General features: G+C 24.9%; 1 protein-coding gene and 1 pseudogene across 2 annotated transcripts; one reads left to right on the top strand and one right to left on the bottom strand.

The window, feature by feature from the left end:
- Positions 1-15,229: 15,229 nt before the first annotated feature.
- On the top strand, positions 15,230-15,943 carry LOC145838074 (hepatic lectin-like). Its single transcript, XM_082945610.1, has 2 exons — positions 15,230-15,321; positions 15,658-15,943. Exons 1-2 carry the CDS (start codon positions 15,230-15,232, stop codon positions 15,941-15,943), a joined length of 378 nt encoding a protein of 125 aa, XP_082801736.1.
- A 32,536-nt stretch (positions 15,944-48,479) lies between these two features.
- Positions 48,480-50,427, bottom strand: LOC145838489 (uncharacterized; annotated as a pseudogene). The gene is made up of 2 exons (XR_014370030.1): positions 50,303-50,427; positions 48,480-49,926 (listed from the first exon to the last, which is right to left on the bottom strand). The product of XR_014370030.1 is annotated as an uncharacterized LOC145838489 (transcript).
- Positions 50,428-72,089: the final 21,662 nt, after the last annotated feature.

The following is a 72,089-nucleotide window of genomic DNA, read 5'->3' as shown; positions in this document are numbered from 1 at the left end:
GATAACTTGGAAGCATTTTAAATTGTTTTTTTATATCAAAACACTATAAATTTAATTTTTTACTCAAAGCTACTTTTTTAGCTACTTTTTTCTGTTCATGTAAATAACGAAGAAAACAACGAAAAATATTTTTAAATAATTTTTGTTTTATTAATTGAATAAATAACCTAATAAATAAATTAAAGAATATAGTTTGAATTCAATGCTTATAGGTTTACTGTATTCTATGTAAACTTTGTAATTAATGATAAGACTAAATAAGTGCAGCTAAATAAAATATGTATTAACAAGCAAAAAAGTATCTGTATTTTATTGAAACTTAACTTTTAAACTAGACAAGTGATTAAGATAGCTTACAGTATAAAAATAGAATAGAATAAACTTTCGTTTTTAGAAACGTATAGTAAGTTTTTTAAAATCAGAAATGTGTTTAAAAGTTATAGATTAATAGTTAAAGTTCGATTAAAGTACATGTATAGAGATAGACCTTTTTTATGTAATAATTGAACTAAATATTAAATGATCTTAATATAGATATTTAAATATGTTGCTACTGTTATGTCATGCATACATTTTTTTAAATCTAAAAATGTCAAGCATCTTAAAGTATATTATTTTTATTCTTTAAAATAAATTGTATTGAACTTCTAATATTCCATTTAAGTCCTTATAAAGTTTTTATCATCGTTTAAGTATTTAAAATACGAGCATAAAGTTATTGTTATAGGAAAATTTATTAATTTTTCAAAAAACATAAAACTTTAATGTCAATTATTTTCCTTATCTTAAAAGCTATCTAAAAAATTTTTTTTTATTATAGAGAACGCACCTTTGCCTTTAATTTAAAAAAAAATTATTTAATTTGGGGTTGGAATTATTTTATGGGGTCCCTCCAAAAATAAAGGTTTTTTTTCGTTTTTTTTCATCAAATGGTATTAGAACCAAAAATAAATATTTTTTTTTAATTTTTTTTTTTGATTTCCCTTAGTTTGCATGTTATTAAAACTCGTAAGTAGTTATTTTATAAATAATGTTAATATCTTTTACGATTTGGCCCAAAATCAAAATGTAGTATACAACACTATCATTTGCCTTGGCCATTTCCTAGATAAAAAATTGATAAAAGGAAAAAAAAAGTTATTAAGAATGTGAATATACAACAAATTTAATTAAATTATTTTATTTTAATTTAGTTTGATGTAATTCACATTCTTATTAACTTTTTTTTTCCTTTTATCAATTTTTTATCTAGGAAATGGCCAAGGCAAATGATAGTGTAATATACTACATTTTGATTTTGGGCCAAATCGTAAAAGATATTAACATTATTTATAAAATAACTACTTACGAGTTTTAATAACATGCAAACTAAGGGAAATCAAAAAAAAAAATTAAAAAAAAATATTTATTTTTGGTTCTAATACCATTTGATAAAAAAAAACGAAAAAAAACCTTTATTTTTGGAGGGACCCCTTGAAATAACTCCAACCCCAAATTAAATAATTTTTTTTTAAATTAAAGGCAAAGGTGCGTTCTCTATAAAAAAAAAAATTTTTAGATAGCTTTTAAGATAAGGAAAATAATTGACATTAAAGTTTTATGTTTTTTGAAAAATTAATAAATTTTTCTATAACAATAACTTTATGCTCGTATTTAAAATATGGTACCTTTGAAAAATAGCAAAAAATGCTGTCTTAAAAGAACTAATAAATATTACTTTTGCAAAAAAACAACTATCGTGATACTTATCATCAATTAACTTATTTAACTACAAATAATCTGTTAGCAAAATAAAAAACAATTTTACAGTTGATATCACACTTAAACAGCAATGTTGTAAAGTTTATTTTATTTATTTTGTAAAACTAGTTATATTCAAATGACAAAAGTAGTCAAAACTTAAAACCAAAAAAGTTTTTTTTAACTATTTTTTTGCCATAAAACTAGTAGAAAAAGTTACTAAAATAATAATTAAGTTTATTTTGAAAATATTAATGAAAAATGGTAAACATTTACAAAAAGTTTTGAGCAAAACTTAAATTTTCTGGTTGCTTTTCTAAGCAAAAGTTGCAATTCTTTTAAAAAGCTCTAGTAACTCTATAAAAACTATATAAAGCAAACAAACAAATTATGTAACGTTTCAAAATTTAAAGAATTTATTGATAATCCACATAAACTTATCTATTTAAAGTTTAAATAAATAAAAAGATAAGACTCACACACAAAGTTATAAATTTAACTTAATCACACTATTCCATGTAGCTAAAAGATATAACATTATCACTAAATTATAATTCTTGGAAAAACATCTAATCTTTGAGATAAAGTTTTTAATATCAAAAGTTATCTAACGACTAATGTGAGAACGTTTTTAAAGGTTACGGAATAGTTTTATCAGTGTTTTTTGATAATTTTTAATAAAAGAATATTATTTTTTAGACTTTATAGTAAGTGAGGTTTTTTTATGTTTGCATTTGAATTAAAGCTATTTTTCAAATGTTAAATTAAAAATAACAAAATGTGTAGGCTTTTAAACATAACTTACTGATAAAAGTCTTCAAAAGAAATTAAAGTATTACAATTACAATAAATAAACTAAAAGTTTTTTAATCTTTCATTAGTTGTATCTAAAAGAATCAGCATATTTTTATTTTATAAAAACTATTTTTTAATTAAACTTGTACTAAAATTTTTTATACTAAGGTCATTAACAGCAATTCAAACAAACTTTTTTATCACCAATATGATCAATTTTAACATTTTTTATCAGTCTTGAAAATTAACTTTTAAAACCAAGTAGATAAGTTTTACTATATATGTACTTTTATACTTGTAATTTTTTATATCTTACTAAATATAGAGTTTGTAAACTATTTTTTTAAATAAGCTTTAATACAAATATCTAATAGGTAGTACTTTAAAGTTTTGCAACTCATGCTTAGAATTGTACTTTGAATTTTGTCCACTTATTTAATCTCAATTTTTTCCGGAAACTAAAACCAAACATTTTTACTTATAATTTAGAAAAACTTAATAAACATTATTGTTTATAATTTATTTAAATAAATTTGAATGCTATAAATACATAAGCCTGCCATTTAATAAACGTATATCACAAAACGTTCATTGCATTAAAACGAAACATAAATAGTTTTATTAACTAGTATAAGCAAATATTATAAGTTCTAAAGTAATTATAACATATGAAATTATATATGTTACTCTCATAAAGCATGTTTTAAAACATTGCTGTAAACAGGAAAATTGCACCAGTTATAAAAACAACAAATGAGTTGCATTTAAAAGCATTGGCTGCGTTTCCTGAGTCACTGTTTGAAGATAAATCTTGCCCGTTATTTCCAGTAGAATCTAGTCCGTTATTCACAACATTTAGTCCACTTTTTACCATCTCTTTCGCTGATTTTGAATTAAAAATCGACCCAATTTTCGGCATTCGCTCAACAAATTCCTCTCCTGTATAAACATTTCGCCCCTTGTTGCAAAAATCGTAATTGCAAGTTTTTTTGTTTTGAATTCGATTGATTGGGCTCGCCGAATTTTGGCAGCCCTTGAAGACGTACTGACGTCCTTCGTAAAAATAATCCCCACTGACGCAAGAGTAATCGTTGTAATAGTAGCTTGCGTAATAATCGTCATAATCGTGATAATCTTGACTTCCGCAGGTGACTACTTTCGGTTCGCATTTCGTGTTCTGTTCCCTGTTTGAGTTACACGAGTAACATTTCAAACTGAAGCCGGAATTGAGTGTACTAAAAAGTACTAAAAAGAGCAGAATGCATTTAAAATTTTTCATGTTATTCTGAAAAAACGGTTTTAGTCAAAAAATTAAATTCGCTATTTTAATGTTTTCAAAAAGAATAAAGTTTACGGTATTTTAACTTAATTAAGCTGTTAACTTTCTCTAAACCCTATTAATTAGATAACGTTTGAGCAGTTGTTGTTCTTGGTGATATATAGTAGTTTACATTTAGTTAAGAAATTGTCAAATTAAATAAGCATAACGACCATGGAATTTGTAAAGTTTTATTTACACAAGACATACAAACTTAAAAAGATAGTAAGTGTTTGCATTAGTTTTTTTTAATTTCTTCTTTGGACGATTCTTCTTTTTTAATAACAGTAACTTTAAATTCAAGCAATAAAAAACTTCACTAAATATTTAAAAATATATAAATTATTAAAAGTAAGTTTCTTTTAGCTACTGACTTTGTAAATTTAAATTTACTTAAATTTTATTAATTTTCAAACAGGAAGTTAGTTTTGTTACCTTAGAGCTTAATATTCCTAAACTTTCCTTTATTGTGCTTATATTTGAATATTTCTACTAACAAATATAGAAATTTAATTGAATTCATTTTGTTTTAATAAATTTCATTTATAAAAAAAAGGACAAAACATTTTTTTAATAAAAAAAACAAGCAACACGATGAAAAGTAAGACTTTTAGAAAAATATTTTTGGATGAAATAAATAATGTTAGCCTCAACCATCAATAAATGTTCTAAAAGCTTTTTTAATGTACTTAACCTTTTTATCTGTAGCTGGATAAAAAAAAAATTGAACTTGCTTTGGTTAGTCTGTATTTTTTATCATACAGTATTTACTTATGTTACAAACTTAAAAATAATCAAGCATTTAGGTTAACAGTAACAATTTCTTCTAGCAATAATGAAAGTTTACAAAAAAAAGGTTATTGTATTTGTTTCTGAATAATTACTTACAGCTAAAACACTAATAAAAAACTTTTGTTCTATTGAATATTCACTTAATAAACTTTTAAAACTTAAAATAATGTGCATAGTTTAACAAAGTATTTAAAACGCAAAAAATTTATAAAAAACTGTCTGATCTGCATATAAATATGTTTTATATATAAATTAAACGTACTTTATACACTTGAGATATAATGTTTGTCCCATATTTTCAGTAATATTTAAGTAAAAAATGCAAAAAAGAGAAAAAAAGACTTTTTTAACTCCTCTTAAACTTAATTTTCGCGTAAAGCCATATGCTTTAAGCTTTAGCCATGTAAAAAAAAAACGAGAAAATAAAAAATAAACGGATTGAGAAACACAGCTGGGAAATGTGTATATTCAGCAGAATAAACTCGCTAATTAAAAGCTAAACAAGCAACTTTTTCATAACAGCAAAACAGTTTTAGGAAAAAAATAAATTATGCAAAAAAAATATTTTGACATAGTAATATTAAAGAAAAATGGTTATTATCAGAAAATAACTGAAATGACTTTAAGTTAAAAAAAAGTTTAAAGTAATAAATTGCGACATACATGAACATAAAAAAAAATATCAATAGCAATTTGTGCACCTATGTTTTGTACAAAGTCGAATATTTTTGTTAAAATAGAAGTAAAAAATTTATGAAAAAATAACATTTGAAACTCATTTATTACTTAGGATTCGTTTAAAATTACAAGTTTTTATATAGAAAAGCTTTAAACTATAAGTTTTTTACATTAAAGGACAAACTAAATTTTCTTAATCAAAGTTTTAAAAAACTTAAGTGTCTGTAAAACTGTTTTGGTAAACCGATAAACATTTACAAACATATTTATATTCCAATTGATAGTAGAATTACTAAAATTTAGCACCAAATTGATTGTTTAAGAAAGCAATAATTTAAGCTAGAATTATAGAAAAATATTAATCTCAATTTAATCGTTCGGCGCTAAAGTTATACAAAGTAAATGAACAAGTTTAAACTCTTTATGAATATCCCAATAGTCAAACTAGTTTAAACCTATATTCACTCTAGTTGTTATTTTCATAAGGATTAATAGGTTTTTATAATATTTTTATAATATTTTTTATTATAATGGTTAATTTGTATTTTTATTTTTCAAAAATACCTCATAAGTTTTTCAAAGGGAACTTATTTTTCATTGAATAACGAATAATATGTAACTCACTAAAAAAGAAACACTTACTTTTTTTTCTTATTATATTTTTTTAATTTTTTATTTTTTCTCTTGAAAAAAAATAAGTTTAGGCATATTTCGATTTTTTTTACCATTTACTGGTTTGAAAAAGTAGCAATAAACTTTAGCTTTTAAATAGTAATTTTAACGGCGGTGAAACATATTGCCTTAACATATTGCCGAAGATGGACTAAATTGTTACTACTTAATTAATAACTTTAAAAAAGTTTGAAGTTAAACCACAGTTTTAATTTAGTAGATGATATTAAACTTAAATGCATTTTCACCAAATATAAATTTTAATTAGCCTCTGATGCAACATTTTTGTATACATATAATATTTAGCTGGCTGATGATTAAGGCGTCTAGTCTTATGAAACACGTGTACCAGTATTTTTAAAACCTTATTTATCTAATAAATTTTTTAAAAGCCCTTCAAGTGGGCTCAGTAGAAGGTGTTTAAGTTTAAATAATAACCTTATTATATATATATATATATATATATATAATTAGAATTAAGTTATTTAACTTAATAAATTAAATTTTTCACACTGAGCCCACCTTGAGGGCTTTATTAATAAAAAGGTTTATTTAAAGATGCAAAACTCAAAGGACTCGAGTTTCGTGACTATTCACTCATCAGCTTCAAAACAAGTTTAAAATAAAGCACAAAATAAAATCACTAATGAAAGTAAAAAATTTTTTGCATAAATAGATTATGACGTAATTTTGAAACTATCAAAATCATGCAAAACGGCTTGTGCAAAACTTAATCTACCAACAGACAATAAACTAGCAAAAATTCATATAACTTCAGTGAGTAACTATATATTAGGACAGATAATTGAAAGAGATAAAGATAAAATTAAGATGCAAATTGGAATTTAGGTTATTTTAAGATGAAATTAAAACTTGTTAAACTTTAAAAGCTTTAATTTTAACTTGTTTTGAAGCTGATGAGTGAATAGTCACGAAACTCGAGTCCTTTGAGTTTTGCATCTTTAAATAAACCTTTTTATTATATATATATATATACACATATAGTAAACATGTTGTGCAAAAAAACTACAGCCTTACATTAGATATAAGTTGTAGATACTTAACTTGTTCAGAAAATTAAAATATAAAAATGCATTTTTACATTTGTCCTCTAACTTAAAAAACAAATTTGTAAAATGTGTTAAGTCTTTTCTGTAGAGTTGTTTAAAGTCTAAAACAAATATTGTTTTACACAATAAACTACGTTGTAAAATATGTAGCAATAACAATAAAACTAATAAAACTTCCAGTAAATTGAATTTTGTGTATTATAATAAAGTCGTTTATGATAGTTTAGCTAAAATCAACTAGTGTAGGTTTACAACGCATAAATATAAAGCAATACTTTAGTTAATTAATATGATTGCTTGATAGAAATACAAAGTACAAATAAAGAATACACATAGTTTATTATATTTTAAAACAAAAAATGACTTGTAAAGTTTTAATATGAAGTTTTATCTAAAAATATAACATAAATTTAAAAAAAAATGTCTAAAATTGTAGATAAAAGTATAATTATCATAAAAAAGTATCACAAACTTGTTTAGTTTTTTCTTAAAAAACTTATAACTGCAGATTCAATTGAAAACATGTGTAATGGTCACTTAATATTACGAAAGTTTTTAATCAGTTAAAAGCTTGAAATAAGTTAATTGTTAGTGTTTGTAAAGCTATGTTTTAATCTAAGGTTTTATTGCTGGCTAGTTTAACCTAAAATAAATTTTCCCTAAGAATAGCTTTTCATGCAGTACTTAGGTGTTTAGACGAGTTTGAAATATACTTAACTTGTGTTCGTATAAATTTTACAAAAATAGTTAAAAAATTTTTATTCTAAAACTATGTTTTATTTTATTACTTTTACTTTTGTTATTGTCTTACATATGTTTTTGGACAATTTTTTTATTAAATACACTAGAAAAATATACCACCAGTTAATTCTAGTATACTTTCTGCAATAAAGACTATTTAACAAAAAACTACGTTTTAGTATTTAACGTTAACCTGTTGTTTTTTTGTAACTGAAAGAAATATTTTTTATCAATTCTAAAATAAATTTTTTCAACTTTTTTTTAAATGTCTAACAATTTGACTATTTTAAAATAAACTTTGCTAAGTTTTTAGTAAACTAATCAATTAGTGAAACAATAAAAAACGTCAAAAAGTTTTAAAATTTATTATTAATTATGTCTAACAAAATAAAGAAATTGTTTAAGAATATTTTGCGTAAAAAACTTATTCTACAGTTATTTTACCTAAGAAGCATGTACAAAAATGTTATTAATTTAAAAAATTAGTTTTTAGTAAGATTATAGAGTTTATTTCTTTAAATTAAACTTCATAGACTAGCATAAATAATACGAAACTTTCAAAACTAGATAAGCAAAGATAGATTGTTATGTAAAGTAAAGTTTTAATTTTATTAAAAAATCGATAAAAACTTTTAATTTGACAAAAAACATTTCAAAACTTCTTTTAATTTTATAGGAAGAAAAAGCGAATCAAAGTTATAAGGTTAAGTAGATCTTCATTTTTTATTATATAAAAAAAACTAAGTTACAACACTAATAAACTAGGTTTTAAAAAGCTACTTTTATAATAAGATTTATAGCAGTAAAAATAGTAACAAAATGTTTAACTGCCATATTTGAAGCAGTTTTTGATGTTGCACTTGAAATATAACCACTAGTTGGTATTAAATCTTCTGCATTGAATACAATACTTTGTTTATCTCCGTTACACAAATCTGCATCGCAGGTTTTATAAAAAAATCCGCTTTTCAAACCGAAAAGATCAAAACCAAGCTCTCCTCTATCCTGAAACAGATCTTCGCAGTCTTTGAACTTGTACTCTTCACCCTGGTGCGCATATGTGCCACTGGTGCAAGACAGTTGTCATGCCAACCAACTTGTTTAAAAATCCCTTTTCGCAAGTAATCACTTTAGTTTTGCAGACCTCATCGACTTTCGATAAGCATTTGTAGCATTCCAAGTTGTATCCGACACTGAATGTACTGTAAAGTACAAATAAAAGTAGAAAATATTTAACAACTGTCGTTTGTATTTTCTGAAAAGATTTAAAAATTATGCTCTTGATCGAAGTAGCAAATTTTGGCTTCAATTAAAATAGATGTTAGTAAAAATTCAACGCTTAAGTTAATAACAAAATTGTCTAAATAAATTGCTTTTCTAAACTAATAAAAATATTGAAAAATTTTAAGGTGATTATTTTTGTCAAACAAGGAGTCCTCTAAAATTAGTTACACTAAGAATTTACCTGAAAAAACTGAAGTACTGTGTACAAAATCACAACAACAAATAAATCTTCTTTTAGTACGATTATAATTTTTAACTTTTTAAATCGTGAGAGTTGAAACACATCTTTAAACTGTTTTCCAAATATAAAGCTATAACTATTGAGGTTCGGAATAGAGAGGTTTTGTTTTTTATTTATGCATAAAAATGCTATGTTAATTTAAGAAAGTTGATAATACCAAAATTAAATAGCTTCTATTAACTTGTAGAAATATTTTTTAAACAACCAAGTGCTCCTACCACTTAAGAAAACTTAAGTACAAAATATATATGTATGAATTGATGAAAACTCAAAAACTGATATCGAAAATTTTTAAGTTGGAGTAAAGTTTTTACTGAATGTTTTAAATTTTTATACCTAAAAATAATAATTTTATATTTTTTTGATCGATACAAAATTTTATTAAACAGTTTTGTTATAACTACAAGAATTTTTTATGCATTTTTTACTAGATTAGTTTAACAAATGATAATTGCTTAATAATTTTAAAGCAGTATATAAAAAATGTTATTTCTTTTGTAAAATAAATTTTCATATCAACAAAAAACTATCGTAGTAGTTTTAATGTTTTTGTTTTAAAAAATCTGTATATTGTGTGTTTTATTTTAGCTGATTACCTACAGTCAAAAGTTACTAAAGTTCTAAAATCTAAACTGTTATAAATCTTAATATACAGACTTGAATAACTTTACAACAAAACTAAGACTGTCGGCATATAAACTTCTATATTCTATTTATTTTAGACTCGACAACTTTAAAAGCTTTAGTTTTTATAATAGCTTCATGTTTTAAAAACTAATTTTATGAAAATAACAAGAAGAAAAAATGAAAAATTTAACTCCTTTTACGTTTAAATAAGTTTTTTTTAAAATTAAAATATCTTAACTATAACTAATAAGTATATAAATATAAACAGTAAAAAAAAAATTAAACTCTTTTTAGACTTAAACATGTTCAAAACGACAACCTTTTTTATTAAATAGAAATGATAAACAACAACTTTTAATCTAACATAATCTTTAATTATCTAGATAAAAGATAAATATATATATTGAATTGTTCTGTTTTCTTATCAATTTGAAAGCTTCTTAGATCACGTACTTACTAATAAAAATTAACAACGTTAATTAGTTTTATATATAAAAATACTTTTATCAATACTAGCTTCAAGTACACAATTATAAGAAAGTAGACTGATACACAAAAATTTAAAAAAAAGTTTAGTTCTTTATAATTTCAACAATTATGTATAAAAAGAAAGCAGTAAATTAATAAAATATTTTGTGGCAATTTCTTCAAAAAAAATTTAAAATTTTAAAATTGTACGAAAAAAGCAAATACATACATCTTACATAAACTTTTAGTAAATATTTTTGAATTTATGGTTAAAATATATTTTATTAAGTTTGTTTTTCTGTTAGATAATTGAAATAGAGACATACTTGTTTCGTTGATGGCTGAAAAAATACTGAGTTTATATTTTTGTTACTGCACAATTAGCGTATAAACTTTAAACAAACATTTGATACATTTAGTTTCAAAATTTTCATCAAACATTAATAACAATGTTGTAAAGATTTTACCAAAGTTTTTTAGAGTTTTACTTTTAAACGATAAAAGCCAGCTACGTTGAAACGCAACACATTGAACTTTTTTATAAGTATATTCTGTTATAAAAGTTGTGGCAATAATTATAAACTTACTAATAGTTTACTTATACTAAGTACTGCATATATTAAAGTAGCTTCAACGATAATTTAGCTTCACCTATTAACTTAAGTTTAAAAACCAACCATTAGCTTCAGAGCAACACTTTAAATATTTGCACAAGTAAATAAAAATAGTAAACTAACAATGTTTAGAATAGTGAAATTTTTACATAAAGTTTTACTTAACATAACATATTTGACTAGTTGATAAAATTTGTTTGTCATAGGAAGCTAATATAAACAACACTTTATATCTTTAAGTAAATTTATTTAAGAAAAACATTATCTGTATTAACAATATCTTTAAGTGAACTTTTATGATTATATTCTACTTTATTATCATTTATCGATTACTTAGAAAAGTAGTCTTAAAAAAACTCCAAAACCACTTTTTATAGCCTTTTAAATAAGAAGCTATAAACTTTTTATTTATTTTTACATAATAACCCTTTTCTAAGTAGTGACATTTTTATCTTTCTCTTATCAGTTTTTTGTAGAATTGTATATACGTCATAAAAACGGAACTAATAGATTTTTATTGTAAGACGAAAAGTAGTTTATCTAATAAAACCTATGTACACACTTTTATATTAGTTATGGGAACTTGTCATTTATTATATAAACTTTTTTATCAAAACGCTTTAAGTAGATTAGTTTTTTGATTTTTAGTATTACAGATCAAATAAACATCTATGGAGGTAATATTTTTAATAATCTCTTTAGCTTAATAAATGTATAATTCAATTCATTTGTTTTTTTATTTTTTTAAGAACTTTTTTATGTTACATCAAGTTATGCACATAAAAAAAAATTATAAGAGCAAATTACAGAAAATAAAAAAAGTTTAATTGATTATAAAATATTAGAAACTCAAAAATTTTACACCTTAATATAAACATTTAATTAATTATGCTGAAATTTTTGATGCAGAAGTATAAAGAAGTTTTAGTACTCTACTTTGAAAGGCTGCTTATAAAAAATTGTGTTCATCAATTTTTGGGTATTTTCTATTAAACTTTTACTTTATGGTAACTATTATTATTTTTTTGTTTTTAATTAATTTAGTTAGTGGTACTTAATAAACTATCTTATGTAAATAGTACAATCATAATTAATTTTGCAGTGTATAACATAATTAAAGTTAAGTAGCATTTATTAAAAACATTACAGCTAATACATAAAATAGTTAAATTACTGTAAAATTTATTTTTAATTTTTCAAAAGTTTACTAGAAGTTTAAGTTTTTTGTTTAATTTTTAAGAACAAAAAAAATGTACACAAAATTCAAACATAAGTTGCCACAAAAGTTATAAATTAAAAAAAGTTCACGTTATTCTATCTACCTTTGATAAGTTTAAAAATATATACCAAACAAAAACTTTTAATTTGTGTATACACTGTCCAATTTTTAATTTTACGGTTGACTAAAGTTTAAAAGTTTCAAAGGTTTTTTCTAAGTATTGTATAAATATAAGGTAGAAAACACAACGTATTTATACTAAAAACAACAAAATAGGTTAAAAGTAAAAATCAAACTATTAAGTTTTATTTGTTTGTTTTACTAATTTTAGACGTAATTTTTTTTAAAGCTATATATATATATATAAATAAATAATGTGTTAAAGACTTTAAACAAATAGTTAAATTCAACAAAAAGTCTTAAGAGCGTCTTTAGCCAAAAATTCTAAATCAATTTTTTGTTGATTTCACAAGTTATACTTGTATGTTTTGTATCAAGTTATTTAATGTAGCAAACTAAAAGTATTTTTGATGAGTTCTCAATTAAAAAGACAAAAAAAAAATTAAGTTCAGTTTAGACTACATGTGTAATTCAATAATAGATTTTTATTTTTGAAATAACTGATTGATTTTGGGCATTTTTAAACAAAATAAATTGTACTTAATAAGTTTTTCGAAGCAGTAAATTCATCTAATAAAATGCTACGGACTTTCAATGTGTGTTTTATCAGCTTAAATAAGTCTAACGTGCTATTAAATTTGTTTGAATTAGTTGTTGTACTAAAATAAACTATAGATTGAAAACAAGTTTTGAAAGTAAAAAAGCTGTTAGAGTAAAATTAATAATCTTTATAAACAATTCCAGTAAACTATTGTGTAAGTATTTATACTGTTGTAACTAAACTTTAAGATTTATAATTTATACGAAAGTATAACTTGGAGTAGAAAATATAAATATTTTTTATTTCTTTAACTTCTCAAAAACTTATGTTTCAATTTTTTTTTAGTGTTTGCATTAGAATATAATAACTATTTGTGAAGTCTTCAAGAGCAAAAAAGTTTAATTTATTCCAAACATAACCAATACATATTGTTATATTAATTTTTTATTTTAAAACTTTGTAAATTTAAGCACCCAATACCTTTTTATACGAAGACTTAAATATATATAAAATCAACATTACATTTATTTTCATGTTTTAGTATTACTTTTTAAAGACAGAAAATTATCTACGTTCTTAACGGATTTCAAAGTTTGATTTTTTAATAATGTTCTCGTTTTTAAAGATAAAATTAGACAACTTGGCTTTAAATAAGTAATCACTTCTATGAATTAAAACGAAGGCTATTATTTGAAATTATACGTCTAAAAACTAAATTTTCTTCCCGTTAACTAGAAACATTTTAATGGTCGATAAAATAAACACACTCTTACAACTGTACTTTATTAAATTATTCCGGTTTTGATTTTTCTTTGAATCTTAAATTATAGACCTACTAGTAAATTTACGCCAATAAAGGACTTTTTTTTAATAAATCTAATGTCATTTGCAACTTTGAAACATAATAAAAATGATAAAACTAAAAATACGATACATAAACAAAGCGCTTTAATCTAATTCTTTTTAATTGTTTAGTATGAGCATATATCATTAAAAATAGAGTAATTTAACTGATCAGAGCTTTCTAACATTTTTTTAATTAAGTTAAAAAATTTAAACACTTTACATGTTTATGAATGATTTAGTAAAACAAAACTTATTGAGTTTTTTTTTTAATTTGAAAGGTTTAATAAGAAAGAATTTGGCTTTTTAAAGTATTTTTATGCATAACTTTAAAGTATATTAAAAAAAAAACAAAGAGTTTAATTTATTTTTAAGTTATTTTCAATTTGAAAACGTTAATCATAGTTTTTATAACTTTATTAGTTGTAAAGTAAAAAAATGTTTTTATTAAAATCTATCGTAAAAAACTCATTATTTATAAACAGCACAATTAAACTAAGAGTAAAGATGTAAAAGGGTTCACAATTATTTCTAAACAACAATAATTTTACACTACTTTGTGAAAAACTTTTATATTATGTTTAAAGTTTTTTTCTGTGTTTAAAAGGTTTTACTACTTTATTGATTAAGTTATAAACATATATTTACATAGAAAGTATTTTTTTAAATAGTTGTTGTTTTTTCTTTTTGCATATATTTAGCTCAACTATAGATTTTTCGGTTCTGCATAGAATAAATTGTTTTAAGGAAAGTAAAACTTCTATGCAAATAGTGTTTAGCGGAAATTTTAAGCAAAACCTCTTAATAAGCTTTGAATTGGCTAATGATTATTTAAAAGCTGTTTTCTAATCCAAATTTTAATACAGAGTAGTGAGTAGTCAAGTTTCACTATGGCAGTTTTATTTGAAAAATTAAAAAGTGAATTGTCTATGGAAGATGGTAGTTTTGTGAAGAAAAACAAAAACAAAATAAGTTTAATAGCAATAGTTATTCTGTTCTGTACAAGTGTAATATTTATTTCGTTGTATATAACTTGTAAAACTTCAAACACAAGTTCAAGCAATTCTCAATTTGTTGAAAAAGGTAATTGAAGTTTTATGTTTTTTTTAACAAAGTTTTCAAACAAATTAAAAAATTATGTTTCTAAATAAAACCAGGTTATTTGTTAGTCTTATCAAAATGAAAGAATGATTAAGCTAATATACTATTCAGTTTCTTGATTATTATTTTCATTATAAGTCTTTTTATTTTTTCTAAGTAAAATACTTATTTTTATTTATTTACTTTCAAGCAATTAACACTAAACTGCACCGCGCGACCATAAACGGAAAATAAAAAGTAATTTTGAAATAGAATGTATAAACTAACTAGATACTAAAATCTAAGTCAAAATGTTTGTAAAAAAGTGAAAGGTGAAATAATAAAAATTTGTAGATTGTTTACGATTTGTTATGGATACTACAAAAATGCATTTTGAAGAATCTAAACAATATTGCAATAAAATTAATGGTTCAATAGTTTCTAATCTTCTTGGCAGTAAGGGAAAGAAGTATCACAGGTATCATATTAGAATATATAAAACATTGATGTAAGCAGTTATGACAAAACAATAACAATATCTACTATAAAGCAAAACAGACATGTAAAAAAATTATTACTCATCAAATCTATGTTTCAATTAATTTATAACTACAACAAGGAAAAAACTTTTTTTATTAATGGTTAAGCATTATTCTAATAGTAAACTGTAACTCGTTATTAAAACTTAAACTGTATCTAGAAAACATAATAATGAAGAAAAAATTTTTAATTTTTTCTATACTATTTCTTAAGTAATTGTCGATATACTAACAATAAATTCCTCATAAAAGCATTAAATTTATAAAAATTTCAGCCAAATTTTAGCCGAGGTAAGAAAAGTCAGACAACAAGCAAGCGACCCGTTCTGGGTCGGAGTAGTCAACCCTAGCAACGATAACACCCCTGGCAACCACGGAAACTGGACGTTTCTGGACGGGGAGCCAGTTGAAGACCTGATATTCGATTGGCACTCTGATGAACCTGACAACAGGTACGGTAATGAGAAATGTGCGAGAGTTTGGAACGGCGAGAACCAACTCTACGATTTCCAGTGCAGTTATTTGTCGCTGGTACTGTGTCAGGTACCTGTTGTTTGCTAAATGTTTTTTAGTAATAAAGTTTTCTATGCCTGTTATTTGTTGAAAGATATTAAAATTGGTGTTTTTGAATTCTGGTTTTGTTTAAGTTGGTTGGTGAGTAGAAAAAGTTTAATTTATGTAAAGTTCTTTTTATTTGTTTGTTTTTTATCAATTGTGAAATAAAATGATTATTGGTTAAATGTATATTGTTTTATTTAAAATACTAATGTACTAATGATTTTAATACGAACTTGTGTTATTATCTTTAATTTTGAATACGAACTCCAAAATTTCTTATAAGTTTTAGTTAATATTGACGATAGTATTTTTTACAATCACTTTTTTTAACTTTAAATTTATAAAACTTATCTTAATTTATTACTGTAAATTTTGTCGTCAAACCTTACAAAAAAAAATAAATGTATGAAGTTTTTATTTTTGTAATGCTATACAGTGACTCTAATTGCAAATTTAATGTTGGTTTTTGTCTGTTTTTACTTAATTTATTACTTGTTAAGTCATTTTATGCAATTTAAACGAACTTTACAACTAAAAGTTTGTTTACATAGAAATAAGTATTAGCGTTTCTCTCCGTTTTTTTTTTTTGATGGTGTTTTTATCATTTAATTAAACATATTTTTGTTTAATCACTTGTTTATACGGGAAGTATTTAAACTGAAACACAGTTTGTCAAAGTTTATAAAACTGAAATCTTAAGTGTTTTATGTTTTGTATCATACTTTAAACAAGCACTTTAATTGACATATCTTTAACAAATATGAAAAAATTACACATTTATTTAAAAATGATTAAGACAATAATTTGTTTAGTTGTAAATACTTTAAACCTAAACCCATTATAAAACTTACTTTTTTTTTTTAATTTGCTTTCTTTTAAACCCTTTGAACAAGTTTAATATCTAGCTTTAACGTAGTTTATACTCTATATTACAATATACATAGTTTGCAAATTTACATATTTTCCTTTAAAAAAACAATCTTTGTATTTTTGATTGCAAATAAATTAATCTGAATTAAACAAAACATTAAAAAACAACTAAAAACAATACTTTTGTTATGTCATGTGTTTTTTAACTTGTATACAACTTAAAAAAAAGTTTTATCTTTCTTTAGTTTCCTTTAACTATATAATATTTTGACTGTTTTAAATGGTCAACTAAATTTCTAATCAGCTAATATTATTAACTTTTTGATAAAAGAACTACTTTAGAAAATACCAATTACCCATATAAATCACTAACTTGAAATACTCGCTGTATAACAACTGTAAATATAATCACTTTAAAAAACGACAAAATAGTTGTTTATAATTTTAGTGTTTTAAATTTTTAATAACAATAACTAACTTTCCTAAATGAGAAAGTGCAAATCGAAATGAATAATACTAAAATACAGTTTTTAAAACTTTAAATGAATTACTAATTGAATACGGTAGCCTTGTAAATGTAAACATAGTAAAATTTATCATATCAGTCAACTATTTTTGTCTTACTGGGACATTTTTTGATTATATATAACTTAAGTAAATAATGAAAAACACTTTTATCTTGCCTTATAGTAAAAATAGTGTTATTAAATTTTTTTACTGTATCAAATTGTTAAATTGGTAATTTGTTTTTAGTTTGTGGCAAATATATTCTTTTTGAATAACTCAAATAACACAGACAGAATACTTTAAAAAGACTATCAAAACTAAACAATGTTATTGTGAAATGTAGTGAGATTTAGCGATAAAAATCGAGCAGTTTAATAAGTTTTCAACGGTTTACGTATAAGTATAATCAAACTTTTCATAAAGCTGTAAATTTAGTATCTGTCAGTTTTTTTATAACTTTATTTTGTTAACAGTTAATTACGATCTCATTATAACTTTAAGACGCAATAATTTTGATAAAGCTTAAAGCAGTGCGTACTAATGACCTTGAGGCAATATTAATTGTTTTTTTTATAGTTTAATATTAATATTATAGTAGCATAAAACAATATATCCTACATTTTTAATAATTTTCATTATAAACTAGTGTTAAACACAAGTAAATGTAAAAAAGAAATGAAATTTAAACGCACTTACAAACCTTAGCAAGAACGCTTTATGATACCAGCATGTAAAGTTTAAAACCACGTTCTAAGATAGGGGTGGGCAATGTACGGCCCGCGGACCGGATCCGGCCCGCAGAGTGAAAATGACCGGCCCCCGACCGTTTTTTAAATTTCAATAAGATCCGGCCCGCAAATAAAAATGACAGGCCCGCAAAGAGTCAATATTATAAAATTTTTATTAAACTATGTATCATATTTTTACAAAACAAAACTGTAAGAATTTGACTTTAAAATCATGCTAAAAAATGACTTTATAATTTAATGTGTACTAATAAATACACAATTTTGTCCTAACAATTTATGTTGCTCTAAGTTAGTTGGACTATCTTTTTGTCACATTACCTCAAGCAAAGTGTTTTTTAAATATGATATTTCATTTACGTACCTTTGTCAATTACAATGTCAATTATATTTATAGGTATTATTTGAGCATGCGACATGTCTCAAGCTACATCGTAAGCTGTCAGTCTATATGTCAGTCTATATTTGTGAATTCAAAGGATTCAAAAAAGTGATTAACTGTACCTATAAAATTAGATTCCGGTCGGATCCAAAACTTTTATTTAAACTAGAATCCGACCAGATCCGGATCTCGATTTAAGGTTAGTATCTAGACGGATTCGTTCCTAAAAAGTCATTATTCGGCTAGATCCGGATACCAGATCCGGTAAATAACTAATTCGAGATGCACTGGCCCGCAAATGACTAATTTTTTTCCGGATCTGGCCCGTTGATTAAAAAACGTTGCCCACCCTTATTCTAAGACAAACATAATGTGTGACGTCATAAGTATCGCAGCCAAGTGTCAGGGTTTGTATTTTTTTTTGACGAGAACGTTTTCAAACAAAATAAGAGAAATACCCTGAACTTAAAGAAGTTTCCGGACTTTTTTAGTTTGCATGAACATTAAACAAGTGTAAACTAATTTAAGTGAATAAAATAAAATTAAAACTTTGCAACTAAGGTACGGAAACATTTGAACAAAACCTGTACGACGCTAGGAAACAATTAAAGATTGCAAAATAAAAAAAACAAAATATTTTTTTACCATAATTCCTTATACACGGTTTAAAAGCTTTAAAACTTTTATTTTAAGCAGAATTATTTTAAACTTTATAAAGTTATTTATTAATATGTTACCAAATTAAATTTTTCTACTATCTAATAATTGGTATATTAAAGTTTGAAAAATAAAAAATTAACAATTTAGTTGACATTTATAGTTCACATAAATTAATCTTGTAGCAAATTAGAGAAAAGGATCAAATTATTTAAAGTTAAACATAAAAATAAACAAGTTTAAAATTTTTAAACTTTGATAACTATTTTTGTCGTATATTGGCTTTAAAGTTAAAATTTTTTGCGTAGTGCTAAATACATTTTATAAAGTATATCAACATTTATAACTAGTAGTTACATTTTAAAAATAGTTTGTGTTTTGTTAAATCTTGACATAAGTTTTAGTAGTTAGATAAAAAACTGGACCTTAACAGCTTATCAACTTTTTTGATAAAGTATTGTTTTTGTAAAGCAAAAACTTTTTTTTTCATTTAGCTATTTAGTTATTTACTTATTAGTAAAACAACACAAATCTTAGTTTAATAAAATATAAAGTTAGTTTTTGCATCAGTGCTATTTATGAGTTTTTGTGAATTTATTTTTGTTAAAACTCAAAAACTTAAAAATAACTTAATTCTTTTTAATAAGATATGACTTGGACAAGACGTTAAAAGGTATCTGAGGCGACTTGATAAGGAAAAGGGTTTTTTCGTGCACCAGGTCTTAAGACCAAATATTTTGAGCGTCTTTTTTGTCGTCCAATAAACTATATATGATAAGTAGTTTTTGTGAACACAAAAATAAGAAATTTATTGAATACATTTTAATTGGCTCTACTTATATAAAATGTTTTTTATGATTTAAGCTAATATAAAATGTAACAATCTACATCTCAGAACAATTTATTTTAAACGGATTTCATATATTTTATACAAAGAGAATAGCTGATATAAACATATATTTTTAGTAAAAAAAAACAGTCTAAGTGCTTTATACGAAAATATTTAAAAAAATTTTAAATGTACCTTAGTTTTAATAAGAAATAAAATGTTTCCAGCCCAAGATATTTTAAATAAAAACAATAACTGATTAGAAACAAAAAAACGCGATAGTAGACTTTCAATAATTATTATAAAACATAACACTATTTTTTTTATGTAACTGCTTTCTTGAGTAATAGTAAAGCGATAGCATAAGTAGTAAAACAAAGTTCGAGCATTTGTTAGTTTTTCAGACTAGATAAGCTTAAAATTGTTAAAAATGATTAACTAAAAGGAATTTTTTATACCATATTAATTAGAAATTTGGTACTAAAATAAAATACTAAATGAATAATCATTTTCACAATTTTTTAATTCAGACGTATTGTTTTCCCAGTTATATAAAAAGTGTGTTTAAGTTTTGGTATATGCTAAAAGTAAAGTGTTTAGCTACAACTTTTAATGTTTGTTTTTCTTTCACATTAAAGTTCTAAAGCAAATAATACTACACTACAAGTTACAATCGGTATAGTAGTTATAGGGAAAAGCTTTATTGTTGATACAAAGTTATTAGTGTTTAATTAAGAAATGGATAAACAAATCTAGTTCATAGCTTTTTTGTTAATTTTACATAGTTTATATATACTCATTTAAGTTAAAAAAAAAGTTGCTAAAACTAATTTTTTGGAACCGGTAAATATAATTAAAACACAATAATATTTGAGTACTAAGTTCATTTAAAGACTATTATTAAATTCTTAAAAATATAATTTTATCAATAGTTTACTTTTAAAAAAGTTTATAGAGCTATATCACAAAATAACTTAACTTTTTCAATAAAACTAACTTTTTAGGTTTTTTATACAAATTAATTAAAACATTAAGTAGTTTACCTCTCTATCAAATTAATTTTTCAACTCTCAAGGTAATTTAGTACTTTAAATTTTTTTGGAAACTTTAAAAAAGTAAAAGGTTTGAATTCGAAATTTTTAATACTAAATAAACGAGTTAAAAAATTTTAAAGCTAAATAAATTCTTTAAACAAAAAATCTATAAGATAAACAAGTATCTTTTTTTTTGTTAAGTTACATGACTTAGTATAAATTTGTTTGTTTTTTTTGTTTATCTTAAAAACAAAAAAACAAACACCATAAGTTGTAGTTCAAAAGTTCAGTTTTTCAGCGCTTTTTGATACTAAAAATATTGAAAACAACATGTGTAATTTTCACACCAATTTTTATTTTTAAAGTATATATGCTGATAAAATTAGACTTTAAAATTTAAAATCTTAACTATAAAACTAATGTTATATTGATTAAAGTTGCTTAGCTTTAAAAATAGCAGTATTCTAAATAATTTTTACAATTAAAAAGTTTTTGGCACAAAATATTTTAAGTAAGAGTATACATTAGTTTTTATATTTTAAAGATTAAAATGTTTTCTTTTATGTAGCCATAATAGGAAACGTTTAAAAAAGTATGTTTAAAATTAAACAAGTATATGTATGTATTTTTTTAATATTAATGTATGTTACAATAAATTTCTCCATAGATACTAGAATTTAAGATATTTAAATGACAAGTTGGATTAATTTTTTTGTTTTCATTGCTTTCTTTGCAGCCTCAGCACAATGTTTGGACGTTTGCACTGATTCTTGCGTACAAGGTTAGTCTTAAGCTACATCATTGTTATAAGTTGTATTAATTTGTATATAGAGCTATAAGTTTATATGTTTGTAACATGTAAGTAAATAATCAGGAAATTTTAACGTTAGTTCTCAAAGGTGTTCATAAGTAAAACTGTTACTGCTTTTTGTAATTAACTTATTATATTAAACAACAGAGGATTGTATAGTGAAAATGTTCATCTTAACGCCCTCTAAAGCTAGTTTAAATAAAGCTCGCGGTATGTGTTTGCAGATGGGCAGCGACATCATTCAAGAGACATTAGATTCATCTGGCTCTGAGTATCACAGGTTTGAATGTTACAATTTTGTACATCATTCCAAAACGTAATTGTAAAATATTAGAAACTTTAATGTAAACGTTTATAAATAAAATAAGTATGCTTTGACAAAAAGCAGTAAGTAACCCAAATTTTATAATAACTCAATTTTGTAAAATTTTCAAATGTTTAATTAAATCAAACTCAGAGATGAAGCTATCTGTTTGCGCTTTTATTGAACTAAAATTCTTACTAACAGAATTGTTGATAAATGTTGAAGTTTGCAAAAAATTACTAATAAAACATTTTCTTTTTAACATAGTTTAAAACTTCTAGTTTTGTTTTACATTTAACTTAAAATATATACTTTATTTTCTAAAAGTTTTATTTAAATGTTTTGATAATACAACATACTTACTTTGAACAAAAATTCAGACATAGTTACATTACTACAGGTTCTAAAACATCCTTTAAGTACGCTTATAATGTACTTAGGTTTTTGTTGTATAATAGTATTGATTTGCTTTAAAACTTTTAAAAAAGCTATAACTTTAATTTTATTTCTCGATTAGAAAAGTCTTTTTTTTGTAAAACAAGCAAATACTTTTAAAAGTCAAATTCAGCAAATATTCTCACAAGCCAGTGCCAACGGGCTAGGCGACATCTGGGTAGGCTTAACTGACTCCTATGAGCAACACGAAATAAGCTATGTGGGGTCAGGAAAGTTATATCATAGTAGTTTTTATCATTCTTTTCACTACAACGGTTCTGGAGAATGCATGAGATCTGCGTACGAAAGTGATGCACTTATTGAAACATCTTGCACTGATGAGCATTATGGATTATGCGAACTTAAATATCAGTCTTGTTGATATTTGTTTTCATTTAAATAAAGAGCTGTATGTTTTTAGTGGTGTCTCATTTGTATTATAATCTACGTGTTTATTCTATCTTTGAAAATAATTTATTTGTTTTTAAATTTATTAGTAATACATTGCCTTATAAATGAAAATACATAAACTTTAAGTTACTAAATAGTTAAAGGTTTTATTTGACCATCTACATAACTACTAGTGTGTTTGTTACCAATTGAATCTTAAAAATTGTCTACAATAAATTATGGTAGGCTAAATCGGATTAAAATGTTAATTAAAAAATGATTGCATTGAAAGTCGGTATAAAACAAAAAGCTTAAAAAAACAATTTTTTTGTTCATTATTGTGGAAACAAACTTTTATTGCAATTTAACTAGTAAACTCTAGAAGGATTTGTATATTTATATATAAATAACTATTCAAAACAAAAATTTAAGCGTTTGCTAATAAAGATCCTAGCAAAACTAGCAAAACAATAAAGATTCAAGTTTACAATAAACTTTCACTATAATATATAATAATAACAAATTCAAACAGTATTCTTCTTTTATTACACTAACACATGTTTCTTACACTAAAACTTTAATGGTAAGCTCTGTAAATAAATAATCTTTGTTTTTATTTTATTTTAATAAACACATATATACTTATTTTGGCTTCTATTCTTTTTACCCTTACAAACAAAAAAAATATATTATCAAAAACAATAAAAACATCATCGTTACAAACTAAAGCTTATGCCTTAGATAATTTTTGCAAAAAATTTTAAGTTTAATACAAACAAAACAATAGTAAACAAAGCAAAATTATCAATCTGCTACAATTTTGAAGACATAATGACGTTTGTTTTAAAACATAGATGTTATTATTAAATCCTTTTTGTCTACTTTACCTTACTTTATCGGTGTTAAAGCTTATACTTTAATGTATTTAATTTGTAAAATTTTACTCACAACAATCTAAGTATAAAAAACTTTTGCATTTAAAATAGAAGATTTATAAAATAACAACTGTTTACGACAACTGTTTAAAGAGTAATAATCGAAAAGTTATTGACTAAAACTTTCAAAAACTACTTTTGTTAATAAAAAAATTTAAATTTTTCTTTAACTTTTAAATTTTCAGCAAAAGCAAGACTTTAAGAGCTTTAAAAATTTCTTTTAAGAAACTAAGGATTACAGTTTTTTTTTTTTCATTATAAATTTTTTGCATAACTTCGAACTTAATAAATCTTTATTTGAATAGTGTGTAGAGTTTTGAATACTTAACTTTTTAACAACAGCAAGTTTAAAAGTTTTTTAATAACTTAAAGTTTTACAAGTACAGCTAGTTTTATCTTGTATCATTTTTGTTTCACAGTGCTTTGAAAATTTTTAAAATTTAATTTAATTTTGTTTTAAAAGTTTCAAAAGCTTATTCTAAGAAACGATGGATTAAAGTTTAAAAGATAAATATTTTAATTTTTACAAACTAGTTTGAGTTTTACGCTATATATATTTACTGTACGATGTTCTTTTATCGTTCATTCGTTCTTTCTACTAAAAGTATCCATAAACTTCTAAAAATCTTAAAACAATTTAAACAACACAAAAACAACTCCAGCAACAATTGAAACAATCTGGCTTTTCTTCGAAAGCTTTCCAGACCCATTGCAGAGGTCTGTTTTGCAGAAACATTCCGACGATGGAGAATTCAGTCGGTTGTGAAGTTCCATGTTAAAATTAACAAAAGAATCCAAGATTAAATTCGTCAAGTCGCTACCACACCCTTTGAACTTTAAGTTGCCTTCTGTTAAGGACACGCACTCGTTCTCATTTGCAGGACACGTGACTGTTTTTGGCGGGCAAAACAGCTTTTCGGTGTTGCACGAGAAGCAGCGCAAGCTGTGGCCGACACTGACGGCGCACAAGAGCAGAAACATAGTTAATAAATATTTCATTTGTATTATTGTAGTACCTAAAAGTTTTTGGTTTCAACTTTCATAACTTTACAGTTTCTTCTTTAGTCGATTTAGTTTACATACGTCTTTTTACTACTTAGTAAAAAGGAACGTTAAGAACTTTAATATTTTTTGTAATCTAATTGCAATACACTACTTATAAGAACTGCTTCAACAACAACAAGAAAAAAAAATTAAACTGTATTAACTACGGTAATTCAGCTGTATAACACTATTTATAACTTGTAAAATTGTAAAATATATAATAAACATAAACATAAACTATTACATTTTTAGACTTAGACAACTAACAAAAATATATAAAAAAGTATATTCAAAAACAGAAGGAAATTTGTTGGTGTTAACATTATTAAAGTTTTTTTCTTAATAAAAGCATAAACTTAACAGTACTTGTCTTTTTATTTTTATTTACAAAGTTTTAGTTCAGTTATCGTAGAGTTTACTTCCTTAAAGTTATTAAAAAGTTATGCAATAGTTTATTTATTTATTCAAACGTAAAGTTTATTTTTTACTGTTCAAATAAATTTTTTACATAAAATGAAAATAACACTTTTACCACAAAATACTGATAATTAAACATAAAATCATTTCAGTGTATTACGTTTTTGCTTTTTTAAAGAGGTTTTAACCTTTCATTCAAGTATTCAAATGTTTGCTCTAAGTATTGTTTATCTCCTTTTATAAATTGATTTAAAGATATATCTGTTTTTTAGTTCTCATCTTACTAAACAAGTTTTTAAGTACATTTTCATACACAAAATTCAGTTAATTTTCGTTTAGTTTTCGTTTTTTGGTTTCGTTTAACTGGTTGTTTTATTACTAAAGACTTCAAGAATTAAATGATAAAAAATTAAAACTAAAAGTTTGAAAGAAATTTTATAAGTATGTGGTGTACGACTCGATAACCGAAAGGCTCCTTTGTACACCAGGTCCTTAGACCAAAATTTTTGAGCGCTTTTTTATTGTTCAATAAACAATACAACGTATACATCATTATAAAAGAACTGTTATTTACTTTATTTACGCATAATTTTAAGTTTTAACTTGTTTAATCTTTTATAAAAGTTGTAGTTCTATGGACTGATATATTTAACCTTTTTTTATTACCTAAATAAAATTAAAACTTATTGTTACATGTTGCTTATTTTAGACATAACACTAGTAGCTAAATTAACATTTTCGACTTTTTAAGCTATTAAAGTTTGTGCTGTAACAACTATTAAACTGTATAACAAAAGTTCACAATGATTATCCGGTTTGTTGTATTTGTGATTTAAAATCTAAAGCAAAGTCTAAATTAGGAGTCAACATACTACAGCCAAGCAATTATTTTTATAACTTTAAAGCATAGAAAACTTGCGCAAATCAATTAAATTAAACTTTTAAAACAACAGTTACAGTAACCTCTCGCTTATTTACGCACATTGTGTCCACAGAAAAAGTGCGTAAAGATTCGAGAGATCGTAAAGATACGAGAGGTATCAAATATACTTACTACAATGGCTGTTTTTTAATATTGCTTTTAGTTAAAAACAGACTGGAGACTTTCCAACTTTTAACAATTTGTTTACTTTATTTATGAATATGAAAACAAAAGATGAAACTATACATATATAAAAAAAAAAGGATTTATATTTATATAAAGTAATTTTACTAATTAAATTTATTAATTTTAATAATAAGTAGATTTTATCTTTATTTATATGTGACTTATTTGATACTTGACGTTTATATTCTATTCTACTTAGCAATTTCAATTTATAATTAAGCCTTTGCTTACAATTAAGAAATGGTGTGGTGTCTATATTAAAGTTTGTTTCTATAGCCTTATACAAAATTATTCATTTGGTGCTGTGATAGATTTCATCTTTTGAACAAAAATCTATGAAATATAAGAAAATTGTTTAATAAAAATTGTTTATGTTACTACAACTTTTTTTTAAATTGTTCTTTGCCCACATAAGAATAAACTTTCTTGCATTGTATCAAAGGTATATTAATAGATTTTTTGAGTAGGAATGTAATTTCATGCCAAACGAATTTGAGGAATTGATTTTTTTTTTTAAGATATAAAAGGAAGAGTGTTAAGACACCTAAGCTATAAAAGTCAAAGCAATAGAGTTCAGTAGGTTCCTTATGGAAAGTACAAACTAAAAATGCAAAAAAAATTTAATTTCACTTAAAAATATACAATAAACCTAATTTGTGCACTATTAAAAAATTAAAATTTTGAATTTTTTAGAATTCTAAAATGCGTAACTAAACGAGAGTGCGTAACGTCACGAGTGCGTAAAGATGCGAGAGGTTACTGTACCTATAAATTGCTCTTTATTTAACTTTAGGCTAAAGGTGATAATTATTTATAATAGAGAGAGAGAGAGGCTTTTTGAACAAAAAAAAAAAGTTGCTCAATAATTTTTTCGGTTTAAGGACCTGGACACACAAAAAAACCAATCGAGGTGCATACCCAACTTAATTAAAATTATAATGAGCTAAACATTGAGTAAACGGAAAAATAAATTACTGTCAAAAATTAAATTCTAAAACAAAAAAATCTATGACAAGTAAAACTATTAAACTTTACAAACATTAATTTTTTTTTAAACAAAAATATCCAAAGAATTATAAGATATTCTTTATAATTATACATAAAAATCTTCAGTTTAAAAATCTGTCTTAACCAAATATTTATAAAAGTTTATAAATACCTAATTAAAACTTTCTTTATAGAAAACATCAAAATATTTCAGCACAGTCTATTAATTACTGGTGTCTGCAAAGATTTAATTTTATTTTTACTTATTCTAATATATTTAGCTAACTGTTTTAAAAATCATGTCGACTTCTGTTTTGTTATATAGCAGTGCTTCTGAACCTTTTTCTAGTGGCGGAACCCTTTTCCAAAGTTCAACTTTTCCGTGGAACCCCTAATTTAATTTTACATAAAATGTTTAATATAATATTTCCTGCAAAAGCAAAAGAATTTCAGTGAAAAACGATTTTTTTAGCAAAACTATATCATTGTTAGAAATCATACCAATTGTAAGTAAGTAGTTTTATGATTCTATAATAAATAAACGAAAACAAACATGATTAATCGCAACGTCATAAAAATCTTTCCTTGCATAATAAAAACAAAATGAGAGCTACAAACAACAACTAAATGAACATAAACCTAATCAAGTTCACAGATTACCGTAATAAACGGCTAAGATGCTTAACGAAAAATAAATAAAAAACATTTAGTGCGAAACTTGAACTTGTCTCTTAGCAACAAGCATGACAATGCGCTGCTGGATTTTGGATAGACTGAGACGGAGACAGGCAGATAAGATTGGAGTCAGCATACAGTTCCTTTGCTATGTTTTAATGTTTCTTACATGCGAAAAGCCGGACTCGCAAAGATGAATGATAAAAGAAATTTTATTGCACGCTTTGCTAAGACGGGGTACTCTGAAATTGCACATATCCAAAAATCTAAAAGCTCCTTCCCTTTGAAACTCAATTTTAAATTTCTATCTTCAGATAGTTGCAGCAATTAGTTTTCTGTATTTGTAGGAAGATTCACTTCTTCTGAAGCAATATCACACATAAAAGTATTCAAAGTCCATAAATTTCCGATGCGAACATCTTCAGGAAAATAATGTTGAAACCTTATAGACAAAAGATCAAGGTGGTTGTATATTTCGTCAGAGAAGTTGAATTCTATGCATTTTTCTTGGGCCTCATCAAACCGGTGAAACATCGCAAAATTACCATTGCTAACCTTTTTCTTCCAAAAATTATTTCTATTTTTTAACGCCTCATTCTTTTCTGTCATGGCAAAAATGGAATTTTGCTTCCCTTGCATGCTTAAGTTCAAAGCGTTCAATTCTTCGAAAATATCGGTGAGATAAGCTAGCCTGGCCAAAAAACATCATCTTCAAAGAACTTCACTAATTCTGAGCCTTAATCTTTAAGAAAGATGAACACCTGCTTCTTTAATTCAACAAGACGAACCAGTGTCCGCCTCTTCGACAGCCAGCGATCTTCGTTGTGATAAAGAAGTCGCAGATGGTCAGCATCTAAACTTTCTTATAGGTCTTTGAGACATCTGGCCTTTTTGTCACTTTTTTTTATAAAATTAACGACGCTGAGAGAACTTCTTGTAAACAAAAAGGAAGATGTTTTGTTGCCAAATTTTCTATAAGTAAAAAAAAATGTATTTATTTAGCTTCAACTGCTTTTTCCTCCATTTTCCTCACTACACCATTTTTGGACCCAGTCATAGACGCTGCACCGTCAGTACAAATGCCGACACATTTATTCCACTCTAAACCCTTGCTGATGAAATAATTTTCGATACATTTTATTACTTCAACAGAAGTTTTTTTTATAAATGATAATCAAAAAAATATCATCGAGTTATAATAGTTAAACAGAAAAAGCAATTACTTAATTAACAAACTTTAAAACTTTTCCAACACACAGACATTTAAACATTTTTATCATGTAAATATAAAAAATTGTTTCAAATTCAATTTCTGTTAAAATTTTAAAGACCTGGCCAGAACTTTTAAAAATTAGAGTATCATTTTTTATCATGTAAGTTTAAAAAAACTATTTAAAATTCAGTTTCTGTTAAAACTTTATAGGCCTGGCCAGATATTTTTAAAATTATAGTAGCATTTTTTAAGTAAAAAGTAAGCTTTTATACAAATTAAATTTTAAATCAAGGTAATAGGCATCTTTTTAAACATTTTTACAGCATTTGGAACAAAATAATATACCAGAAATAAGTTTCTAAAAAAGATTTGTTATTTAGTTTTGTTGTGTAAACATTTAGAATTTGTTTTGATTGCTCTTACATTGTTTGCTTTAGTGATAATAACAGTATTTTCATGAGTTCACTAAAAATAGAAATTCAAAAAATTTGGGCAACCAGGACACCTATTAATAATGAATACTCATTAAAAGTCCCACCGCTAGATAGACACTAAGCAGATCAATGAATGCTATAATTATATATGTTTTCCATTTTATGTGTTCCATTGTTTTTGAAGTTTTATGATTTATGGGAACCCCATTTCAGAAGCACTGTTATATAGAAGTTTATAAACTAGATCCTGTAATTGTTTAATTCTATTTCTCAAATTATATTTAGTAAGAACTTTATGAGTAAAGAAAAACTGATATAAAGTGTAAGAACTCTTATAGAAAATCTTTGTTAAACAAAATTCACAAGTTAATAAAATCTTACTTGTATACGTTTATAATCAAAGGTTGAGTCAAGTATATTTACAGAAAAACCTTTTACCTATTTTTAAATCTAAATGATGTCTGTCTTAGACCAAACTTTTTAAGCGTTTTTTATCGTTAAATAAAAAATAAAATTCTAATTTATAAAAATCTGATTTCAGCTAGTTTTTGAGCTAACTTTAGAGTTTTCTACAGCTTAAGATAGAACAAAAACTAAATAAAGTAAGTTTTGATAACAGTATGAACAATCATTTTGTTAGTTATTTGAAAAAATAGTTATGGTTTGTAAGGTTTAAAGCTTTTATACATAAGTTTTAACTACCAATATAACTATATAAAGTTTGTGCTACAAAAACTACACTTAATTAGAACTTAGTAACCTAATTATAATGTTGTTATATGTTTAGTCGGCAGAAGTTAAACTAATTACTTTATAAAATTATAAAAGTGTATTCTAAAAAGTTTGTATGAACTTACAAAAATAACTGTTGTTCATAAATGCTGAGTAGTTAAGTGAAAATTGAAAAGTCTTCAATATTAAATTCGTGTGTACAGTTCTAATTCTTTTTGAAATATTGTGATTTTAAATAATAAGATTTTTTTTTACAATCAAAACTATAAAAATATTTAAATCAAATAATGTAGTACGTATCCATAGTACATAAAATAGAAAAATACTATATATTTAACATTATATTGAAAGCACATAACAAAACTAATGCTAAGTTTTAGTTCTTTTAAATATATAAATATGTTGCGGGCCATATAATTCTTTTCCTCAACTCTTCAATAATTTTCTCTATAAATTATAGCTTTATTTAAAGTAAGCTAAGTTATTTTTAGAAACTTAATATGCATTTTTAATAATGCATTATGTTCAAAGTGGAAATAAAATTAAAAATTTCAAGTGTTATTTTCCATTTTAGTTTGTTGCATTCTTACTTAAAAAATTTAAAACTTTAATTAAGTATAACTAAGTTAGGTTAATTATTTTAATAAGGTAAATAAACTTATTAATGCTATTAAGAACAACTTAGATGGTAAAAGCTAAAGTTATTTTTTTAAATGTCCTGTTAGTTAAGTAGGTATTTCAAAACTGTGGTGTGGTATAATTACAGATTTTCTCAAGTTCTTTTTGTTTAATAAACCTACTGCAACAAGAGAAAAAGTTTCAATATAAAATACTACACAAATAACAAGTAAGAAGAAAAATAGCTAAACTAAGAACTAAACTTCCACTGGTTGAAGTGTTTACCACTATATTCAAGAACATAAAAATAAATAAATAAATCTGTTTTTTGTTAATTGCTTGTGTGCAATTGGGATTCTTGTTTATGAAATTTATGTATTTTGTATAAAAACAATTTTCCATAGTTATTCTCAGGGCAGTTTTAATTACTTGACAAACTAATTTTACTACGACTCTGTAAAAATTTGAAATTGATTTAAAACAACCCGACGATTATAATAAAAAAAAACATCCAAACTGCAAATAAAAAATACTTTTAGGTTACTAACTACTAAGTTGTTAATTGTATCACCGTTTTACTTAATTTATAATTGTACTTATAAAACTCTAGGACTTAAAGTAAAAATATAATGCTTTTTGTTTTGTAAAATCTCTAAAATCGCAACTCCCAATTAGTATATAATCAATATTAGTTTTTCAGTACGATTTTTCTTATTAAGAAGATCAAGAGAGTACAGATTACTAATATTAATATTTGTTGTTTATATTTAAATAAAGTATAATTTAAAGTTGTAAAGTGCATGGAATTATATTGTTTTATCAAATCAAAGCGGTATTTTTTTAATAGCTCGTTACTTTTTAAAGTAACGTAATTTTAAAACTTGAGATTTATTTAAAGAAGTTTTAATATTTTGATCACTAAGTTCAATTGTAAAAAAAATATTTAATGCAATCACTAAATATGCAAAGTATCATTAACACAGCCTTGTTTCTAAAAAGTAATCTATTAAAACTAAAACGTAATTTTTTTTTCTATAAATAGAATTTGTTGAAAGGTTTCGAACAGTTTAGTTACCTCAAAAGTTTGGATTTATTTAAACTTAAAGAGATTACAAAAAGTTGTAATTTAAGAATTTATTGAACTAATTAAAAGTAAATAAATAAACAAATTCCTACTATTGGATTTATCAAAACTTTTGGCAAATTAAGTTAATTGCAACTTTTAAATTTAACTTATAGAAGGTTTCCAAGTCAAAACGTTTAAAAAACTGATAGAGTTTATAACGTTTTTGATCACCCTTAATATAAAATACCTAAAAGACTATTAGAGTTGTTTACCTATTTAACCACTAGGACTTCACTAACTACATTCATACAGTTTGTTAGTAAGCACAGAAAATAAAATCAATTTAATATGCACAGACTTTGATTAGCTTGAGGATCGCTGAAATAACTTATACAATTTTAACTAGGTTATTTAAATTAAAACCTTTTTCATTGACTAGTTTAGATATATTCAGACAGCATTGCTCATTTAATTCAGAAAATATTTAACTGTCAGTTTATTATTTTTTAAATTTTTAGTTTATAGCTTTTTAAATACTATTGTTTTAACTAACACTTACTGATTCTTTTTTTTATATATATTTTTTTTAATATTTTCTTATCTTAAAATAACTATTTTTTAACTTTAACAAAACAAAAGTTTTAGTTTTAAATAAAACTTTCAAGGCTGCTTTTTGTGTCATTTTCTCCGAGGTCTATAAAAACTTAAGAAAAGACAACTTGTTTAATTAAAAATTAGTTTAATTTAATGTATTATCTTATTCGTTTATCATTTTCAGTGAACTGTTAACTTTTTTGATTCAAGTACAAAATCACTAAAAACTAACACTATACATTTTTTATACTATTCTATTTAGTGATGGAAGTTTCTTTTTCTCTTAAACTAATAAATAGTTAACAGTGATAGACATTAAATACAAAAACTTCAAATTTAAACAACCTATGATTGATAGCTTAAGTTTTTATACAGCATACATAATTGTTGAGCAGGAAAAATTACTAATTTTATAGTCAAATGCACTTTTTTAAACATGGCCGTTTTAAACCAAGCCTTCTTAAAATAACAAGTACTAAAAATTATACTAACTTGTATTCAATTTCTTAAAACTAAATTTATAAGAAATAAAAACATTAAAAACCACAAGATATACAAAACCAAGTTTATTACAACTATCGAGATAGTAATATTTTGAAATAGTTAATTAAAAGTATTAACAACTACTTTTTTAATAAAATAAGCTTAAATGTTTTTAAAAAACTTTAAAATTGTCAGGAACAAGAAGGCATTAAAAATTTCAAAAGTTTTTTTAAGCAACTAGGTTTAAAGTTTGTTTTTAGTTTTCATTTAAAAAACTTTCATATGACTACAAATTAAATAAATGTTTTATCAACAAAATGTGTAGATTATCGAGTATTTAGATTTATAAAAATGTATATTATTAATCCATAGGTGTTTACGCATATTATATACAACAGTTTTTTGAAAATCAATATATTGATAAAAAAATTATAGAAGTATACAGAACAGAAAGTAGAAATATGCTAACATAAAATTTCTAACTAAAAAATCTTCTCAGTAAAAAGCATCCAACCGTACAAAATATTAAGAATGTTGATCCAATCCATCCTAGTTAATTATGGTTGTATTTAAGTTAATTATAGTAATAAGAAAAATAACCCTGGTAATTTTTGAGTTAACTGCATTAAAAATTTCAAAGTAACGTTTAATTAAACTGTACTGATTATCTTAAAGAAACATAAATTCAAAAAATATAAAATCACTGAGCTTAAAAATTAACTAGTTTTTTATAAGCTTTAACAATTTTTTAATATATCGTAATTTAATAAGCAATTTAGGTCTTTTTTTATGTAATCTAAACAAATGCTTTACTCAACGATTATAAATCATTTGTCTTGTTACAGAAATGTTTCAAAAATTATAAAATGATCTATCATTAAAATTAACAATTATTTTAGTATTTTTAAAAATAACTTATCTCACATATTAACACTTTTAAACATTTTTCACTAAAGTTAAATCAATTTAAAAACTGTTTAAAATATAACATGTGCAAAATAGTAAACTTTTAGGCTAGTTTCTTGAAACTTTTCAATATACCATCTAGCATTGTCTGTAAACAAAAAGACTGTATTAGATCAAAACTCACCCGCGAAGTAGCTAAAGTTCCATCGAAAATCTTCACAAGAACTTAACCTTACAAAAAAAGTATCATCTACGTACCCTTGGCAGACTTTATAAGTCCATATAGATAGGCCAATTATGTTTGATGTGGCTGTAAACAGAATACTTAGTGTTTTTACAATTATTGAGAAAAGTAAATATTTTTTGTATCTTTTTACGATTGATTCACCTTGCAAATTTAAAATTCAAAATAAAACGCTTTAGCTAAATTTTAAACGGTTTTTATAGGCGCAAATGATTGAAACTTAATAGTATAAATAGTTGTAACGCACATAAAGTTTATAATGTACATTTTTATAGTTTATAATAAAACAAACCCGCTATCAAAAACAAGCAAATAGTCGCCCTTGAAATTTTCTTTGTTTTGGTTCCAACTTGACCTTTCAAAAACTTCAGACACGTTAAAAGAAAACATGAAACGCCAACCAAGGCAGAAAAAATTGATAACATCATAAAAGCTATCGGAAATTCCATACCTGTCAAAGTATTTTTGATAAATTTCTAGTTTTTCTAGCTCCTTTTTTATTGTACGAAGTTCGAAATGTACTTTTAAAATTTTTGCAAGCATAGATTTTGGTATAGTTTTTTTTTTAGTTTTAAACTTTGTTAGGAAATAAAATGTACGCGTAAACATACAGTTAATAATTTTTGATATTTTAAACAAATAAACTAATAAATTATTAAATACAGTCTTTGGTTTAATTTTTTGGAGCGAGTAAACTAAAAATCATGAACTTTAGATTGTTACTAAATTAAAGTTATTAAATTAAATCTACTTTAATCTTTCAATATTGAGAAGCAAAATTAAGCAAGGGAGGCTTGTTTTTACAAAAAAAATATAAAATTTTGCTTGAAAAAAAAATTTATACTGAGAATACTATACAGATATTCTAGGCAAAACAACTAACCATAAAACGGTTTACATTCTGTTAGAGAAACTTTTGATTTTGCACAACCGTTGAATAGGCCGTACGAGAAATGATATGGTTTAGAAACAATTTGGGCAGTTTTTGAGATCCACTTGTTGTTAGATATGTTTATGACCATGAACACGACATATAGTGTATAAGAACTTAATAAAAGTAAAGATGAACGCTTGAAATTCATACTGCTATGTATAAAAAATTATTGACTCTGTTGAAAAATTCATTGTTTTACTGCTTGAGTTATTATTTTACTGGTTGATTTTCAACCAGAAGTCTATAGTTTAATTAAATTTAATGTGTTTAACTTACATTGCACATATACTGAAGTTAATTTATATTACTACTCTTAAAACATTGTGTAAAATATATACAACATTTTAGCTAAACTTATTAGCTAATTTGTGTACTGAATTTTTTCTAACAGTTTTACAACTGTATTTTAGGAGCTACAATGTTTTACATATTATTTGAGATGTATTTTTTTTGAACAATATTACTCTAAACTTGATATTTAAATAATTCAGATTATGACTTGTTGAAAAACATAATACTTAACAACATTTTTGTAAAAGCTTTTCAATAAATTGATGTTTTAAAGTTATACTGGTCTGCTTGCTCTTGAAAAAATTGTTTTATAATAAAAACGTTTAAACTTTAGTTTTTTGTACCCGACAGTTTTTTAATTAAGCTTGAAATGAAAAATAAACTTAATAAAATTCTAAAAAAGAAACATAAAACACTTTTGCACGCTAAAAGTTTTTTTAAAAGGAGTTAACTTTAAAATTACTATTGACATATTTTTTACAACGTATCTAATTACTTTTACCAAATTGTTATGAAGATTCAAAAAGTTTAAAACTTTTTTTCTAAAGTTGTACAACAACAAAGAATTTTAGTTTTTTTTTCATTTAAAGTTGTGATTTTGTTTCAATTTTAAAAGTATGCAAGTGTTTTTTTGTTTTAGCTTAATATTTATTTAAGTTTGTTTAAGGTGGTTTGAAAAATAATATACTTTTTTTGGTACTATTTAAAGTTTATAATTAAACTAAACAACAGGTTTAGTTAGTTTTCATTTAATTTTCTTACTATGTTATGTTCCTTTTAATTTTTGAATAACTAGTTTTCAAGTTATAACACTGTTTTTATTTTTATATATTGGTAAAAAGCGATTAAAAACATATGCTTTAAAGTACTACAAGTTGCAATTGCTATATTTAAAACAACTTTGTTAAAAGTCTATATTCTTTGTATTTCCTAACACTGTCAAATTGTTCAAAAACTTTCTAGTTGCAACTTTAAGTATTAATAATACAGAACTACAATATTCACTTCTGTATACTTTTAACTTAAATTCAAAATTTAAAACTGTTTTAGATATTTTTTCTGTCTATAACTTAATAATTATTTAAACACAAAGACAACTTTGGCTTCTACGTTTAGCTTGTGCATTTTTATAATCTACCTAAACCTTTTTAAAATGACGAATTTAACTAACTAAACATTTTCTTAAAACAAAACAAGTTTATTGTTTTTGTTTTAAATCGTGTGACTGTTATTAGTAATTTCTGTAAATAATAAACGCAACACTTGTTTATTTTTATCAGTCAAATTTCTTTTAGTTTTACCTTTTAACTAATTTTAAGAATGTATAGATACTTAGATTCATATAAACTTTGTGCTATACAAAGCTTAATGATAGTATTGTTTGAATATGATAAATCAAAAAAAAAGTTTAAACAGCTTTTATAACTTGTGCTATGTAATCAATCGATGTTTTTGGTTTTATTTTTTTAGTTTCACTAAATCACAAAATACCTACTGCTTTGGTAATTGTCCAAAACAAAGTTTGGACATTTTTAAAAAATTTTTGAAAAACGTTACCAAGCTAACTTCACACTCGTAATGCTAGTAGCTTATGGATATGTATACATTAACTAGCCAAAAAGTTTTTTTTTATGTTAAAAAAACAGAACTATAAATATAAATTTTGTGTGAAACGTTTTATAACATAAAGCTAGATTATGTTGTTTTTTTAACTATATATAGCTTTATACTTAAAGGCAAAGTATAACCATATTTATTAATATGATAATTCTAAACGTGCGTTAACTTGGCTTAAATGGACTTTTTTGTAATTTTTTTTTTAACCAAACTTTAAAATCTATTATTTTCAAATTCTTTAATGCTAAATAAGAGCTTTTTTAATTCTCAAAGCTCGTTCTTTTGCTTTGCTTTTCATAATAATTTCCATCGAACTGGGGTTTGACTTTTGTTGTGGGACCCCTTTAAAAGCTTTTAGTTTTTTTTCTATAATTCTAATTTTACAATTTTTTTCTTTAAAAATAATTTTTTTTTCAGCTTTTTTTTTAACATACTTATTAAACTAAGTTTAAACTTGTAATGAGTTTTTTTTTTCATTTTTTTTTATACCACAAGCCAATAAACATTTCAGAAAAATTCCAATTTCGCACGATTTTCGATTTTTAGGTTTACAGACTTTTATGCGAAAACATTTCTATTTTAATAGTTTTTATTTTTAACTACCTTGTATAGTTAAGTTTCATGATGTAATTACATTTTTTTTAAATTAATTATTGTTTTTAGAATATATTACCCATACAAGTTTTACCTAAATTCTTAGCAAAGTTATTTGAGGGATTTCTTGCTCAAGTGCTAAGAGTTTAGGTAAAACTTGTAAAGGATTTTTTCCCAATTTTCATTCGACTTATTTTTGAAAATTTAAGAGTACCTTTTGATGTATTTAAAAAAAAACAGTATTTTGTTTGGCATCGTATTAAAATATACTTTTATAATATCAATTTAACTTATCATTTAAACCAATTTACAAGTTTAAATAGTCTTTGTTTTAACGTACAAATAGATAACTATTTTAATCTCCGATATATATATATATACTTAAAATTACTTATCTAGGCAGTTAAACAGTACTTTAATATCTAAAACAAATGAGACAGTACAAAAATAACACCGGCAACAACTAAAACAATCTGGATTTTCTTTGAAAGCTTCCCAGACCCATTACAGAGGTCAGTATTGCATGTAGATTGCGTTGAAGGCGGATCGAGTTTTCTTACTGTATCTATAAAATTACTTTTACCGATCACAGCCTGTAGAACCATTCTTTCAAACTCTGCGTCGCAGCCCTTGTACTTGTGCTAGTTTTTTGTAAGCGATATGCACTTGTCTCGCTCCGGGTCTCCAGTGAGCGGACACGTGATTATTTTTGGCGGGCAAAACAGTTTGTCAGTGTTGCACGAGAAGCAACGCAAGCTGTAGCCGACACTAAAGGCGCAAAAGAGCAGAAACAAAACTGATAAAACCTTCATTAGTTTAATTACTGTAGTACCTAAAAGTTTTTGTTTTCTACTTACGAAACTTTTAAGTTTGTTGTTTGTTGATTCAGTTTATCTATTTTAGACTACTAAATAAACAAAAAACTAAGAACTTTAATTAGTTTTTTTTATAGTTTTATTATCATATATATTTATTTTTCTTTACATTAATGCAGTTGTATAAACTGTTTAGATTATTAGAATGAATAAAATATCAAGAAGTAAAATCTAAGAACTTTTAGTTTTTTTGTTTATACATAATTGTATACGTAAAACTTGTAATAGCTTTGAGAAAAAAGTATAATTCGATGTACTGAATTATTAAACCTTTTTTTTTAAACCTAAATACAATGAAAACTAATTGTTATCTGTTGCTTATTTAAGACATAACTGTAGTAGCTAAATTAACATTTTCAAGTTTCTAAACTATTAAAAGTTGTGCTGTAAGAACTATTAAACTGTATAACAAAAGTTCACAAAGTTTATCTGGTGTGTTGTATTTGTGATCTAAAATTTTAAATAAAGTCTAAACTAGAAGTCAGCATACTACGGCCATATATATAATTTTAAAACTTTACAGCTTAGAAAACTTGCGGAAAACAATTAAACTAAACTTATAAAATGATAGTTACATATAATTTTTTCTTAATCTAACTTTGGGCTAATAGTGATAAATTTTTATAGTAGAATAAATAAATTTTCAGTTTTTTTTTAATTGATTGCTGTTTTAAATCTATCTTAACCAGATATTTCTTATTATTTATAAATACTTCTTTACAACTTCTTTATAGATAACCTCAAAATATTTCAGCACAACTTTTTTAACTACGGCAGTCCGCAAAAATTTATTTTAGTTTTCACTTATTCTAATATATTTAGCTCACTACTAAAAAAATTCTGTCGACCTCTGTTCTAGTATATAGAAGTTTATAAAATAAAAACTGTGACTGTATAATTTTGGCTCTCAAATTTTGTTTAGTAAGAACTTTATATGACTAAAATAAAACTGATATAAAGTATAAGTAACTCTAATAAAAAACCTGTGCTTACATAATTCAAAAAATTATAAACCTCACTTTCATACGTTTATTATTAAAGGTCAAGTCAACTATAATTACCGAAAAGTTTTTTTTTTATCTTTTTAAATCTAAACTGTTTCTGTCTCATTTACAAAAAAAAATTTTGTGCTAATCTAAAATTCACTGTAAGTTTTTCTTAAGTTTAAGATATTTCTATTGTCGGTTATTTAAAAAAAAAACATTTATAGCTTTTTAGGGTTTAAAGCTTTTATACATCAGTTTTATTTACCAATATAACTATATAAAGTTTATGCTATAAAAACTACACTTAATTAGAACAAAGTAACTTAAGTAGAACATTTTATATATTTAGTCGGCAGCAGTTAAACTAATTACTTTATAAAATTATAAAAGTGTATTTTAAAATGTTTATATGAAATTACAAAAAATAAATTATGTTCTAAAATTCTAAGTAGTTAAGTGAAAATTGAAAAGTCTTCAATATTAAACTTGTGTGTACAGTTCTAATTGTTTTTGTATAATTGTGATTTTAAATAAAAAATATATATATATATTTTTAGTTTACGAACAAAACTATAAAAATATTTAAATCAAATAATTTGTTACGTATCAATAGTACATAAAATAGTAGAATACTGTATACTTAAGAATAAACCGAAAATATTAAATAAAACTAATATTAAGTTTTATTTCTTTTTAATATAAAAACATGCTGCGGGCCATATAATTCTGACCCTCAATTCTTTAATAGTTTCTCTATAAGTTGATAACTTGAAATATTTTTATTATTTTCTATTACCAATTTGAGTATAATACAGTACTAAAACTGCATATTAAATTTATTAAAAGTAACTTAGCTCAATTTTTAATAATTTAAAATGCATTTTTAGTACTGCATTATGTCCAAATTGGTAATGGAAAATAATAAAAAAACTTCAAGTGTAAGTTTGCTTATTAGTTTGTAGCATTCTTACTTAAAAATTTTGAATTTTTAGTTTAATATAACTAAGTTAGGTTGATTTTCTACTGAGGTAAATAAACTGATTGATGGTATTAAGAATAACTTGGATGCTAAAGGCTGAAGTTATTTTTTAAATGTCCACTTAATTTAGTAAGTATTTCAGAACTGTCTTAATTGATTTTGCATAGACATTTGGCAAACTTTTTAATCGTTTAGAACATTATTGGTAAAAAAAATATATTTAGTAAGTATCTTGATTAATAGTTTTTAAATAAAAAACATTTACTAATACAAATTTATCTAACTTTTCGCTAATAGTTAGTCATACAAACAATTTGACCTATGCATCTAATTATATGGTATACCACAAAATTAGAAAAATACTTTAAAAGCATATAATTTATACAACACTTACTAATGTTAACTTCAACTGTTTAAGCTTTTAAAATAATGGACAATGTAAATAAAATTTCAACCTTTACTAATAGTAAATTCAATATAATAACGTGAAATTGTATTAAATAAATACAGCTTTTTAATTAATAGATTAATATCTTTGTACTGAGTAATTTGTAATAATTTCTAAACTTAAGTATAAAATTAAAGTAACAAAAACTACTAAAACTTTTTACTTTTTTTGGACAAAAACATTGCTTAACTGCATTTTCCCCTGAATTAAAATTACTATTTCAACGTAAAAGGTTTTGTTCATATAAAGCAAATAAAAGCACAAATTATATTCCGTTGTACTTAACTAATTTTAAAAAACATTAAGATGTCATCTTTTGTAAAAACCTATGATGAATTCTTTATTTTTTATTTAGTACATATTTATTGTTAAGAAATAAACTTAGCTAAACACAAAAGTTTTGTTTTAAAAATATATAACAAATGTCGTTTTGTTTTTGGTTTTTTTTTACTTTAGAATTTCTGTTTTAATATTTAAAAAGTTTAGACAGCGGTTAAACTTTTTAATAGTCAAAGGCCGTATGAATATATTTTTTGTTGATGTGTATCACCTTTCATTATACCAAGCTTCGGGGCATCAATAATGAGATTAACATCTAATACACTTAGAAAGCTTATGCACTGCGTTCTAGTTGAATAAACTTGGCATCGCATCAACAGATATACCGGAACATAAATGTGGATTAATGTATTAAAACTTCACTAAGTTGTAAGTTTTATATGTTGTGTTAAGGATATTATATATAATAAAATTAGCTTGTATAGACTTTTTGTTTTCATAAAAGTTGAATGAAAGTATTCGTTTTTTGATCTTTAGGTTAATTTAAGTTGCTTTTGTTGTAATTTTCATTATTTTTTGTTTGGGTTGCATTAATACGAATCATACAAGAACATTTAAATTTTAAAGGCTATTTTAATTATTTGTAAGTAAAGGTAAAAAGTTTTAATGTTGATATACCATGTTTTCAAGTATTGATCATTAAAAATTTTATTATGTATTAGAACAAGTTTTTAATCTTTGTTTTACAGCTTAAAAATGTTTAGTTGTAATGTGAAGAAGATAATTTTGTTTAACTTTTATGAAACAGTTCGTTTAACCAGTTTGCACTAAAAGGTGATGTAAATTTAGAAACATTGTATTTGTTTTAATCTAAGCTAAGTAGACATTAGAACTTATTTATGACTCTAACAAAAATAAAGTTTTAGCATGTAATGTATTAATAGTGTTGGTTTATGTTTTATTAATAGTGTTGGTTTATGATTTTTATAGTATAATTATGTTATACTGAAAAAGTTTATTAGTATAATAAGACTAAATCCAAAAAGTTAGTTTCATTTATTATTATAATCAATTATAGTTCTGACATATTTTAAACTGATGATCAAAGTTAAAGCAATTAATTATAACATTACTTTAACATTAAAATTTCTATTAAAAATGTTTATTTTCTTATTTTTAAGTATTAAACTAGCTAACAAAATGCAAAAACGCGTTTAAGTAGTTTTTCTTTTTAACAATTTCTGTTTTTGAAGTTTTAATCCATCTATAATTTCAACAGTCGAAACAATTAATTTAAGATGTCCAACGAAAAAGCAGTTGTAGCTTTTATCATGCTTATAATGTACATGACAATATCAATTACTATCAGAAACAACAGTAAAGCAAGTTATAGCGGCAAAGTAGCACCGAAATATCCATTGCCGCTAATAACAGCGCAAACAACTCAATTGAGAAAGAATGCTGCTACATTGATAATAAACGGAACTTCGACTACTAAGGTAATAAAGTATAATTTAGATGCACATTTTTTGAATTTAAGCAAAGCTATGTTGCATAACTTAAGTTTTAAATTTAATTTTAAACTAAATCATTTGTTTTAAAAGTAATTTCTATCAATATTACTTATAACATTTGTAACTCCTTTTAGTACGTTTTGTTTGGTTTACTTATTCTTTAAACACAACAAATTTTTATCATAATTTTTAAAAAGGTTGGGAGTAATTTTATTTTTAATGAAATTTTTCAAAACAATATAATATGATTCCGATAAACAAATTATTTTTAATCTCATTTCTCGCTCAAATTAAATAGTTAAACCGCACATATGAGCTAAAAGTAGATAATTAAGTTATTTCTTTAAACAAAGCTACACTAAAATTTAGTTTTTTCTAAATATAACATAATATTTCAGACTTTAGCATTAGAAACTGCAATAGAAAAACGTCAGAGTTCGAAACTAAAAACTGATAAGGTATGTTTAGTCTACATGTAGTACTATGTTATTTAATTTTTTAGAATAAAGTTTAATTTTCAAGTTGAACTAAATTATTTATGTTTTATTATTTTAACAATTCAATAAAATATACTTTCAGACAATTTTGTTTTGGAATCGTCCTTGGATTAAAACGATAGAAACATGGAAATTAAGCAAAAATTGTGGAAACTGTCTGGTGACAGACAATAAATCTATGGTGAAATATTTTATTCTGATTAGTACTTAAGATGTTTTATTAAGAAACACTAAAACTAAAGGTCACAATTGTTAAACTTAATACAGTTTTTTACTGTTGTTATTTAAAAGAAACTAGAGTTTTACAATTAAAATGTTACATTTAACTGAGAAATTTCTACAAAATTATTTAACTTTTTGTGAAAATGCGTATCATACATATTTATGCTTTATAAACAGTACTTTTTTGTTTTTTCCTTGCAAACAAAACCCGTCTTTGAATCTTTAAAAAAATAACTACACTTTTAAATATCAATTTGTTTTTTATATAAATAATATGCTTACTTAAAAACTATCTTTTCAAAAAATAAAATTTAAATATTTAAAAATTTTAAGTTCTGATCAAAAGCTGTTTATTCAATTAGTCGAAGGGTGCTATCATGAGTTCTTCCATTTACCAGATTTTTTATATTGGTTTACATTGTTAAATTAGATAAAAATAAAAACTTTAAGCCTTTTAAACAGTTTATGCCTCGTTAGTTAGTAATACTTATAATACAATTTTCAGTAAATAGTTGCGGTGTTTAAATTAAAAAAACAATCATATTTAACCAAATGAAAAGCTTTAACATTTATTTGTGCTAAAGTAAAAACAAATTTTACACCAATTATTAAAATACTAATTTAAAGATTTATAAACTATAAATTTTAGAATAATTGTAGAAACATGCTATATATACCCTTAACCGGCTTGAAATTAAAAAAACATTTTTATTTTGTTTATATTTTTTGAAGCTAGAAGTGGATAAGTATGATGCAATTATTTTCCATCAATTTTACTTCAAAGAAAATATGGAGCTACCTTCAAAGCGGTGAGTCTTATTTTCTTTCATTCTATCAATTAAGATAATATTATATACCTGTCTACTTACAGGAATTCAAGACAGTTGTATGTCATGCACTTAATGGAAAGTCCACAGAGAAAAACTATGAAGTTTAAAGAAAGTTTTTATAATCTAACTAATACCTACAGGTTTGTTTGTTTTATATTATAAAGTAAACTTTTAATGCTAATCTATTTATTTTAGTCTTAATGTTTCTATTTTTATACTGCATAAAAATTTACTATTAAAATACGCTTTAAAAGTATTTTTTTAATCACGATGCTTAGTTTTATTTCTTTGGTTTTTTATACACAATATTATTAACAAAATTATCATATCTAACTATCTTTGAGTTTAGTTTATAAAACTACTATTTAAAACACCTATGAAAATTGAACTTTATTTATTCTAACTCTGTTTTGGAAAGCTTAAATTGTGTAAACTATTTCAAACTTCCTTTTCAGGAGAGACTCCGATGTACATCAGCCGTATTTCACTGTGACACAAGTTCTATCAGAGATCAAGAAAAAGTTCAACGACCAAGAAGATTACGGAATATCGGCAACATTGAAGAAGAAAACAAAACTGGTATCGTGGATCACTTCAAACTGCGGAAACACTAGAGGCGCCAGAGCTCGAATAAACCTCGTGAACAAAATGGTCAAATCCGGAATAAAAATTGACCTGAGGGGGGCCTGCTTTCCGGCGAACCCGCAACCACCTCGGAGGGGCAGCAGAGAGCTGCAAGAGTTCCTGACGGCTTCGAAGTTCTACCTGGCTTTCGAAAACAGCTACCATTGCAAGGACTACGTCACGGAAAAAGTTTACAGGAACGCTTTCCTGAGCGGATCCGTTCCCATCGTGTGGGGATCGAAGAAAGCGGATTACGAAGCCGTTCTGCCGAGGCACAGTTTCATTTTCCTCGAAGACTACGCGTCGAATTTAACAAAGTTGAACGTTTATCTGGACTATCTGGACCGGAACGACACGGCTTACGGGGAATACCTGAACTGGAGACTTGCAGATCAAAAACACTTGTACGGGAGCAACCTTTCTACGGGACTTTGTTCGCTTTGTGAGCGATTAAATGATGTATTTTATGCAGAAAAGAACAATCTAAAGAAAGTAAGAAGTTCGAACTGGATTCACAAATGGTATTATGAATCAGAAGACTCTGAATGCTGGAATAAAACAGAACATTTGAACGACTTGTAACCTAATTAAACGATATATTAGAAATATTTTTTTAAGTTAAGTATAACTATTTTCTGTAACTCAAAGTGTTTAAGCAGTTTGTATTTTATAGCTAATAAAAAAAAAGTTATTTAAAACCTGTCTTAATTTGAACTTAGAAAGCTACTTAATTGGTAAAAATCTATTGAAGTTTAGTAGCATTTTATAACTTATATGCGTTTTGTTGTACACTTTTATAGTTATTGTATCAAAAACTTTTGAATACTGTTGTAGTAGGTATATTTTTATCTTTTAGCCTAATGTTTTAGAATAGTTCCTTTAACACCTTTAAATTTTTTTTGTTTAAATAAAAAATTATGCAAACACTTGAACAATAGTTTGTTTAGGTTTAAGTTAAATACTTATGAAAACTGTATTTTATTTTTTAAACTAAATTTATTTAAAAAAACAAAAAAAAATCCGTTAAGGTGTTTAAAATATTTATTACAAACACATTTATGTTTTCGTTAAATTATTACAGTTATGTAGCATTATATAATTTTGTTTAAGTTAATACCTAACTGTTTTTGTATTGTTAATTATTTTCAATGATGTGAAATTTATCTAAAATGTATAATTTGTATAACTTTGAAAAATTTTGTTTAAAATTTCAAAATACAAATTTGAAAAGAAAAGTTATAATTTTGTTTAATGTTTGATGTAGCATTATATAAAAAAAAACTCAAAATACAAAAAAAAATTGAATGATAATATGTATGAGCTAAATAGGTTACTTAAAACATTAATGTTAAAACATATTAATATTTGTAACACTAGAATAAAAACACTAGTTTACTTATATCGTTTTTTGTAAATTGACTATGGATATGGATACGTATTACATTATTTGGTTTAAATATTTTACAGTTTTGTTTGTAAATTGACTATGGATATGGATGTACTATGAATACGTATTACATTATTTAATTTGAATATTTTTATAGTTTTGTTTGTAGTTTAAAACACAATTTTACAAAAAAAATTAGAACTGTACACACAAATTCAATAAGTAAAATCACAAATCATTCATAGTCGAGTATACTGTGTGGAAGCAGTTAAAAAATATCTCATTTAAAAACAAAAATAGCTTATGCAACTTTAAAATGCAATTAAATATAATTAAAAATCCTGAACTGTTCAAGTTTTAACATTTTTATTGAAACAAAACTTTTGATATGACATGACTAGTAAATGTTAATTTTTTTTGTATAGTTAAGTTTCGTTTTTTACTAAGTATGCTACTATTAGATTACTTTTAAATATAGTAAATAAAACCAATGGGGTAACGCATGTAAGTTTTATAACATTTTTATTGTATATATATTTCCCTTTTTAGCTTATTAGTGAAACAAATATGAATAAAAATATCCTAAACTCTTTAATAGTTTTTCTACAAATTCTAGCTTCATTAAAATTTGAGCTAAGTTATTTCTAAGATATTTAATATATTTTAAATACTACATAATGTTTAAAGTAGCTATAGCATAATTAATAAACTAGTTCTTCTTGTAAACTTACTATTTAGTGTGTACTATTCTAACTTAATGACTTAAATCTTTAATTTAGTTTGCAGTAAGGTGAATTTTGAATTAGGTAAATTTTTCGATTGTATTTAGATTAACTTGGATGGTAAAAGATTAAAATTATTATCTGATACTGTTCACCTAATTTAGTAAGTATTGCAGAACTGTTTTGGTTCTAAGTACATTTTAATTAACTTTAAGAATTGTGAACATTATTGGTTAAATATTTTTATTTAATAAATACTCCGATTAATATGTTTGAAAAAAAGTTACTATGGAACTTGATATAACTTTTTGTATAAAACAATTAATCATATAAACAAAGTGACCTATGCAACTTAAAAAAAACATTTACTCATATAAATTTATCTATTTTATTCATAAAACAATTAGTCAAAAAACCAAATTGACCTATGAAACAAAGTGTATCATAAACTATACTATTAGTAATACTTTTATTTATGTAACATATTAATTTAATAACACTTACAAATTTTAACTTTGAAATTATTATCTAGTTTTTGAAATAGTGTACTTTATAGTATTAGTAAAACCATAAAAAAGTCATGACACTATATTAAACACAGTTTTTTTTATTTAATAAAATTACAAACTTAGTACTATTTTTTTTTAATTAGGTCTTTAAATGAAATTAAGTAAAAATCAATAACATAACTTAAATTATGTCACAGTTAATATTTAGAAAATATTTATTTCAAACTATAAGAACAAGTTAAACAACATAGTACTTTTATAATTTTTATAAAAATTGTTAAACAAGTCATAATGTTAGAGATTAAAAAACAAATCAACAAACATATATATTTTTAATGAAAGTTTTGTTGGTATATTTCATATATTAAAAAAGAACTTTAAAATGCTAAACTCATACTAAACCATGCAAAAAAATTATTTCTCAAAACTATAGCTTGTCCTAGAAATTAATTTTCTACTAGATAAAAAGAAATACAAACATATTTTTCAAATGTTCATGACAAGTATTAATAATCACTCAATGTAGTTTACAAAACAAGAAAAACTTCGACACTAAAAATAAAACAAATTAATTGAAAACTTTAGGTATAAAATAGTAAAATTGAACTTGAATAAAACAATTTAATAAATTGTTTAAAACTAAAATGTACTAACAACAGAACTTATATCACTTAATGTATAAAATTGACGTACATAATATTCATAATTGTTGTCATATTGATAGAAACAAAGTGCACTAGAACAAAAGCAACAATAAAAATAACTAAAGAGATAAAAATCAGACAACAAAATACTATCAGGAATGCTTAGATGATAATTTCAACAAATTTTTTAAAATTCTTGAATATTAATGGTACAAAAAAGCAGAAAATAAAAAGATGTTAATTAAAATTGTTTAATAAGTATGAATTTTTATAATAACAATATAGCGTATACAAAACCACTCATTTTTTCTTCTTACAAAATACTGCTATGATTCAAACTTGTTCAAGGTTTAAAATCATTTTCTTATCAAATAAAAATGTTTGGCATACTAAATGGCTTTTTTATAACAAATCTTACTTGCAAGCTTGAAAATTTAAATGTCAGTTTGTTATGCAAAGCTAAAACGTAAGAAATACAATTATAATACCTAATAAAAAGATATCTAAAGAACAATATGTATATTAAACAAACTCAATTAACTTTTTTTAGTTTTAAAACAACTTTTACTTAAACATTATTTTCTAGTATTTAACCATTGTTAAGTACTAAAAAAAATTATTTTCTCTTTCTAAAATTCTTAAATCAAATTTACTAAAAAAAGTTGAATGTTTCTTTATACACAGTTTTCAAAAGTTTTTTAACTTACTTGATTTATTTTAATGACCATTTTCAAACTATTACTTTTCAGTTTCTCTTCCTAGCAATGTTGAACCCACTACAGAAGGGCACCCCTGAAAATGGGACTTTCTCCTTGTAACTTGCGTAGTCCTCCCCAAAAAATTTGACCAAATAAAACTCCTCAAACTCAATTCTCTCGCTGAAGAACTTCCAACTGGCCCCCATGAAACCAATGAAGCATAAAAAGTTGCCCAGCATCAGCTGCGTGGCAACGCTCCATAGAAACCACCCGCCGTAGCTGGGGTGCCTGACAACGGAGTAGACCCCAGAAGTTATTAAAATGTGCTCGTCACGCTTCATGTGCTGCACAAGATGGGTGAAGCTCTCCCCTGCTGTTACCATGGATACCTTCCTGACAAGATCCCCAAACAAACTGAGGGTAAGTCCCAAGTAGATTCTGGTAGGGTTGAGTTGCCACATGGGCAGGAAATACTGGACCACAAAATACTCTGCCACTGACGTTGCCATGGCAATGTTGAACTCTGTGCTATGGTTGAGGATGAAAGAGTCCAGGTTAACGGTGGAGGGTTGGAATATTGCAGTGACCAGATATTCCCCCAAATGGAAAGCAGACACAACTGACAGGTGGTAGCCAAGAGCCAGGTATTTGTCAGGATACCAGTTTGACAGGTACATTCCAAAGTGGAATACAATCACAAGCAGGTAGACTCTGATTGATACTTGGAAGAGTTGAAGGTTTTTCTTGTGCTTGTAGAGGAGGTATACTTGCAGGAATGCAGTTACAAATGTTGCAAGACTGCCAAGATAGGTGTGAAAAAATCCATGCATGCAAAATGATGTGGCTGCTATTGCGGAAATGATGAATATCCTTGCCTCTTCTATTAAGTTCATTTTAGATATATGTATTTGTGTTCTGTAAAATAATATAGGTATCATAGTAATATTTTTTATCAAAAAAACACTAAATACTTTCTTTTGGACTCAGGAAAACAAAAGAGGTGTAGAGCAACACAATGGATATGATAGAAAATTTCAAAATAAAATGTTCAACTCCAACAAAATTTTTGTATAAATAGAAAATACCTTGTTTGTTGTTGATGTTGTTTTTAAAATATTTATTTGATTATGTATCTCGCTAATATTTCAGCAAAGATTAATCTTATAACAAACACAATAAGACTTTTAACTATTATTTAAAACAAATAAAAATAAATATAAAAAATATAAAACAAATTTGAGAATGTGTTTTATTTAAATGTTAAAAGATTAATTTTCTTATTAAAACCTACTTTACTGTAAACTGGCATAAATTTTACTCCTTCTGCTTGGCTCAATGTAATTTTTTATAATGTTTTGTGTTCATTAGTGTCCTTTTTATTTTTAAGTATTAGTTTTTAACACAGTACATTAGTTCACTATTGAACAGCTGAAAAATAGTTTAGTATAGGTTATTAACAAATTAAGTTTATAATACTCACAAATTTATAATTTAAGTACAAACCCAGCAAAACTACAAGTTCAATAGCTGATTCAACCATGAAGTAGTATAAAAATATATTCTAGCACTAACTTAAAACTTTAATTCTTTATTTTTTGATATGTATGCCTTGACAACATGTTTAACTTTTTAGAAATACAAATACATTTGTTACAATAATTCATATTAATATTTAATGATTTATTATTTACAAAAAAAACACAATTTTTTATAAAATAATAAAGGCAGAAAAACTATCCTGAGCTTAAGAAAAATATCAAAAGTAGCCTGATATTTATATTAAAAAAATAGCTTGATTTATCCTTAGTAAGGCCACCCTGAGTTTTTGTAAAAGACTAATTTTAAATTATAAAAAAGTTTGTTTAAAGTTATGAGATTTTGAAAATTTTCAATACATATGTTTAAGTATAAATTTAGTAACTGTAGATAATGATTAAGATGTACACTTTTTTTCATTTAAATAAATTATTAAGGCGATAGGGGGGGTAAACCATGTTTTTACAAGTTGATCTTATTTTATAGAGTTTTTTCTAAGCTTCAAGATGCTTTTTATTGTTTTAAAAAATTAAAACTATTTTTTGAGATATGATTTGTCAAAGTCCGGCCGCATAATAGGTTCCCTATGGGAAGGGAAAACTAAAACAGCGAAAAAATACTATTTCATTTAAAATGTATCTCCTCCTACATTTTTCAAGCAATCTTCTTCAAACTTTCACAGTCTAATCTTTATACAATAACAAAAAAATATTACTTTGAAATTTAAATAATTTTTTGTAAAAATTTTTTTTTTGAAAAAAAACTTTTTTTTTTTAATTTTTGTAACATTTTTTTTAAGTTATTGAAATTCTAAAGTAACGTTCTTTCCTTATAGGAACGTTTCCTGAAAATTTGAAGAAGATTGCTTGAAAATGAAAGAGGAGATAGATTTTTAGTGAATTTTAAAATTTCCGAGAAAATTGACCCCAAAAAATTTGGGGTCTATACATTTATATTGGAAAATGTTTACAAAAAATTAAATATCTCAAAAGTTAAATTATATTTTTGAATTCTATAAAAACTGGCTTGTAGTTTGTACTTCAAACTTTCATGTAAAAGCCAAAGTTAATTTTTGTAAAAAAAAAATGTTAGACCTCCCTATGGCCTTAATTTTTAAATTATGTCAACATCATTAGTTTACAATTAGTTTACACATCTTAAAATGCTTTATTTCAAAATTTTATTGCACAGGTTTGCTCCTATATAAAAAGGTTTTTCAAACACTATTTTTCATAAGGCCTCCTTTGAAGAAACTCTTAAAGTTATGACCCATCATTAACTCCAAATATCTTTCAAGTTTCAGTTTATGGCAAAACCCTGGTAAAGATGAAAACATTAGTAAATGCATAAAAAAACTCACTTTTTTTTAATATAATACTAATATTGATATCAAGCAAAAAAATACTTTTAAATACTATAAAAGTATCTGGAGAGCTGTTGTTTGAAATTATTTATTGAAAAAAACATGGGATATTTATTAAATAAACTAAGTTGGAAAGAAACTGCTGAACTTCGACAAAACGACTAAAACTGTATGATTTAAAAATACTCCACTCTTTTTTCCTGGATTAATTTTTTTTACCAAAGTCAAAATGCATTATACCAATATAAAACAAGGTTACTACTCTTTCAGAAAAAAGACAAGCCTAAAAATTTTAATTTAAGTAAAAAATTAAAAACATAATTTTAATCAGGTTAAAATACCTAAAAATAATAACAAACCAACTTAATAAAAACTTAAATTATAAGAAATAAATCATTAAAAATAGTCTTAGATAAATAAAAAGTACTAAAAACTAGCCTGAGTCAGCCTGAGATTATCAAAAACTTCAAAATAGCAAAGTTACTCTGAGTGTGACAATAGACTCTAATGTGTAGTCAAGTGTCGATGAACATTTGCTTGGGAATATTTGTAATTTTTAACTCTGAGTACTTTTTTTATCAATTGGTGTCTCTTTGGGCTACCTTTTTCTAGACTACCTTTTTGTGATTGGCTAACATATTAAGGTTATTATAGTTCAACTTTAAAAAAGGTAGCCTAGAAGTAGGCTACTTATTGTAAATGTTTAGCCGTTATAATGTCCTAGCTAAAGAGCAGAAAAGCAAATTTTTGTTTTAATAACTTTTTTAATAAAAATTTCTAATAAAAAACCTGTTTGAAACTTTAATTCGCTCTAAAACAAACAATTCTCAAAGCTTAGTTAGCTCCCAAACTTACAATTCATAACATAAAAAACTTTTTTCGAACTTTAGTTCGCTCTAACTCAAACAATTCTTTACAGAAATAGCTCAAACCTTACATTATTGTTTTAAATTGTATTAAAAAATTGCGCTTTAAATTTTAGAGCTCTAACTAAAGTATTGTTAAAGCTATAGCCATTTAAAGTTGTACTAAAGGAAAAACTAAAAATACTTTTTTCAAACTTTAGTTCGCTCTAAAACTGACAATTCTTTACAGAAATAACTAAAACTTTGCAGTAATGCTATTAGGTGTATTAAAAAAGTGCGCTTTAAATTTCAAAGCTCTAACTCAAGTATTGTTCAACTAACAGCCTTTTAAAGTTGTACTGAAGTAAAAGCCAAAAATACTTTTTTCAAAGCTTAGTTAGCTCTCAAACTTACAATTCATAACATAAAAAACTTTTTTCAAACTTTAGTTCGCTCTAACTCAAACAATTCTTTACAGAAATATCTCAAACTTTACATTAATGTTCTAAAGTGTATTAAAAAATTGCGCTTTAAATTTTAGAGCTCTAACTAAAGTATTGTTAAAGCTATAGCCATTTAAAGTTGTACTAAAGGAAAAACTAAAAAATACTTTTTTCAAACTTTAGTTCGCTCTAAAACTAAGAATTCTTTACAGAAATAACTAAAACTTTGCAGTAATGCTATTAGGTGTATTAAAAAATTGCACTTTAAATTTCAAAGCTCTAACTCAAGTATTGTTCAACTAACAGCCTTTTAAAGTTGTACTGAAGTAAAAGCCAAAAATACTTTTTTCAAAGCTTAGTTAGCTCTCAAACTTACAATTCATAACATAAAAAACTTTTTTCAAACTTTAGTTCGCTCTAACTCAAACAATTCTTTACAGACATAGCTCAAACTTTACATTATTGTTTTAAAGTGTATTAAAAAATTGCGCTTTAAATTTTAAAGCTCTAACTAAAGTATTGTTAAAGCTATAGCCATTTAAAGTTGTACTAAAGGAAAAACTAAAAAATACTTTTTTCAAACTTTAGTTCGCTCTAAAACTGATAATTCTTTACAGAAATAACTAAAACTTTGCAGTAATGTTATTAGGTGTATTAAAAAAGTGCGCTTTAAATTTCAAAGCTCTAACTCAAGTATTGTTTAACTAACAGCCTTTTAAAGTTGTACTGAAGTAAAAGCCAAAAATACTTTTTTCAAAGCTTAGTTAGCTCTCAAACTTATAATTCATAACATAAAAACCTTTTTTCAAACATTAGTTCGCTCTAACTCAAACAATTCTTTACAGAAATAGCTCAAACTTTACATTAATGTTCTAAAGTGTATTAAAAAATTGCGCTTTAAATTTTAAAGCTCTAACTAAAGTATTGTTAAAGCTATAGCCATTTAAAGTTGTACTAAAGGAAAAACTAAAAAATACTTTTTTCAAACTTTAGTTCGCTCTAAAACTGACAATTCTTTACAGAAATAACTAAAACTTTGCAGTAATGCTATTAGGTGTATTAAAAAAGTGCGCTTTAAATTTCAAAGCTCTAACTCAAGTATTGTTCAACTAACAGCCTTTTAAAGTTGTACTGAAGTAAAAGCCAAAAATACTTTTTTCAAAGCTTAGTTAGCTCTCAAACTTACAATTCATAACATAAAAAACTTTTTTCAAACTTAAGTTCGCTCTAACTCAAACAATTTTTTACAGAAATAGCTCAAACTTTACATTATTGTTTTAAAGTGTATTAAAAAATTGCGATTTAAATTTTAAAGCTCTAAAGCTTCAAAATAGTCCTTAAAGTAAACCTAAATAATATTTTTATCAAGTTTTAATTTGCTTTAAATGTAACAAATTTTTTATGATAAACTTAAACTTCTCAAATTTAAAGTGTTGTTCTAATTCACCTTTCAATTCAACTACAGTTAATAATTCAGCCGTTTTAAAAAATACTTTAAGGAAAGCTTAAAGTCGCTTTAAAATAGTTTTTAACTTCTCTGTACATCTAAAAAAATAATATTGACAAAACTAACTCAAAAATTTCAATCTGAGTTTATTTTAAAACTAACTAATTTTATTTAAATAAAATCAACTTTGTAAAATCGTTTATTTAGGAACGATGAATTTGTACTCCAATTACATCTATAATAGTAAAAATAATATCCAAATAATTTGAATCTGACTTCAAACATTCAAAAATGTGCTTTCAATAAAATACAAATTTTTAAACGAAAAAATAACTGTTATCTACGTAAAGAATAATAGTTCTGTACAAAATTAACTCTAAAGCTTGCCAGTCAAGTTAAAATAAAATATAACACTGTGCTTACATTTTTAAAATTAATACTTAAGCTGTGAACACATAGGACAATAAATAATTTCATTTACGGTTGCATTATTATTCAAGTTTAGACAACTCTTGTGGAACCATCGCCTACATTTAGTTTCATCGCATTGCACCTGTAAATAAAGCTTTGTTTTAATGAAAGAAAATATATAGAATTGAATTTGTTCATCCAATTTTTCAAATAAATCATACCCAGTTATCTGTCTTTCGCCTACACGATGCAGCTTCTTCTACTTCCTTTCTTCCACATTTATAACAAAAATCGCTAGGAGGACCTTTGTTGTATAATTAACTTTAAAATTATTTAATAATATTGAAAACTTAAAAATGTTTACAAAAAAACCTCCAATTTTTAACAGATTGTTTGCTATATCTTTGCGCAGATCATTCGAAGATTTAATTTCTAGATGGATCTCTCCTCTGTTTGACAAGATTTGTTTTGCCATCTGTTTATGTTTTAATGTTAATCTTAAAATTATAATAAAAAAATATTCGTTTTTTGTTTGTTTAACTAACCTCCAGCATAACTACTTTGGAATTTATTGTCTCAGATAAATGAAGGATGCTATGTGAGACCTTATTATACTTTAAATCACAGTTCATTATTTTACAAAGGTAAACTCCTAAAGACTTATTTTCTTGTTCAGGAAAAAAAGGGTTTACCAATGTCCATGTTTTATTACCCATGTCTATGAACTGAAATAAACTAATTATTAACTTAGTATTTTTAGAGCATAAAATAGTAAAACTCGTATTACTGTAGCTTTTTGAATAAGAAAAGCTTTAACACAGTTTCTAAAATCAAATTTTTGTTTAAAAAGAACTAAATATCAGTGATTGCTTACCAAAAGTTTTGGAGTTTTTCCTTTGATAACAAAAAAAAAATTCTTCAAGTGTTTTAAACTTCTATACTCATCATCTTCAATGTCTATCTCAAGTGTCTCATAATCCAAACTTTGTTGATTTATAAACATCGTTGATATATCTATACAAAAAGCAAAATTTATTTCAGCTTTATTTAATCACACTAACAAAAACTTACCGTTTGAATGAAACACTCTCATATAAAACAGCCATGTTTTATCAGTCATTTCATTTTTTGGCTTAAGGGAACAAAAGTCATGATGCGTTAAAAAAGTATTCTCGTGTTCATCAACTACGCAAGCCAATACATCAAGGCAGGGTTTACAAGTCCACAAATAGTTTCTCTGTAATTAAGATTAGAAATTTAAAGTTGCTGTGGATGTTTAAAGAGTATATTAATGCATTAATAGCTAACATCTTCGATTAATTGGCACAGTTTAGCATCATAAGTCGTATTTCCTTCCAAGTATCTAGAACTCTGTACCTTTTGAATAGTATATTGCATCAAAATATTATCTTTTAAACTTTAAATTGTTAGATAAATCAACCAACCTCTTGATTTTGGTTCCAAAACGACTTAATTGTTTTAGCATTTGCTTTTGTTTTTGTTCTGCATAGCGAAATTCCATCAACTGCCAGCTCTGTTTTACTCATTCTACTTTCATTTTTCTTGGCATTCTTCCAAACGATGTCATTATTCAAAATATAAAAATTTTCATTAAACCTGTTAATAAGAATTAAATTATTGTAGTGTAACTAATAAATCATTACATGTAAAACATATTCTACCTAAATCGTTTTCGAGAAGCTAATAGGAATTGCCCAATATCCCAAACTCCTGATCTTTTAGTAAAATCGTTCATTGCAACTTCTTCTCTCTCTGGGTGGGCTAATTGATGGTTTTTAAGGTTAGAAAATAAAGCCTCAGCAGCTTGATTATTTTGTAAGAGTTCTACCTCCCCAATAATTTTTAGCATAAATCCGGTCCATAAAGGAACAATTGGAGCCCACTGTCTTAAAAAATATTTTACAAATAGTGGACAAAAAAACTCATTTTTCCTCATTGTTTTTTTGCTGAACAATTTTTGTTTGACATCTTTTTCAACTGCCTGTAAAAAGTAACTAATTTAAAACACAATAACAAATTTTAAAAACATATAAATTTTACTTAGTACAACTGGTTTGCATATTAGAATTCGTTAACTTGTGCTATATATATATATATATTTTATTTTTTTAAACAACTTTAAAGTCTTTTGTAAATGGAGAGCTGTAGAAAATCTCTTCTTCCAGTTCTTCCTCCTCCTCTAAAAACTTTGTTATTTGGTCTTGTAGGAGTGTTTTATCTACTAGCTCTTGCATATCAGGACTATACATTATTTTAGATGTTATTTTTTTTATTGTATAATAACATATATTTTAATGCATTAGCTTACCTGTTCTCTAGAAGTTTGTTGAGGACTCTTAGGCTTCCCTGCACTTCATTTGTAACTTCTGAAAAAGTTTATAGATAATGTTTATAATATTTGATAAAACAGTTTGTAATAGTAATCTTTTTAATCTTACTTTGGTTTAAGAGTACTGTGCAAAGATGGTAAAAAATATATTGCACTCTTTCATAGTTTTGAGATGTTATCATTCTACAGCAGGCAGTCATCAACAATTTTCTTAAATCCTCTTTAATTCTGTTGTTTGTACACCAGCGTTTAAATGAATGCATCATGTGACAACCGCATAGATGGATTGTACAACGTATCATGTTTTCAAACATTTTTTTCTGCTCTTTTTCTGAAATCAAGTTAAGAAACTAGAGTTAATATTAAATTTATTACAACATTTATAAGTGTATTAAATAAAAATGTAGTATTTATTGAAAAATTAACTAACGTTCGCTTGTAAAAACTGCGTATACCATTTGTAAATAGGTTCTTAGGTCAGTACCATTAAATTCTTCAGCTGCTGCGTTAATGATAGGGAAACTACAATCTGACTCCAACCTTTTGAACAATTTACCTAAAGTATTAAATATTTTTGTATACGTTTATATTATTTTATACTACTCATTAAATTATGTTTATCTTACCTCCTGATACCTTTTTGTAATCCCTTGCTATGAGAGACATCCATGCCTTGTAGTTGTATTTGTCAGTGTGGGCAGATATCATATCGCTAACTACAAGGCAAGGTGTGTTTCTTGAACTCATCTTCTTCCCTTTTGACTTATCAAAACCTTAAAAAAAATAAAAACTTAAAACTTAAAAAAAGAAGACTTATAAAACATCTTACCTCTCAAACAGGCAGCTGAGTAGCATATGTTACTACCATCCAGTTTATTAAAAAAGCCGGTGGTAGTATCAATGTGGAGTGTTTCATAAATGTTATTCTTCAACTTTTCTTTGGCTATTCTGAGTTGGCCTTCTTCGTGAGTCACTAATCTGAGAGGCTTTACACAGAACTCTTGAACTACCCCTTCAACTAACTGTAAAAATATAAATGTAACATTCATATTTTATAGCTTCATGGTTTAATGTACCTTATTATTGACGTATTCCTTGCTTAATTCAAGAGATTTTATTGCCTCCTTTATTTCTTCGTCAAACCCTTTATCCATTTCACTTCGTTTTTTTTTTATTCGATGTTTTTTGTTTCGAATAATCTTTGGGTTAACGAGGTTGTTTATGTTACCTTATAATTTTTAATGTTAGAACTGCTTTTAAAGTAATAACTTAAACAAGTGGTAAATTATTAATTATCTGTAGTTAATATTAATATTAAATTTATGTGGTGTTGTATAAAAAACTTAGCATTAATTAAGTAAATAAAAAACTAAAACCTGAATAAAAGTCATCTCTTTCAAAATTTTGTGACATTTTCATTGCAACTGAATTATTGTTGCTATTTTCATCGAGTAGTTTTTCAATACACTCTTTAAAATTAAAAGTTTTATTTATTAACTTACAAATAAAATTGATTAACTTATTTCTAAAAAATACATCAACTAGATAAATTGTATATCTAAATAGTATAATGTTTGTAATATATTTTAGAAAGTTTAGAAACAATATAATCTTATCCATTATATTAAAGTTAGAACAAATTTAAACCGCTATCAGTACGACTAATTTTAGTTCTTCTGTTTTTTTTGGCGTTGTGATGATTTGGTTCTCCCGTTCTTTTTAACTCGATTTTGTCTGAATCCATTGAACCTGACCAACTAACATTACAATCTTTGACCGTGCAGCTTAAATTTAGCCGGAAAGACTTAGTTTTAACCAAAAAAAAAGTGTTTTTAAACTTATAGGTATGACAAAGCTTTATTTTGCCGTGCAATTTTTTGCGTATGACCTGTATTAAAAATAAGCTAATTTAGTTAAATCAGTTAAACATGTAATTACATCAATTATAATTTTTAAGTGTAAATAAAATAAATAAAAATATACCACTTACTTCAGTGTAACCCTTCTTAGTCATTTTGAACTTTTTTTTTTTGCTTTCTAAATTCTCATTGTTTTTATTGTAAACTAGATTCCATTCATCTACAGTAACTGGTAATGATATCTTTAGTTCTTCTTCATCTTCAGTTACTGTTGTAGTTACTGGTGAGCAGTTACTGGTGATTTCTTCAGTTACTGTTGTACTTACTGGTGAGTAGTTACTGGTGATTTCTTCAGTTACTGTTGTAGTTACTGGTGAGTAGTTACTGGTGATTTCTTCAGTTACTGTTGTAGTTACTGGTGAGCAGTTACTAGTGATTTCTTCAGTTACTGTTGTACTTACTGGTGAGTAGTTACTGTTGATTTCTTCAGTAACTGTTGTACTTACTGGTGAGCAGTTACTGGTGATTTCTTCAGTTACTGTTGTAGTTACTGGTGAGCAGTTACTAGTGATTTCTTCAGTTACTGTTGTACTTACTGGTGAGTAGTTACTGGTGATTTCTTCAGTAACTGTTGTACTTACTGGTGAGCAGTTACTGGTGATTTCTTCAGTTACTGTTGTAGTTACTGGTGAGCAGTTACTAGTGATTTCTTCAGTTACTGTTGTACTTACTGGTGAGTAGTTACTGGTGATTTCTTCAGTTACTGTTGTAGTTTCTGGTGAGTAGTTACTGGTGATTTCTTCAGTTACTGTTGTAGTTACTGGTGAGTAGTTACTGGTGATTTCTTCAGTTACTGTTGTAGTTACTGGTGAGTAGTTACTGGTGATTTCTTCAGTGAATGGTGAGGGTTCGTGAGTGGACCAAAAATTGAGTCCAGCCTTTATTTTTGTTATTAAAAATGATACATAAAAGCAAAAAATTTAAAACATTTATTTTTGTGTTTATTACATAGTAATAATTCAAGTCTTAAACTATTATAATTGACAGATTTATCTACTATAAAAACACATTATTCACTATAATCCAACTAGCTATGATTTATTAAACTCATATTTAATCAGTGTACTTAAAAAATACTTTTAGAAAGATTATAATATTATATTTAGTTATATACATAATGTATATTTATTTACCTCCTCATTACAACTATGTAGTTGTTCATTTTTGCTTTCAAGGTAAGCATTTATCAGGTCTTCCTCGTCTGAATTGATACCATCTCTAGAAAAAATGAATTTTTCTTTTTCTTTAGCACTGCTACATCCAGCCTGGAGATTTTAATCAGTTAGTGACATTCTTAAAACATTAAATTATTTAATCAACTAATATTATAAAAAAATGTAGTATTAAATTTTGTTATCATAACTTATTATACTAAGAATCAATTATACTATTAAAAACATTATAAAATATGATATATTTATTTACCTCCTCATTACAACTATGTAGTTGTTCATTTTTGCTTTCAAGGTAAGCATTTATCAGGTCTTCCTCGTCTGAATTGATACCATCTCTAGAAAAAATGAGTTTTTCTTTTTCTTAAGCACTGCTACATCCAGCCTGGAGATTTTAATCAGTAAGTAACAATCTTAAAAAATTAAAATTGTTTAATCAACAAAAAATTTAAATAAAAATTTGTTAAAAGAAAATTAGTGTGAAGTTTAAATACCTTTAGCTTACATTTATAAATTACTGTAGTTAGAGCTCTATAAGTAATTAGTTATATATGTAAGATAACTATAACATTAGTACTGACAATTTAAAATAACAATTATAAATTTCAAAAACAAACTTTGCTTTGGTTGATATTTGTACTTCTTCTTTGATTTAGTGATTTATAAAACTTTTGTGTATTATTTCTTGACCTTTTAATTTTATTAAGCTTTTCTTCTTGTATCCCATCTAAATTTTTCACTTCGTTTGTAACAGGACTACTTAAATTTAGATATTTCTTGTTTTTATTAGCTATTTCAATAAAACTACTGTACCAACTTTTCTTAATTTTAAAAGTAGTTTTTTTCTTTAGATATTTTAAAATTATTGGTTTGATAAGAAATATAGGCATAGATTTTTTTTCTAAGGTTTCGTAGAAACATTCTAAATCATGAATATACTGCTGTACAGCAGGTTTTGAACTAAATAGTAGTTCGATTTTACTTTTAAACTCTGATAACAACATTTCCAACAATGGTAGGTTTATAAAATAACAATTTTGCTTATGTATAATGTTATTTAAAAACTTATTCATGCATAAAAATATTAGCAAAAACTAAAATATTACATATTCGATAATTCAAGCTTGTAGAAGTATATTTGGGTAACTTATTGCTAATTATAAAACAAATTGAGTATGATTAATGTAATAAGTTTGAAAATTAAATTATATTAAGAACTTTTTTTAAATATATATAATATTTTCTATTCGTAAACAACAACAACCGAACCTATAATTTATTTTGTAAATAGTCACTCGAATGATTAAAAAAATCTAAAATTAGTATACCTAAAAAGTATATACTTTAAATTTTTACAATAATTGTAAAGTAGATACTACTTAAAAAAAAATTTGTTTAGAAGGTATTTTTTAATTTTTGTTCAGTTTTTAGTTAACTTAAAACTACCTGATTAATAAAAACATTAATCTAATCATACAGTTAGAGTTCATATTTTAAAAACATAAATAAATACTTGAAACTATAAACATATTTAGTATTTAAAAGGCTAGATAGTTACTAAAATTTGTTCAGACTTTAGTGGTTTTTATTAAATTTATATGTTATTGAAAATATTTTTCTTAATAATAGATTCGTCACCTCATTTAATCGGTAATTATGAAACTTAGACTCTAATAACTATTTAGCACATATAGTAAGTAGTTATATTCAATGCTAAATTTTATTATTCTAGAGAACAGTAATATTATTCAATACATAACACCAGTACTATAAAGACTACACATAGTTAAATTTAATTAATACAATCTTACAAAAACTTAAATATTATGTTTCAGTTATTTGCATTAACGAATTTGTATTTAAATAAACTTATTATATTTTTTCCGTAATTTTAACCTTATATTTACTTATATAACAAAAAATTAAATTTTTGCTCCAAAAGAATAATAAAATGTATAGAATTGTTAAAATAGTAAGTTAAGTAACAAAAACTAACTGAACTTTGTTTGTGACTAATCAGACACAATATTAATTTTAATTTTTTGGTTTACTAAACAGCTTCCAAATTTGTAGATGTTTAGGTTTAATGACAATAAAATTTAAAGAGGTAAAAAAAAATATACTCAATGTCTTTACACTTTTAATTATTTAAGTATTAACAGTTTCACAGAGGAAAAGTCCGCTCTGTAGCATATACCCCTTACAGTTAACTTCCCTAGCTAGTTATACCAATCTCAGCAACCAGTTTTTATTGGTGAGCAACTTCTAGTGAATTAATTAATTGGATAATGGCTTAAATGTGAACAATAATAGTAAAAAAAAAGTAAGATGAAAAAAGAAATTAATTGTACTTTAGATAATTGTTTCTGAATTATATCGTAGTTTAAGTTTATTTTATTTTTATTTATAGAGAACAAAAGTTTATTTATCACGTAATTCTAGAAGTAATTGTTGTGTATAAAGCCACCCGCAATAAATAATCTTGTTTATAAAAATGCAAAACTTATAATATTTATTAACCGTAAAAACAACTCACATACAGCAGCGTCGATAGCTGAATTGTCTAGTGCCTCGGACGCTATAACCTTAGTTTCGGTTGTAAGGGTTCAAAGCCAGGCCTAACCACATTTTTTTACACGAATAATTAAGTACAGCTTTAAAATTTAAAGCGCAATTTTTTAATACACTTTAAAAAATTAATGTAAAGTTTGAGCTATTTCTGTAAGAAATTGTTTGAGTTAGAGCGAACTAAAGTTTGAAAAAAGTTTTTTATGTTATGAATTGTAAGTTTGAGAGCTAACTAAGCTTTGAAAACAGTATTTTTGGCTTTTACTTCAGTTCAACTTTAAAAGGCTGTTAGTTGAACAATACTTGAGTTAGAGCTTTGAAATTTAAAGCGCAATTTTTTAATACACCTAATAACATTACTGCAAAGTTTTAGTTATTTCTGTAAAGAATTGTCAGTTTTAGAGCGAACTAAAGTTTGAAAATAGTATTTTTTAGTTTTTCCTTTAGTACAACTTTAAATGGCTATAGCTTTAACAATACTTTAGTTAGAGCTTTAAAATTTGAAGCGCAATTTTTTGATACACTTTAAAACATTAATGTAAAGTTTGAGCTATTTCTGTAAAGAATTGTTTGAGTTAGAGCGAACTAAAGTTTGAAAAAAGTTTTTTATGTTATGAATTATAAGTTTGAGAGCTAACTAAGCTTTGAAAAAAGTATTTTTGGCTTTTACTTCAGTACAACTTTAAAAGGCTGTTAGTTAAACAATACTTGAGTTAGAGCTTTGAAATTTAAAGCGCAACTTTTTAATACACCTAATAACATTACTGCAAAGTTTTAGTTATTTCTGTAAAGAATTGTTAGTTTTAGAGCGAACTAAAGTTTGAAAATAGTATTTTTTAGTTTTTCCTTTAGTACAACTTTAAATGGCTATAGCTTTAACAATACTTTAGTTAGAGCTCTAAAATTTAAAGCGCAATTTTTTAATACACTTTAAAACAATAATGTAAGGTTTGAGCTATTTCTGTAAAGAATTGTTTGAGTTAGAGCGAACTAAAGTTCGAAAAAAGTTTTTTATGTTATGAATTATAAGTTTGAGAGCTAACTAAGCTTTGAAAAAAGTATTTTTCGCTTTTACTTCAGTACAACTTTAAAAGGCTGTTAGTTGAACAATACTTGAGTTAGAGCTTTGAAATTTAAAGCGCAATTTTTTAATACACCTAATAACATTACTGTAAAGTTTTAGTTATTTCTGTAAAGAATTGTCAGTTTTAGAGCGAACTAAAGTTTGAAAAAAGTATTTTTTAGTTTTTCCTTTAGTACAACTTTAAATGGCTATAGCTTTAACAATACTTTAGTTAGAGCTTTAAAATTTAAAGCGCAATTTTTTAATACACTTTAGAACATTAATGTAAAGTTTGAGCTATTTCTGTAAAGAATTGTTTGAGTTAGAGCGAACTAAAGTTTGAAAAAAGTTTTTTATGTTATGAATTATAAGTTTGAGAGCTAACTAAGCTTTGAAAAAAGTATTTTTGGCTTTTACTTCAGTACAACTTTAAAAGGCTGTTAGTTAAACAATACTTGAGTTAGAGCTTTGAAATTTAAAGCGCAATTTTTTAATACACCTAATAACATTACTGCAAAGTTTTAGTTATTTCTGTAAAGAATTGTCAGTTTTAGAGCGAACTAAAGTTTGAAAAAAGTATTTTTTAGTTTTTCCTTTAGTACAACTTTAAATGGCTATAGCTTTAACAATACTTTAGTTAGAGCTCTAAAATTTAAAGCGCAATTTTTTAATACACTTTAAAACATTAATGTAAAGTTTGAGCTATTTCTGTAAAGAATTGTTTGAGTTAGAGCGAACTAAAGTTTGAAAAAAGTTTTTTATGTTATGAATTGTCAGTTTTAGAGCGAACTAAAGTTTGAAAAAAGTATTTTTTAGTTTTTCCTTTAGTACAACTTTAAATGGCTATAGCTTTAAAAATACTTGAGTTAGAGCTTTGAAATTTAAAGCGCAATTTTTTAATACACCTAATAACATTACTGCAAAGTTTTAGTTATTTCTGTAAAGAATTGTTAGTTTTAGAGCGAACTAAAGTTTGAAAAAAGTATTTTTTAGTTTTTCCTTTAGTACAACTTTAAATGGTTATAGCTTTAACAATACTTTAGTTAGAGCTCTAAAATTTAAAGCGCAATTTTTTAATACACTTTAGAACATTAATGTAAAGTTTGAGCTATTTCTGTAAAGAATTGTTTGAGTTAGAGCGAACTAAAGTTTGAAAAAAGTTTTTTATGTTATGAATTGTAAGTTTGAGAGCTAACTAAGCTTTGAAAAAAGTATTTTTGGCTTTTACTTCAGTACAACTTTAAAAGGCTGTTAGTTAAACAATACTTGAGTTAGAGCTTTGAAATTTAAAGCGCAATTTTTTAATACACCTAATAACATTACTGTAAAGTTTTAGTTATTTCTGTAAAGAATTGTCAGTTTTAGAGCGAACTAAAGTTTGAAAAAAGTATTTTTTAGTTTTTCCTTTAGTACAACTTTAAATGGCTATAGCTTTAACAATACTTTAGTTAGAGCTCTAAAATTTAAAGCGCAATTTTTTAATACACTTTAGAACATTAATGTAAAGTTTGAGCTATTTCTGTAAAGAATTGTTTGAGTTAGAGCGAACTAAAGTTTGAAAAAAGTTTTTTATGTTATGAATTATAAGTTTGAGAGCTAACTAAGCTTTGAAAAAAGTATTTTTGGCTTTTACTTCAGTACAACTTTAAAAGGCTGTTAGTTAAACAATACTTGAGTTAGAGCTTTGAAATTTAAAGCGCAATTTTTTAATACACCTAATAACATTACTGCAAAGTTTTAGTTATTTCTGTAAAGAATTGTCAGTTTTAGAGCGAACTAAAGTTTGAAAAAAGTATTTTTTAGTTTTTCCTTTAGTACAACTTTAAATGGCTATAGCTTTAACAATACTTTAGTTAGAGCTCTAAAATTTAAAGCGCAATTTTTTAATACACTTTAAAACATTAATGTAAAGTTTGAGCTATTTCTGTAAAGAATTGTTTGAGTTAGAGCGAACTAAAGTTTGAAAAAAGTTTTTTATGTTATGAATTGTCAGTTTTAGAGCGAACTAAAGTTTGAAAAAAGTATTATTTAGTTTTTCCTTTAGTACAACTTTAAATGGCTATAGCTTTAAAAATACTTGAGTTAGAGCTTTGAAATTTAAAGCGCACTTTTTTAATACACCTAATAACATTACTGCAAAGTTTTAGTTATTTCTGTAAAGAATTGTCAGTTTTAGAGCGAACTAAAGTTTGAAAAAAGTATTTTTTAGTTTTTCCTTTAGTACAACTTTAAATGGCTATAGCTTTAACAATACTTTAGTTAGAGCTCTAAAATTTAAAGCGCAATTTTTTAATACACTTTAAAACAATAATGTAAGGTTTGAGCTATTTCTGTAAAGAATTGTTTGAGTTAGAGCGAACTAAAGTTCGAAAAAAGTTTTTTATGTTATGAATTATAAGTTTGAGAGCTAACTAAGCTTTGAAAAAAGTATTTTTCGCTTTTACTTCAGTACAACTTTAAAAGGCTGTTAGTTGAACAATACTTGAGTTAGAGCTTTGAAATTTAAAGCGCAATTTTTTAATACACCTAATAACATTACTGTAAAGTTTTAGTTATTTCTGTAAAGAATTGTCAGTTTTAGAGCGAACTAAACTTTGTAAAAAGTATTTTTTAGTTTTTCCTTTAGTACAACTTTAAATGGCTATAGCTTTAACAATACTTTAGTTAGAGCTTTAAAATTTAAAGCGCAATTTTTTAATACACTTTAGAACATTAATGTAAAGTTTGAGCTATTTCTGTAAAGAATTGTTTGAGTTAGAGCGAACTAAAGTTTGAAAAAAGTTTTTTATGTTATGAATTATAAGTTTGAGAGCTAACTAAGCTTTGAAAAAAGTATTTTTGGCTTTTACTTCAGTACAACTTTAAAAGGCTGTTAGTTAAACAATACTTGAGTTAGAGCTTTGAAATTTAAAGCGCAATTTTTTAATACACCTAATAACATTACTGCAAAGTTTTAGTTATTTCTGTAAAGAATTGTTAGTTTTAGAGCGAACTAAAGTTTGAAAAAAGTATTTTTTAGTTTTTCCTTTAGTACAACTTTAAATGGCTATAGCTTTAACAATACTTTAGTTAGAGCTCTAAAATTTAAAGCGCAATTTTTTAATACACTTTAAAACAATAATGTAAGGTTTGAGCTATTTCTGTAAAGAATTGTTTGAGTTAGAGCGAACTAAAGTTCGAAAAAAGTTTTTTATGTTATGAATTGTAAGTTTGGGAGCTAACTAAGCTTTGAGAATTGTTTGTTTTAGAGCGAATTAAAGTTTCAAACAGGTTTTTTATTAGAAATTATTATTAAAAAAGTTATTAAAACGTTTAAACATAAACTATAAAAAATTTGCTTTTCTGCTCTTTAGCTAGGTCATTATAACGGCTAAACATTTACAATAAGTAGCCTACTTCTAGGCTACCTTTTTTAAAGTTGAACTATAATAACCTTAATATGTTAGCCAATCACAAAAAGGTAGTCTAGAAAAAGGTAGCCCAAAGAGACACCAATTAGAAAAACATCAGACTTATTCTAGCCTCAACAAGATAAATGTTTTTTATATTCTTCATTCATATTATTTTTTTTTTGGTGAAAAGAACAAAGATAAACGTTTTAAGGGTGACTTTGAACGAGAAATATATGTTCAAAGAGAGTAAGAGTGATTTAAAAAGAGTAACAGTGATATGAGCAAATCTGCTAAAAAAACTTTTTTTGAGTGCTTTAAGCCAGTTATGACATTGATTTATCCATTCTAAACATAAAAAAATAACTATGACAAGTTTGTTGGTAGTTATGTTAAAACTTTTAAACTCCATCTTAATATTTCAATTTTTAATATTTTCCAGCCACTTAGTAGACTTCTTCTGAGTAAATTGATTTCCTTATTCTTTTGATTTTCATAATTTGAACATTAGCATTGTTCAACATTTAAGTACTTCGAATTTTTCTAAATATATAAAGAAATTGTTTAAAAGTTTATCTAATACATTAACTTATGAACACAGATGAGCTTTTTCATATAGAACTTTTCACTAAATACTTTGTTGGTAAGTAAAAAATTGCTTTAATTCAAAAGTTTACCTACTATTCAAACCAATTTTAAACATTTAAACTTAAAATATGTTCATCATCAGCGGAAATTTTAAGAATTAGCTCAGTAAAATAAACTTTATTCCAAACGAAAAGTTTTTAGTTTGAAATTTCTTAAAAAAATCTAAATTGTGTTTTTCTCTAAAAAGTTATTATAAAAATATTTATGCTATCTTGGCTAGTTATTTTGTCTTTAACTTTAAAATCCTATAAAAGAGTTACAACAATCTAATCTTTTTTTCGGAAAGAGAGGAAGTGTTAAATTGTTTGTTATCCATACTTGCAATTCTGCTAGATGCAGCTAACTATGTTAATGATACATGGAATAGTAATAATAAAAACTCCGATTTAGATAATATCCATTTTGTTTGCTACATTGCTACAAACTCTTAGCTGACTGCTGCAAATGTACTCAATAAAGTAGGGGTGGGCAGCGTAAATATTTGACGGGCCGGATCCAGAAAAATATAGTCCTCAGCGGGCCGGATCATTTCAAGTTAGTGATCTTTTGGATTCAGCTGGATCCTTTTTTAGATCCGGATCCCATTTTAAACATATTATTCGGATCGGGCTAAATACTAATTTTAGACAAAGATCTAGATCCGAATGGAAGCTAATTTCAAAAAGATTTGGATCCGGTTAGATGCTTATTGTTCGGGTATTTCAGAATTTTGAATCAATATATTAATTACCAAGGTTCTCAAGTATGAAATTTTATGTTGAATTTAATTAAGTATTCATAATTCTATATATATTATAACTCTGGACCGAATTAATACTAGATAGTCCTAGAAAAATTATAATTTGGTTACTAAAAGTTACTCGAGCCTAACATTTCATGCTAATACATAAAAAAATTGCTAACTATTTGAAATTAATTAATTTTGGAAATCCTTATCTGGAGTTTATATTGATAATATGTGTTCAAAAATTAACAAACAATTCAATATTAAACTACTATTATTTAATTAAGCTAAAGAAGATTCATTACATTTTTTGCATGTATAAAAGAAACAAAACAAAAATAATTCTGATATAATAAACAGTTTCACCGTAAAAAGCATAAAAAAATAAATAAAAGATCTCGATGAAACACTTAAGGTTGATCATGTGTTAGAGTAGAGTTGTTTAAATCTAGTTGCATGACAGTTTTGGAAAATCTGCAAGTGCACTTAAATACCAATTAGGTTTGAAGTTAGCTTATCCTTGTTAATGCTTATGGTCGGAAATGTTTGTTTTAAAATGTATGAAGTATCGAACAACACAACTAGTTCCATGGTTAACTTTAGAAGTTGACAAACTTTGCCTCGATCAATTATACATAAAACCTATCTAAAAATCTTATAAAAGCAACAAAAATTATATGTTTGATTTCAAATTTTCTTATTAACTTATTTAAAAATAGTTAAGCCTGGATAACAAATTACTTCGGCTTGAAATTTTAGCACTTTTACTTTCAAAATATCAAATATTTATAATCAACTTACGAAATTTAACTAAATTCTGTACTTTAAAAATATTATTATCAAACAGTGCACCTAAAATACTTTTATATGAGTACTAACATAAAATAAGGAAATATTGAAACAAAAAAGAAATTAATATGTATTTTTAGCATAACAAACATTTTAGTTTAATAGACTTTTAGATTAAGAACGATTTCACTAATGAAAATATTACTAAACGAAAAACTAAAACATAAAAATGTCACATTATACTTTAAATGTTATGTTTAAAGATGTTAGCAAGAATAATTACACTAAAAAGAAGTCAATGTGACATTTTTGGATCATAAAAAATTTTAACAAGTTGTTTAAAATCTGGAAGTTTATTTGAAGTAGATATTCTCAGCTCAGTAATAACTGCAAATTGGTATCAGTAAGATTTGAACGCAGCTTACTTTTGTTTATATACATGGTTAAGAATGCTTGTTTGCAAAAATATGTAGACCAAAACAGAACAATAACTTCATTGTCATCTTTTTTAAATTAACAAACTTTGACTTGTTAAGTAAGTCATAAAATTTGTTAACTTTTCAGTTTTGAATTTTTCTTTTTGTTTACTGCCATATTGAAGCTCAACAGTTCTAACAATATTACTAAGTACATTTTCGGTGTCAAACGTCGACGGTGATGAAATAATGTCTAATTCTTCACTTAATTGTTAAAAGTCTGCAAAACAACGACCAAAGTTATTATCAAGTAAAACTATTGTCATCAATTGGTCATCACCAAACTTAACCATATATTTAATCAAAAAGTCTTTAATGAAAAAACAGTAGCAGAAAAAGTGCAAATTGTAGTCTAAACTTAAAACATTTGACAAAAATTTAAATTTGAGCAGTTTGACTTAAAAAATTTGTCGATGTTTAAAAAGATATTTGTTTTTTACTTTTTTAAACATTTAAAAAACAACTCAATACTTATCTGGAAAAGACAGCAAATTTTTACACGTCTATTTTTTATGAAAACATTATGATAGGTAAGATCATCAAAGTTACTTCAGCAAACAATTGCTTTTGGATAATTTGAGAAAGGATTACTTCAACTGACTTGAAACAGAACAAGATACTATAACAAATAAAGTTTTATCACCACAAAATAATAAGCCATTTTAACAAACGTTTTCAGGGTCAAGTTTTAACAGTTTTGTTGAATGAATTAGTTCAAAAAAGGTTTTGTACAAGTTTTGTGATAATTAAATTGGCTGGCCGGTTTTTATATAAATTTTGAAAATGCTTAGCGGGCCGGATCATCCACTTGCGGGCCGGATCAATGTTATCCGCGGGCCGGATTCCTTTTAAAATAAAAAAAGTTTGGAGGCCGGTCATTTTCACTCTGCAGGCTGGATCCGGCCCGCGGGCCGTACGTTGCCCACCCCTACAATAAAGCAAGTTCTCATTTAATAACAACCGCTTTTTTGTTATGACTTAACCTGCGGTAGTTTTCTTAATCAAATTGAAATTATCTAATCCTATCTAATTATTAGCAAGCCGCCAAGTTTGAACAGCAATGCAATAGGAATGTGAAATATTTAAAAATCAAACATAATTGAAATGATCAGTTTAAAGATAATAGAACTTTTTTCACACAGAACAAGTTTAATTTTATTTGCAGCAATTTAAGGTAACATTTGCTTTCTGTAAGGTATCATGTTGTTGTTGTAAAGGGAGACTATGATGTTTGTTAGCACTTTAAAAATAATGGTAATTTTGAGTTTATTTTGATAAAAAGTAATATTGTGTTGTTAATTTTCAAAACCTTTTGATATAATTATGACAATTAAGTTAAATTTTATTAATTCAGTAAGTATTTTTTTTAATTAATTTATCAATTCAATAGTTTTTATATTTTATTTTTATATATATATTTTTTAAATATGAAAATAGTATTATTATTTTTCTACTTTTTTTGGTAGAAACTTGCTTATGTGTAAGTTCAACTCGGAAAGTTTTCAATGGTGTCTTTAGGATCCAATGCCATCTTGTCACATTCTTAAAATTTTTTATTGTTGAAAATTTTTTACTAAAGTAAAAAGTTTACTTTTATATATTAATTAAAACAGGGTTGCAACTTTACCTGGAAACCTGGAAAAACCTTGAAAAACCTGGAATTTGACAATTTAGGCAAAAATAACCTGGAAAAACCTGGAATTTAAGAAATTTTGAAAAAAACCTGGAATTTTGATCAAAAAACCTGAAAAAACCTGGAATTTTTATTAATTTTAACATTTTCAGTAGTAAAATTTCAATTTAACACAAAAAATCTATCATTTGATTAAGATTTTTTGTCATCATAAAAACTTTTTTATTAAAAAACACATTTAAAGTAACTTTTCAGTATCTTTTCGATATTTCTATACTATTTAACACAAATTCTTATATAAA

Source organism: Thalia democratica, chromosome 6, assembly GCF_965202585.1.
Source record: "Thalia democratica chromosome 6, ktThaDemo2.hap1.1, whole genome shotgun sequence".
NCBI lineage: Eukaryota > Metazoa > Chordata > Thaliacea > Salpida > Salpidae > Thalia > Thalia democratica.
Note: the sequence above shows the minus strand (reverse complement) of the source record. Positions and strands in the feature narration are given on the sequence as shown.

Coding starts and splice junctions, on each gene's coding strand:
- LOC145838074 (XM_082945610.1), top strand. CDS start 15,230: ATGCATTTTGAAGAATCTAAACAATATTGCAATAAAATTAATGGTTCA. Junction 15,322..15,657: donor AAGGGAAAGAAGTATCACAG/GTATCATATTAG, acceptor TAAAAATTTCAG/CCAAATTTTAGCCGAGGTAA.